The sequence below is a fragment of the Micromys minutus genome, assembly GCF_963924665.1.
Source record: "Micromys minutus genome assembly, chromosome: 4".
NCBI lineage: Eukaryota > Metazoa > Chordata > Mammalia > Rodentia > Muridae > Micromys > Micromys minutus.
In genome coordinates this window covers 21,202,710-21,274,798 of record NC_137973.1, presented here as the reverse complement: position 1 = coordinate 21,274,798, position 72,089 = coordinate 21,202,710, and the positions used below count along the sequence as shown (strand labels likewise).

Sequence of the window (72,089 nt, the reverse complement as noted above, 5' to 3'; positions counted from 1 at the left end):
TGGGGACAGTACGTAATGCCATATACATATTTACAGTCAGTGAAGCTAAGCTATCCCATTAGGGTGTCTGCAGGTATATTCTGTGGTGTTACAACCATGAAATTAACTGAGGACTTATTTCAGATCTGTCTCCATTGTTATGTGATGCATAATGGTGCGGTGGTGAATGCCTTTAATTCCAGCACTTGAAGGCAGCGGCAGGTAGATCTCTGTGAGTTCAAGGCCAGCCTGGTCTGTATAGGGAATTCCAGATCAGCCTGGGCTACATAATTATATCCTGAGAAAAACAAGGTAAGAGCAAGAGTGAGAGCAAGAATGCACGTGAGAGAGGGGAAGGGGGAGAGAGAGAAGTGTTATTCCCTTCTTACGAAGTTGTCTTGAGAATAAAATAAGAATAGCATAGATTTTGGTGTATCTGGTAGTTACTCAATAATCCACTTCCCTTTCTTTCTATATGCCATTGTAGAATAATTGATATTTATTGAGCACTTACTACCCAAACTGGTATATCTGGAACTAGGAATTCACTCTCTACTAGTGAAGATAGACATTTGAAAAATGACTGAGGCTCGTGGTAGCGCCTACAACAGGAGGTGCCAGCACTGCTGACTGAGGTGTGTGGTAGCGCCTACAACAGGAGGTGCCAGCACTGCTGACTGAGGTGTGTGGTAGTGGCTACAACAGGAGGTGCCAGCATTGCTGGTAATGGAAAGGAATCATGTGGGGCTTCCTGTGTCAGGAGTTTTTTGGGTTGGTGATGACCAACCTAGTGGAACTTTTGGCAGAGGAAGTGCAGGAAAAGAGATCAGTACTTCACACAGAGGGAAAACATGTACAATGTGTAAAGTTTCGGGACTGGAGAGATGGTTCTACTGTCAAGAGAGCTTAGTGCTCTTGCAGAGGACTATGGTTTGGTTCTCAGCACCATGATGGTGACTCACAACCACCTGTGACGTCAGTTTCAGGGGATCTGACCCTGACTCTGAACTCTGCAGAAACCTGCATGCACGTGGCACACATGCACACACAGAGATACTCAGAGATGATAAAACCTTCGTTTTTTAAAAGACTCTTCTCTCTGTTTCCCTGGCTGTCCTGAAACTTGCTCTATAGACCAGGCTGGCCTCAAATTGAGAGATCAGCTTGCCTCTGCCTCCCAGTGCTGGGATAAGGTGTGTGCCACCACAACCTGGCTAAAATGTTACTTTCCATCCCCTCTCACGTGTCCTGTGCCAAGTGAGCACTCGTGCACTGTTTCATGAATTGGAATATGACAATGAGTGGCTGAATGGGTAAGCGAGTGACAGCCAGAAACAAGAGCTCTGCATCACGGTTCCTTCCCATCCTCTCTTCTGTCTTAACTCCCCCTTCTTTTTTTCTCCTTAACAAATACCATGACTTTTATTAGGTCAATTCTTTTTCACTGATACTTGTCTTCATTAGAAGCAAAATCTTAGGGCCAGTGAGATAGCTCGGCAAGCTGAGGCCCTTGCTGCCAAGCCTGGTGATCTGAGTTCAAGCCTTGGGACCCACACAAAGTGAAAGGAGAGAACCAACTTGTCCTCTGACCTCACATGTGTGCCGTGGCATACACACAAACACACATAGATATAAAGCAACGTTTGATGAGCAAAGCTCATATGAATGCAGAGACTGAAGCAGCAGGCATGGGGCTTCCAAAGATCTGCACCAGGTCCTCTGTGTGTACATTATGACCCCCAGTTCACTCTTCTTTATGGGATTCCTGAGTGTGTCAACAGTGGGTATTTATTTTTTGTGCCTTCTCTTAGGCCTCTTTTCCTTCTGATTGTTTGTCTTCTCTAACTCCAACATGATGGTTTTGTTTTATCTCACTGTATTTTATTATTATCCTGTAAAGTCTTTTTGGTTTCCAATGAGGGACAGAAAGGGGGAGGAATCTGGATAAAGGGGATGGAGGGAGGAACTGGGAGGCATAGAGAGAGGGAAACTATAATCAGGATACCTATGTAAAAAATATTTAAATATAAAGAAAAAATAAAACATTTTTTTAAATTTAGAGCAATATAACATGACCATGTCTAGGTTCCTAAATAAAAGTTGAATACCTTACCTATGATATTTTGTTTGAGCTATATATAAAAGATTACTGCAAATGAACTGTGTGCATAAAAAAACAGTTGGGCTATTTTTGAAAATATTTTCCTTTGGTAACACTGGAAATACCAAAGGGCAGGCAGTAAAAACAACAAGATACAGCTAATTTGGTAATATTTTGCTTTCGATATTGTTTTTTGGCTGTAACTTGATACTGTTTTATGGATCAGAGTTTTTCAGGAGGATTAAAAACTACATCTTTGCATAAACAGAAGTCATCTCTTCAAAAAAAAAATCTCAAATGATGTTTAGTAAATCTCCTGTTTCCACTTGCCTGTTTTCATGGCACTGTGGATGGAACTTACTTAGAGCCGCTCTCATGTTAGGCAAGCAAGCATTGTACCCCTGAGTGAGCATTGTAACCCTGAGTGATACAATGCCTCCACCCTTAGACTCCCTTGGCAGTCTAGAGCACTGGGAGAGGTCTCTAGGAAGGTATGGTGTCCTGACTCCTCCCCATCATCAGTCAGCTACCACGTATCCTTCCAGGATGTTGACTGGAGCTCACTAGTTCAGAACACGCCAAAGCAGGAGTGAAGTGCAGGACTCAGGTAAAGCCTTGCCTTACACAAATTCCTGTTCTCTCTCCAGCAATGAAAATAAAAAGAGTGGGAACTGGAAGATGTCCAAATGATGCTTATTTCTCATTACTTCCGGCATTTACTTGTATCCAGTAATCACATAGACATGTAAATATATCATAAAGCACACTTTAGTGCCTACGTGTAGTAACCATTTCTCTTGTTGTTGTGACAATATTTGACCATAGCAACCTAAGGAACAAAGGGTCTACTTCTGGCTCATCAGCTGGAGCTGACTGTTCACATTGCATCTGTGGTCAGGAAACAGAGAGATGAACGCTGGTTTATTCAGACCAGGCCCCAGCCTATGGGATTACACTACCCACATTCACAGTACATCTTCGCTTTACAGTAAAAACTCTTCTGGGAACACGCTGATAGACCCATTCAAAATGTGTTTCCACAGTGATCCTGAATCCAGTCTAGTTGACAGTGAACGTCAGCTGTCACACAGATGACCAGTGTGGAGACTGTCTCCTCAGAATCTGTGTCACTCCTAAGGAAGCGCAGCTGTCCTTTTAGCTTGCAAATGCCACTTCCCCAGCATCTACAAAGAACCCATCTATCTACAAAGACAACTCAAAGGGATCTTTAGCAGACAGGTACTGAATCATCTGGCTGTTTCTGAAGTGCCTTACATAAGAATCTGGTCACTGGGACTATGTTCTTTCAGGCAGTGATGGCAGTGTTACCCTGGGTGATGTCCAGAGAGTCAGGACACCCAGTTGTTCTTCAGGATGCAGGGTTTGGAACTACTATATGTGCTGAGTTACATGTATGTTGTGTCAACCAGGGAGGGTGATCCTGTCTCCATGGAGTTGGAAGGTTGATTGGGAGGCTTGCTCTATCCATACGAATGGGCCATTACAGTCTATGACAACTGTCATGAAGGATTCAGATGGGGGTGTGTAGCATACATAGGTGACACTTTTGATAGGATGGTCAGTATGTCCTCAGAAAGGAGGCATCATGCTTACAACAGCAGCTTTCCCAGAGACCCTTTAATTTTGCTGTAAACCAAGGAACAGCAGTATCCTGTGGTAGACCTCAAATCTCAGAGATTGGTGTCAAGGTCATGGGTTTGTTTACTTCTACAAAAGCCAGACACAGCTGAGAGAGTGTGAAAGGGAAACGTAGACTCTGGAGGCCGCATGAAAGCTGGTTTAGGACTCTAGGCTGTTGGTGGATAAATGCTGACCATGAAATAGCAAGTCAAACTAGACTCTCCTCTTAATGTGTAAGTTTGGTGGAAAAATTTAAATGAAGGCTTGGTTCTTCTGTTTCTGCATGCAGATAAACATATTAATAGCATTTTAAACAAAGAATAAAGTGGGCTTAGGAAATAACCTAGTCAAGCACTTGCCAGCCAGCAGTTACCTAAGCTGTTATGCCCAGCACCCATGTAAAAAGCCAGGTGCTGTGCTATGTTTTTATGCTGTGAAAACAGACAGGGAGATCCCTGGAGGCCACTGGCCAATATTCTAGCCAACAAACTGATCTCTAGGTTCAGGGGACCCTGTTTCAAAAACAGGGGTGAAGGCCAGGCATGGAGGCACACCCCTTTAATCCCAACACTTGAGGCAAAGGCACATGGACCTCAATAACTTGGAAGCCAACCTAGTCTACACAGTAAGTTCCGGGTCTGCCAGAGCTAGTGAAACCTTGTCTACACACACAAACACATACCACACAAACATACACACTACACATGCACACACACAGATACACATACCACACACACACACACATATATATACAATATACACATACCACACACATATACACATCACACATCTCTCACACACACACCACACACATAACATACATCACACATCTCTCTCTCTCTCACACACACACACACAATCACATACACTGTCATGTTTGGGTCAGTGCTAGCTCTTTGCTTCCAGTGCCGTTTTGAGGACTTGGCTTCTTCACTACAGTGTCTTGTGTCTTTTTGCCTCTTTACTATTCTGGGAGTTTGCCTTTTCTGTGAATCCCCTTCTAACAGGATGTCATGGTTTATTTCTTCCCTGCCCTTTGCCCGAGTGGCTGGCTGAACCTTTGACCTTTGACCTACTATACTTCCTGCAGGGTTCCAGTTCTCTGCTGTCTTGAGAACCCCTGCAGTTTGACTGAGGAGTATATAGTCACAACCCCTGAGCCAGTAATTCCTCTAGAGGCTGGTTGTGCGGTGGGAGACTTTCTCTATTCTTCAACATAGTTTTCCAGTCTCACTTAGTGGCCCCTCTGGATTCTCATATTACTAATCATCTCTGTTGTGGATCACTCTCTATGAAACTAGTTATTATGAAAGCCAAGCTGGCCTAGAAAGGCCTCCAGGCCCCAGGCTTACCAGCAGATAATGGTAGGATAAGGAGGCGTGAGCCAAAAGCTGGCCTGAGTTCCCTTGGAGGGCTTTGCTACTTAGCTGGATAGCATGAGAATGTCAGTGTCCCTCGGACCTGTTTCTTTGTACAGTGGAGCTCAAACTGGCGTGATGCCCAGCTATCCTGCTGTTCTGAAGAACTGTGGAGGGCAGGGGAGACAGTGGTAAGTAAGAGTAGTGATAGAGCACTTTTCCCCACCCCGTCTCTGTGCAGGGGTGGATCCCAGAGTCTCTGATCCACGGCTACAGCCATGTTGTTGGGGGAAGGTACTCAAATGACTGGATAAGACGGTCTCTAAGGTCCTTTCCACTCTGATTCTACGAAACGTGACTTTTGTGTTGACTTTGTTCCAGTTATGGGCAGGAGCTGGGCCTGGGGCGGAGCCCCTGTGTGTTCCCTGTCAGGATAAGCACAGCAAACCTGGAACCAATGTCTGTCCTTCACGGGAGGGAGGCATGGTACCTCAGACTTGCTTACCTTGTTCTGGAGCATGGAAGAGAGGAGCAGGGTAGATTTGAACAGGATAGGCTTGGGGGGGGGCACAGTTCTCTTAGAGAAAATGTCCCCTGGGACCAGAAGACTTCCCAATAGAACATGCCTCGTAGAGGTTCCCCAGTTCCCCGTAATGCTGCGGACTGTGGAGCAAGGGTTTGACCATGTGACCTTCAAAGAACACATCCACACTGAGGCAGTTGCAGTTTATGGCCTTGATCCAGGCTTTTTGGTTCACAGTTTTAAAATCTATATGTCACGGGGAAGTAGACCCCTCCCTTTAGAACGTATGGATGCTACTCTTTGTAGGGAGGCAGAGAGGAAAGAAACTGTCAGGTTCTGTGACCTCGGGCTTGTGCTTTAAAATAAACTGATTGATTGATTGATTGATTGATTAACCTGAGAGATTATTTAGAGTACTTGATGCTCTTCCAGAGGTTGGGGTTTTGGTTCCCAGGTCCACATGGAAATTAACAACTGTCTGTGAGAGCAGCTCTGGAACGTCTGATGCTTCCTCTGGCCTCTGTGGGCACTGCATGCATGTGGCTTCCAGATGAACATGTAGGCAAAACACCCATATACATAGAGTAAAAATAAATAAAAATTAGTATGTACAACATTTTCTGTTGATTTTTCCTCTCCTCTTCTTCCACTGTGTGACTGTCCATGTCCACGTATTTCTCCAAGGGTATAAAGGAAGAGGCAATGGTGTGCCGTTGGGTATACTGTGACCTAGTTCTATTCCTTTCAACTCTCTAATGGTGCCAGAGATTACTTCTTGCTTCCTTCCATCATCATATACCAGTTAAAACACAAAAGCAAGTTGTCATAGGGCCAGCTGGTTTAAATGCTGAGTCATCAAAGAGTGGAACTCTTTGAAAGGATTAGAGGAATTAGGAGGTGTGGCCTTGATGGAGGAAGTGTGTCAGTGAGTGGAACTTTCCTCTACTGCTCCAGAGCTATGTGTGCTACCATACTGCCATGCCCCCTGTCCTGATGATTATGGACTTATCCTCTGAAACGGTAGGGTAGCCCTCAATTAAATGTTTTCTCTCGAAAGAGTTTCCTTGGCCATTGTGTCTCTTCACAGCAATAGATTGTCTTAGTGACTAAGACAATCATGGTTTTCCTGGAGGAGAGACTCCAGTGAGTCAGTAGGTATTGGCACAGCATCCAGCACTGAGGGCTGTTAGGGGGTCTGTTTTGCTGTACCCTTTCTCTAAGAAGAATGGCTGGAAGCTGATGACTCTATGTGCAAGGGTGAACTGGATTCTTGGGTGACTTTATGAAAAAGTCCTTACATTTCCTCTGGCTCATGAGAAGCAACTTTAATAATTGTTATTATTTAAATTTATTATTCATAAATTGCAATACCTCTGGATTTGGCAGTTACTTTATGTTATTGGGGGAAAAAAAATTGTGGCCTGCAAGAAACCTGAAACCGAAAGACTTCTCAGATTTCAGAAGAAAGGAGAGCAAGGTGCTCTATTTCTATCTTCAACCATTCAAGAGGAGCCTGGGAAAGACGGGGAAGAGGGGATGTGCATTGCTTGGGGTAGCTGAGGGTTTCACGGCGATCCCATGTTGCTCGGGACTGCCTCTTTCCTGCAGGTTGCTCCTACCCCCCCCCCTTTGCACTCCCCAGGTCTCTTCACTAAGCATGAATTCTGCTTCCTTCTGGCCATGTTCCTATCTAGTGAGCCTGCGGCCTTCACCCCAGCATCTCTCACAGCAGCCTCTCGGCCCACGGCACCAAGAAACAAAGTGCACACACAAGGAAATCCCTGCATCTGCCGTGGGCAGCATGCCGACATCTGCAAAGCCCGGACTGTCTTTTCCACGTCTTATCTTGCTGACTAGCAAATGGGAAGTATTGTGATCTTGGCTAGTGCACAGGCCAAGTGTAGGCATTACTTTTCTGTGTGAGGTTTATGCAATCTTTGGATTGGGCTATAACTGTGTTAGTGGGTCAGTCTGGCTTGCATTTAGACACTGACACAGAGGGGTTCTGGAGACCCACCCCACATTGGATTTTCCTGTGAAGTGTCTGCCATTTCACTCGGCTTACACAGGAACGGGCACACTGACCAGCAAGCACTGCCTGGCTCCTGGCCTGTTTCTGTTCCGTGTGATAGGGACGGCTTTTATGTTGATAGTCGAAATGATCTGGAGAAAACCAAGCCAGAAAGCATTCTGCAATGTGAAAGTTAGATAAAATTCCAGCTTCCCGTGTCCAGAAAAAAAGAGTTTTGCTGGCACACAGGTGTGATCACCTCCTTCGCCATGCCTAAGGATATTTCTCAGTAGAGTTCAGTGGGCAGCTGCTCTGATGCTGCGTTGGTCCACAAAGGCCGGACTGTTTTCTATTGGGCTCTTTAGGGAAAGTGTGTGCCCAATCCCTGGGCTTGAGTAGGTAAAGCAGCGATGATATGTGATATTTTTAGGTCTTGTTATGCACCAGGGACCAGGCTAACATCACTTAGTACAACGTTTTCTCCTAGTTCTCATAGCACACAATTTCTGTGTCTCTCTGTATCTCCCTGCCTCTCTGCCCCCTGTCTCTGCTAGAAAGTACACTCTCTACCCGAGCCAACCATTTTAGAGACAAAGGCCAGAGAGATTAAATAATCTGCCCCACACGCAGCTTGTCGATGTCAGAGCTGAGGTTCATCCCTCTATCCATCTAACTCTGTAACCTAAATTCTTCCCCACCACAGAAACTCTCCTGTCAGCTACAGCCACATCCATTTATCCCCTCAGGTCTGAGGGAGAGGATGCAGATAGAAAGTATTTAAGGTCTGACTTATTTTTATTACCTTTTTTGTTTAATGAGGATGTTTATGTTGGTCTCTCATTAAAATACATAAGTTCCTTAGTGGTAGTGATCATTACATGGCTGAGCGCAGTACCCTGCACATTACAGACACTAAATAAGGTTTGTTGGATGAAGCTGGTAGAGTAGGGACGAGGGCAGGATGTCTGTCACACACAAAACAAACAAAACAGGAGAACAAAGAACAGAGATTCAGGTAGAATGACATCAAGGAAGGATTGGGGTACCTCTACATTGTCCATAAGGTCCCAGTGGCATGGCCCCAGGACTCAAAGGCCTAGCAGGACACCTACGACAGGTCCAAGCAAAATCTAATAGTCTTTCCTCTGCTGTGACCCAGATGTTCCTGTTTTCCTGCCCCTGTGCCCTCCCCTCCAGTGGTTCTGTGACCTCTTGGCTCAAGGCCCAGACACACTCTACTCTTAGAGGGCACTAGGTAGATCAGCCTTTGCTGCAATGTGTCCTCATGAAAACAAATCCTGAGGGCTCCATGCCCCAAAACTATGGCTGACATTAAAAGGCTTTGACTCTGGAAGAAGACCAAAGGGAAACTGGTCTCCTCCAGTCCTTCCAGGAAGTCTGCTAGCTGGTGCCAGGCTTTCTCTAAAAAAAGAAAGAAAGAAAAAAGACAGAGAAGAAACAGTGGCGGGGAACAGAAACTCTCTCCCTTCTTGAGTCTGGTCTGGCACTGAGAATCTGTTTGAGGAGCCTCCAAGGTCCACAAGGAAGCCGGGAGTTGATAGTTACAAATGTGGGAAGGAGCCGTGGACGCCGAGGCTAGCCTGATCCTGTGGAATATACAGACAGGGCTAGCCTGATCCTGTGGAATATACAGACAGGGCTAGCCTGATCCTGTGGAATATACAGACAGGGCTAGCCTGATCCTGTGGAATATACAGACAGGGCTAGCCTGATCCTGTGGAATATACAGACAGGGCTAGCCTGATCCTGTGGAATATACAGATAGGGCTAGCCTGATCCTGTGGAATATACAGACAGGGCTAGCCTGATCCTGTGGAATATACAGACAGGCCGCTTCTGTATGAGCCCTGTCCACTCTCATATGCTGGTTATAATAAAATTAAAATGAGAACGGAAATGACATAGAATTCTTAGGACTGCTGTTGTTTATCCTGTTTGACAAGATCTCCCCACACATCCTGGGCTGGTGTAGAACTCACTGTGCTTGGTGGTACTCTTGATGCCTCTGCCCTGGCCTTCTGAGGGCTGGGATTATAGGTGTCTGCTCTATACCCGGCTTTAATCCATTCTTACCTCCAATAATCAAAAGTTTATTGAGTCTTATATAAGCCCAGCTCCGGAAGTACAGGTTCCTGAATGAACTCATAAATCTACTAGGGGCTTCAATAATAGCACTAGCTTATGTGCTTATGTGCCGACTTGCTTTGCTCCCTCTAGCTTGCTCAGCTATCTTTCTTATGCAGCCTAGTCCCACCAGCCTAGGGATGGCATTGCCCACAGCCAACTGGGCTCTCCTACATCAATTAACAGTCTCCAACCACCCCCAACAGACATGTCACAGGCCAATCTGATGGAGACAGTTTCTCAGTTGCCGGTCCCTCTTCCCAGGCATTTCAAGTTGTCAACCAAGATTAGTCATCGCACTCTTAGTTTATTAATCAGGAAATGGGGGCTTAGAGGAGTGTGATGGTGCGACATTCTGACACGCATGACGAACTGCTCAGAGTAATTTCCTTGTGTCATGTATTCGTGATGTAGAGGCTACTCACCTGTTGGTTGTCAGCCTCTTAGTAAGTGCCTGTGTTCAACTGCACTTAACTTAAAGTCCCTGGGTGCAGAAGCTGTGCTGCTGTTATTTTAGATAGACCAGGGAACCTGCAAAGTACTTCCTTTAAGTAAAAGGGCAAGACATAGCCACATAACCTGCTTGCTTACAGACTATTGTTTCTGTTTCCTATTTTAATCAGTTGTCAACTTTACTGCTCCTAATTCCTAAGTAAAATGTACCACCCAAAGTGAAAGTCATCACTGGTAGGCACGTATTTACAGGAATATGTAACACATCTAGGGTTCAGTACAATCCAGTTTCAGACATCCACAGGGATCTTGGAACTCACCCCCACCCCGCCCCAATTAGGGGACCTACTGTAGAGAGAATCTAAGCCTACCTTAATCAGAGTCACATATGACATTCACAGTAAGATTCCTTGGGATTATAGGACCAAGAGGCCAGAAGCCCCATAGACCGCTGAGAAAGATTGTCCTACAATGACACACCGGAAGAGGTAGCCAGTGAGGACCAAAGCCCAGTCCTCAATTTATTCCCCTTAGACAAGGTGCCTATTTTACCACCCCCTTTTGACTGAAAGCTCTGAGCTATTGGATGCTCAGGAAACTCAAGCCCATGTCCTGCAGAAAGGCACCTTAAGTCCGCAAGATTGGGACTATAGTCTGAGACTCTGGAACCCGGATGGGTAGGAGGCAGCCGAGCTTTAGTTCTAGAAGACTGGGAAAGGGCTGAGAGAGCACGCGCATCGTGGGGTGTCAGTCCATCCGGGTGATTCCTTACTTATAGTTTAGCATGCGGTCATCGCAGCCGGCAACACCCTTCACGGCTACTTCCAGCAGTTTTATAAAAAGGTTTAATGCCCGGTGAGGAATAAGGTTACCCAACGAGACATACCGAGGGAGGGAAAGGAAAAAATTCTGTAAGCAAAGCCATCTGTGTCGGTGAGCAGGAGAACGCTTGCCTATCTGTTTTAACTGAAGCAGGGCTGGCTTTCTCGGGGGAGGGACCCGTTGCCATAGAAACGGAAGGCGTGGCTATGCAGAACCAGGAAGTTCCTGGGGCGGCTGCAAACTGAGATTGTCTTGGTGATTTTTTCTTTTCTTTTTTTTTTTTTTAACCTTAGAGATCAGGAGGTGGAATTGGTTGCTTAGTACGGACGCGTGCCAGGTGCTCTTTGATCCTCTCCACGCTGGTGTGAATGTACTTTATTGTGTGGAAAGAAGGGCGCCCCGCCAGGCACGAGTAGCCACGCACCCAGTCACCCACCTACTGCCTCCCGGACTGGGTGGCAGCTCTGGGTGAGGTCAGCCGCGCCCACGTGGTTGCTAGGTAGGAGACCGCGAGGCTGGCCAGCGTTAGAGCCCTTGCTTACTAAACATAAAAGCCTCAGGCCTCAACCTTGCGCTAACAATCAGGGACTTGTACTCGGTCGAATTTGACCTTTAAAATGGGAAGTTTGATAGCCTCTGATGTGCATGTTAATGTTGCCACGAATAAACCTCCTGTACATGTTTTCAAACGCACTTGTGTCTGTGCTTATGGGAGCAAGAGAACAACCTCAGCTGTCCTTCAGATGCTACCACCTTGGTTTTTGTTTTGTTTGTTTGTTTGTTTGAGACAGAATCTTCTTGTTGGCCTGAAATTCAGCCAAGGAGGGTAGGCTGGATGACAGCGAACTCGGACCCTCCTGACTTCTTTAGCAGTGAGATAACAAATTCAAACTGTCGTGATTGGTGTTTTTGGTTTTAAAAACATGGTTTTTTTTTGGGGGGGGGGCAAAGTCAGGTCTTTATGTTTGCCCTTTACCTACGGAGTAGTGGCCTGGTCCAGCATGGATATAACCAGGAATCCAGTTAGCACTTAGTACTAGGAGATCCCATTCCAAGTATGGGAAGGAGACACTCAACTTTGAATTATACACAGCCAGCAATGGCAAAGCCAAAGAGCACTTTGCCTGTTTGCTTTTGCCTTTGCTATCATCTGAGCAATAGAAAGAATCTTCTACCAATCATCTTTCTTTTCTTCTTCTTCTTCTTCTTCTTCTTCTTCTTCTTCTTCTTCTTCTTCTTCTTCTTCTCCTCCTCCTCCTCCTCCTCCTCTTCCTTTTTTTCCTCTTTCCTCCTCCTTCTCCAATTTATGTTCTTTTTTGTCCTAAGACTATTCTGTGTCATGTACACCTGCATACCAGAAAAGGGCATCAGACCCCATTGTAGATGGTTGTCCCCTTTATAGATGGTTGTGAGCCACCATGTGGTTGCTGGGAATTGAACTCAGGACCTCTGGAAGAGCAGCCAGTGCTCTTCACCACTGAGCCGTCTCTCCAGCCCAATCATCTGCCTTCTTAGTTGTGCTGCAGACTCACATACCCACCAGTGCTCAGCACAAACAAGGCAAACACAGTGCTTCCCACTGAACTTAAACTCTAGAATCACAAGGGAAGGATGTGGGAGAAGCCAGAGGAGACTCAGACAACTCTGCGTCAGCCTTTGCTTCATATTATCCCTATGCGGATATTACAAGTTGAATTGTGTTCCCTCCTCTCAAAATGCATTGAGGCCCTAGCCCTTGACGCCTCATTTGGAAATGGCATCATTTTATGCATAATTCATTTAGGATGAGGCCATACTCGGAGTGGGCCCTAATCCAATGTGACTGGTTTCTCCACCGAGAAAAGAGGCATGAAGAAAATGCCATGGGAAGACAGAGAAATGCAGAAAGGCTTTTATGTTAGAACGTGTAACATGACTGAAGGATTGCCTCCATAAGCAGAGGACACGAATTGGAACCAGAACTGGAAAAATGCTCCCCTGAAGGCTGCCCTGGGAACCTGACCTTGTCTGCACCGTGGTTTTGGAGATCTGGCCTTTGGAACTATGAATGGATATATTTCTCTTAAGTCTGTGGGGCTTTGGCACTGCAGTCTCGGGGACTGACTATTATAAGTAAAAACAGTATGAAGGAAAACACAGGTGATCTGAATGCGCCCGTGTCCTAGCTTCCACAAAATAGATTCCAGAATCCCGAGATGATACACAGCCAAGACTACTAAACCACAGACCCCAATTTAGGGAGAGGGAAGATCCCTAAAGACTCAGGTAGGAAAACACACTTTTCAGTTGAGACAGTGAGATCATGAAATCCACAAATCATAGAGGAGTTGGCCGTCAAGCTCACGCTGGGTGGTGACAGTGGGCAGGTTGGGAGCACCCACTAAAGAACGCAGCCTCAGTTCCGTAGTTCTGGACCAACAAAAATACCTTTCTGTGTACATGAGTCACCATGGGAAAGGTATCATGAACTCAAAGGACACTGACAGAAATGCAGGGTTTGGAGGAAGAAAAGCAATGATTTCGTGCTGGGCGGACTCGGCCAAAACCTGTCTTCAGTTGGGGTGCTCTGTCTGGGTCCCCATTATTGGCATTATTGCTGGCTGGAAAGAGCTGCCCTTATCTTTATACCCAATCCATGTGACAATGAGCTAGAGGCTGGGAACCCTGCCTCCAATTTCTAGAAGGTCTACTTCTATTGTTTATTTTTCTGTGCCTAATACACCAGCTGGCACATAGTCATCTGTGAACTGGACACATATATAGTAGGTAAGGTAGTTTGAACGTGCTTTGTCCGTGGAAAGTGACTCTATTAGGATGTGGCCTTACTGGAGCCGATTTTAGCATTGCTACAGGAAGTGTGTCACTATGGGGGTGGGCTTTGAGGTTCCTAAGCTCTACCCAGTGGGAAAAGAGAGATTCAGTCTGTCCCTTGGATGAACATGTGGAACTCTCATGTCCTCCAAGGCCATGCCTGCCTGGATACTTCTGTGCTTCCTGCTTTAATGATAATGGACTCAACCTCTGAACCTGTAAACCAGCCCTAGTTAAATGTCATCCTGGTAAGAGTTGCCTTGGTCATGGTGTCTGCTCACAGCAGTAGAAATATTAAGACACCAGGTCAGTTCTAATATCAACTCTTGGTTTGAATCAATTGTTCCTTACCTTTGTCCTTTCATAAGAGTTGGGCAATAGTGCTCACAAGAGTTCTTTGAAAGCCAAAGACAAAAAAAATGAAGTAATGATTACCCCAGGCAGTTGCTAAGCTCTCTGGTTTCTGGTTGCCCATTTGTCATTGGTTGTATCTGACACTGATACACATACCGCTCTAATCAGCTGGCTTTGTTCTACTCTGGAATTGCCTGTTTACTCTCTCTGCCCTGGTTTATTCACTAGGGGCACCATAGCACAATTCACCTCTATTATCAAGCAGCTACTCCTTCTGCTAGGCACTTGACTTTCTAAACTTGAGATTCTACTAAACAATGGTAATGCCCACTCTGCTCCAGGTCCCTGCATCTGACTATAGGAAAGAAGAGACATACCAACAGCAACTACCACCGCCCTGTACCTCTTGCCTGGGAATGTCAAGAGAAAGATGCTGCGGCCTGCTAAAACATCCTCCAACCATCCAATCCTCAGCTTCCAAACAACTGTGCTCAGTGCTAAGACATACCCTAAAAACAAAGGTGCATTTTCCTATGGCAACCTTAGATATACTCATTAGGTTCCAGCTGATTTCCCAACACCCATCCTGTCCAGAGAGTAGTAAAGTCATAGTGACAAGAATATTTGGAATAGGGCTAGCCTATGTAATGCTATACCTGCAGAATGTGTGTTTCTGTCCAAGTAAAAGACTGGAAATAAACTATATGCCTTGTATTAGTCGGTCTGTTGTCACTGACAAATACCTGAGAGAAACAGTTTCTGTATGGGAAAGTTTGTTTTGGATGTTTCAAACCAAACTGGCTTGGCCCCAATGCTGTGACCAAGGCATGTAAAATGAACTAAATGTTCTAGCTACCCTGGATAAAAGACACACAACCCAGGTATTTTATTTACAAGATGTGTTTTATTTATAAGCTATAAACCTTCCTCATGGAGACCTCCTCTTCTCTCCATCTCTTTTCTCCTCTTTTGTCTTTATTTTCAACCCCCAGGCAGGTAACTGGGGCTGGTGGGGTGGGGTGTCTACCTCTATCTACAGCCCAATCACAGGCTTTATCCTTTTATTGACCAGTTAACTTGGGGAACAAGTTTACATAGCATCATTTGGTGTACAAGAGAATCTCCTCATTGGGGGCAAGGAGATCTTGGGGTTCAGTAATTAGCATTTGAATTACATCTGCACCAGACCAAGCCCACCAGAAACATGGGAAAGGGGATAGTGGGGCAGACTGGCCATAAAGCAGGAGCACAGGACAGAAGGACAAGGACACAAGGGCAGGATTATCTAAGACATACCCAGAAGTGTGCCCTGTCTAAGAAGGCCCACCTCCTAATTCCATCGCCTCTCACCAATGCCATCAAATGATGAAGCTGTCAGTGGGTTAAACCCTCAGGGGAAAAAGTCAAAGCGCTCACAGTTCAATCACTTGCCCAAAGCCCTGGGACATGGGGGACACATTGCATCCAAGTGACTCCCATTTGTCCCGCTCTCACGCTGGGACTCCCGATGCTGTAAGCCAGCTGTCCTCCCAGGCCGTGTCCAGTGCGTGGCTGAATTCACATCCCTCCTGTGGGTGCCCAAAGCATCCCATTTCTCTCCTGTCAGGTGCTTACTTTTTTACTCCACAGCTACCTGCATGCCAAAATCCATCCTCTGTATCTGTGACATAAGTGCTCTGAGCCTGTTACACTCTTCTTTGTGTCCTCACTACCTACTCAGTGCCTGAGACACTAGATAGTGAGTGCCCATGAGGAATGGAGTGTGTGCGCCTTCTTTAACTATAAGCCCAGCATAAGACCAAGGACCGCTGCCCCATTTCTTACCAGAATTTCCCACCATATCAAATCAGACACCTTTGGAATGGCCTGTCTTAGGAAGATATTGTAAGCTGATGTATGGGGAAGGGGACATGGTTATGGTTTTAAGTATTGGTACTAAATGCATTGTAAACTTCTGAGGCAGAACATACCAAGTGTCTACGTAAAATACTCTACATAAATTTATTATTATTCATAGATGTTCCAAGTCAATAACAGCCCTGGTGCTGGGTGGTGGTGGTGGTGGCACATGCATTTTATCCCAGCAGAGGCAGGAAGATCTCTTGAGTTTGGGGCCAGCCTGGTCTACAATATGAGTTCTAGGACAGCCAGGGTTACACAGAAACACCCTGTCTCAAAAAAAGAATGAATAATTATAATATTCTGCATTTATACAATGAAATATTGTTAATAAAGTATATGTGATACTGTGTATTTTATATGGTTTCATAGTCATGAGTCTGGAGCAAAATCTATTTGTGTGTGAGGGTCCGCTCCCTACAAGTAGAAGTCTACACAGCCAGAAAGTAGATTAGAAACTGTTTAGGATTATAGGAGATGGAAAGGTAGGTGGTGACCGCCAAAAACTGCAGGGTTTCATTTGGTTTTGAGGGAGTGAAGACCTTATAGTGTGGTAGTTGTTGTCCACATCTGTAACTGCAATAGCAGGCTTCGAAATACGTGTTTTATATTGTCAGGAGTGGTAGCACTTTGGCTATTTTGAGAAAGTTTTCCCCTTGCAGCCTAAGTTAATCTGGAACTCAGTATGAAGACCGAGGTTGGCCTCAGATTCATGACAATCCTCCTGCCTCAGCCCTCTGAGGTAGGATTCTAGAGAGACACATGCCTGACTGAAAAACACGTGGGGAAATTGTGTAGTATATGGATTATAGTTCAATATAACTATTACAAAAAAAGATAAGTCAATTGGATGTATGTAACATTGCATGCCTTTCGTCCCAGCACTCAGGAGGAAAAAGAGGCAGCTGGGTTTCTCTGAGTTTGAAGGCAGCCTGGTCCATAGAGTGAGACCCTGTCTTTAAAGCAGGCAGGCAGGCAGGCAGGCAGGCAAGCAAGCAGGCAAAACCACCAGTTCTAGAAAAGTCAATAGTGTTAATCCTGGTTTCTGAGAACTTAGTGGTCCCAAAATGTCACAAGAAAAGTTGTACGTCTCCTACATTTTTAGGACCAGTTGACATCACTGGACTGTCAACAATCCCACTACTAACCTGATCTCTGGGGTCACGACTCCTTTAAGGCCTCAGTGCAGTACTTAACTATGGGGAAAGAATGGGTGTTATCAAAAATGCAGTTTCATATGTTTGAATAGAGAATTGTCAGTGGTCACTCTTAAACGGACAGAGACCAGCACTGGATAGTATTGCCTGCCTGCACTGTGAAAGGTGTGAATTCCATTCTAACAAGTATGGCTTTGATTCTGAAATATTGGTTTCAGTATAAAGACCTAAGCATTATCAGAAAGGCACTTGTTGGCCATTTTGCACTCTAAATATTTTAAGTAAGTTCAATGACTTGGTAAGAAAACAAGTTATGGCAAATGCAACGTTTGTAACTAAAATCAGAAACATAACAGAGTCTTTCCCCCCTGAATCAGAGTGTGTACCATCTGCTTTTTCCCTCCCTAAATGATTAGAACTCTAAAAATCAGAGAAATGTATTGTTTGACTTGGTGGAACTGTGTGACATAGACCTTTTTTGGGGAAATACGTCGGGTAGAGAGGGTCAGAAGAGGTTGTGGAGTGGATCTGATCTCCCATTTCAAACACTGTATTGTTTCAAGCTATATGCTACATCCAAAGAAAACGATTTTAGTTTAATTAACTGTTGCGAATCCATGCTGTCACACACCCACCCAAAACACACCTCTAGATGTGAACTTTTCATTGATTCTTCATCTGTTCTTCCTGCCTCTGCACTGGCTCATTTGACCAGCAAAGCTTCTTTCTGATTTGCAACAGGCTTGGGTGGGTACCAGTTTTGTCTGCACCGCCAGCGACGCTGGCTCCTTACGCCTCCTGGGGTTAATCCTGCAGGAGGTTTAGGGATGGAGCCTGGCGGCCTTGCACCGGAGCATGCGAACAGCTGACTGCTGACTCAGAGGGGAAAGCCAGCCACCCGCGAATCTCTTTGCAGCTCGCTGCTGCATCCCTATCCCACAATCCCTTGCTGCAGTGTGGCTTGCTGCAGTCTTTTCAACAGACGCTGAGAAAAAAGATGCCCTGTAAGATAAAGATTGATTGGTCTGAATACGGAAGGGGGTCTCCTACTTGTTAATGACCCAGAAACATTCCTGCCGACTTTCCTGAGCCTTCTCTCATTTCCTGCATTTTTCTCTTCCTCTGTCCTGTTCATGAGCTGGCTGGTACATCACTACTTAGAGCAGAAGATATGCTGGGCTTCTGATGATGGCCGCATTGCATGGTAGGGGATTTTAACCAGTCTCTTTGCATGGTGCTTCCAAACTTGAGCCGGTAGCAGAAATGTGCATTGTTCTTTTGGATGGCCGCGGAGCTGCAGCGATAGCTCGAGGGGGGTGTCTTTCTTTACCTCGCTGACTAGTCTGTTTATCGAAAGAAATGGGTAGGTCCTCTGTGCTTGCCTTTATATCTGGCGGATAACTGCTCCTGCTGCTCTCGCTTCCTTTTCTTGGTGATGCTGCATGTTCTTTGACTACAAAATAGGGGAAGACCCACTCTTTGCTTAAACAAAAGCATCAGATTAACAAGTGTGGGGAGAAAGCTGTTGTGCGCAGATTAGGTTTTGATCCATGTTAGTCGTTATTTTAGTGTTGTCTTGACTTATTTCAGGAAGAATTACTTTTCCTGTATCTTGATAGTGAGATAAAGTATTACATTTGCAGGGCTCCTTCCCTGCTACTCCTAGGTCGAGGGTGTGCGATTCTACCCTTCCCCCACCCGGCTCTCTGCCTTGGTTTGAGCTCCCTGCCTCCCAGTTACCATTGGAAACCCATTCATTTATAATGTATGACTCGACCCCCTGGATTCTAGATGCCACTGAGAGCTGCAAACGTACATGCATCAAATAATGTCTTTCTGACAATTTTTCCTGCCACGGAAGTACAATCAAATCTGGGTGGAGCTCAGTGGAAGAACTACAGAGAGAGAGAGAGGGAGAGAGAGAGGGAGAAAGAGAGAGAGAGAGACAGAGACAGAGACAGAGACGGGAGAGAGAGAAGATACAGAGAGAGACAGACAAAGACAGAAAGAGAGACAGAGACAGAAAGAGAGACAGAGAGAGAAAGAAATCGTTGGGTTGGTCCTTAGTTGTGCTTCCTCGAATCACGGGTGATTTTTGTGTCCGAGTTTTTTTTTTTTTTTTTCTCCTCTATCTCTCTTCCTTCTTTCTGCAAGAATTCCTCACCCTGACATTAATCCTCATTGTATGACAATAGGAAAGCCACCAGGAAGGGCATTTCTACCCAACTTAAAATTGAATGTTGAATAAATGAACTCTGGAGCCAAAAGGAAAAAAAAAATTCATCTGAAGAAAAGATGGGTTCAGTGTCATAGCTTCCAAGATCTAGACTCAAAATGAGGCGTTAAACTGTCAGCTCTCCGTCTTCTGATGCTGCAGTTTGACTCGCCACGAGTAAATTGCCAGAGATTTTAAAGCAGTGTAAGAAAGAGGGTCATTTGTCTGCTCAGCTCTCTAAGTTGGACTCTGCCTTGCGTAGTATGAATTGATTTTTAGAGTACTTCCCTCATTTTTAGGCAGGTGCTTTATTGGCCCTGTTCTGACCCAGTGTAGTGTTAAATAATGCCGGCCACTGGAGGGCCAGCCAGCAAACACACAATGAGAAGTTTCCTGTGTGATGTGGCATGGAGAAGCTCCTCTGGTCCCTAACCCTCCAGCCATCCTTAGCAGGGCCTCCTGGCTCTCTAAAGAGTTCTTCTAAAAAGACAAGCGACTTGCATTGAAAAGGTTGCAAGACAATGAAAAAAATTCTCTGACAGAGACGGATGAATGTCCCATATTTAACTCACATAGTTTAAAAAAAAGATGGCCAAGTCTGGACACGTGTCTCCCCCTGTGAATGTCACAACCCTGAGATAATTTTTTAAATGATTAGGACAATAAAAGATTAATGGGTGCCATGAGTTATGAAACTAAGTGAAAACTCATTGTCTCCAGAATGAAAATGCCCATCACTGGGCTAGCCTTGGCCATTGGATAGAAACCCTACATATGAAGGCATTTCTTAGAATTACCAAATTAAATTTTAACACCTGTCCCCCTCGCCTCTCCCCATTATTTCTCTGATGGAGACCAGTGCTCTAGACAAATGTTCTCATGCACTAAAACATGAGAAGGAAATATTTCAGGTTTTAGAAGATGCTGCAAAAATATCTTTGTGTGTGTTGAGAGAGAGAGAGAGAGAGAGAGAGAGAGAGAGAGAGAGAGAGAAGTGTGGCAGGCCTCTGCTCTGTTGAAGAACCATGTGCTAGCCAGACAAACGCTGCTTGGAGCAACGCCCCCAACCCGATCGTAGCTTGCTCCTGGAATTTTGAGTGTATTACTTCTAAACTGTAGCAGGGTGCTAACGTGAGCGCATCTGGCCATGGCGTCCGCTACCATCTGTTCCTTACTACTACAGGAGGGTTGCAGGTCAGAGCCCAGAGCTTCACCAACAGTGACTGTCAGGGGTTCTGAGGATTTCTGTTCTGCAGGTTATCTGAATTCAGGGGATCAGGTTTCTGCTGGAAACTCTGAGCCTTAGATTAAGAACAGAGAGTGGGGTGGGGTGGGGTGGGGTGGGGAAGCCAAGTATTCAAATCGCCTCACGTGAAGGAGCCATATGTTGCTGCTTTTTGTATGTCTTTCTTTCTAACCACTTCTCTACCTTGTTGTGCCTTCAGTTCCAACATCCTCCATTTCTTTAAAAAAAAAGAAAAGTGTATTGAAGGAAGCACTTATGCTAACTAACGGCAGAAAGAACATGCTTCCCGTGCACCAGAGGCAAGGGCACAGAGGGTATCTGTCCCACGGGTTTGTGTCTTTGGGAGCTCTGAGGTGAAAGACTTCTCTCCCTTTTTGTCAGATTCTCAGAGCTCCCAGAAGGGATCCTTACCCCTTAGCAACATGGCTGCTCCCTGCCTTTCTGTGGTTGTAGAATTCTCAGCTGCTTTGTGGAGTCCCCAGAGGGAGCCTGGGAAAGCCAACGCACAGTGATAGATGTGGGGAGAAGAGACCCCACTCATCTTGATTGTCCCAGGGCATCGCAAGGTAAATGACAGTTAGTTTAGTCACTTAACACTCGGAGAACAGACTCAGCCCTTTGGACCCCCTGAAAGCCCAAAGCAAAGCTTCAGAGAGCGAGGACTTGAGTGCCGCTTAGAAATCAACTTCGTGTGGAGAACCCAACACATCAAGGGAGCTGTCACACATCCATCCTGGCAATAGAAGCAGAGCTCTGGGCAGCTCAGGGCACACCTTCTCCTGGAGACTGACTGAAATTAAAGGGGAGGCTCTCATCCTTCACTCGAGCTCGCATATGCGCTCGCGCGCGCGTGCGCGCGTGTGCACACACACACACACACACACACACACACACACACACGGGAGAAAAGATCTCAGATTCTAATTTACAAAGTGATTCCCTGGAGATCAGATGTGACTGAACTGAAAGTAGGTCACCCTGTTTTCATTGTGCTGAAGACTGCCCTCTCTTCTAGCTGAATCACTAGTAACAGTGCAAATTCAGCTACAGAAGGATGACCCCAGGCTCATAACTTAATCCAAAACACCTGCCGGGGGAGATGCAGCCTTGCATGCACAGGTGCGTGCACCTGTGTGTGTGGAAGCCAAAGGTCAATGTCTTATTTGATTCCTCTCCACCTTACTTTTTGAGACAGGGTCACCAACTTGGATACACTGTCTCTGGCCACCAGAGCCACGCTTGGCTTTGTCTAGGGACTGGAACTTGGGTCCTTACGTTTGCATGTAAATACTTTGCCAGCTGAACCATCTCTCCCAGTCACTAAAACACCTGTTCTTTAAATTGTGCCTCACCCATGCCTTGGGCTCCTGCCCAAGTGTCACCTGTCCTGGTGGCATATTATGATTTATTAGTCCACTACTTTCTTTCTGTAAATGTATAGGAAAGTTTTGGTCTATTAGAAAGCTGGGGTTTTGTTTGTTTTGTTTTGTTTTGTTTGTTTTTTTTTTTTTTTTTTTTTTTTTGGCCTGTCCTCATCATTAGCTAAAGAACGTTTAAAAAATATAAGCATATTGTTAGATAAACTCACCAGAGAGGCCCAAGGCTAATACCGGCCCAAGAGTGCCACAAAGCTGGCCTGTAGGAACAGAAGGGAAGCCAGGCATGGTAAGGCACACCTGTAACATCTGCTCTCAGGAGGCTGAGTCAGGAAGGTTTGAGGCCAGCCTGGGCTACATAGTGAGACCCCGTCTAAAATCAAAAGAAGTGAAATCTTGTACCTCTGGGAAAGTATGTACCACGTCTTAGGAATCAAATGCTTCGATTTTACTTTTCGGCCATCTTTGCAGGTCTGGCTTTGCCAGTCCATGCTTGCTCCCTCCCCTTCTAGCTTTCCTCTTCCCTTCTCTCTTTCTATTCTTCCTCATGCTGGGGTCAGCAACAAAGCTGGCTACTCCTCTCCTCTGGATGGTATAATTTGGGGTGAGAAGTGTGGTCTGAATCTTGGAATTGCAGACGCAGCCTTCTCTTCCCATTTCAGCTCCTATCAGGTTTCTCCCCATTCGGTGGTAATTCCCACCACACTGGAAGAGATTTCAGCGAGTGAGCTGCTGCAAGGGAAGAAAGGCTGGGGCAGGATTTTTCTGTGCAAGGCCTGTGTTTCCTGTTTGCAGGGTTGCTTTTCCCACAACACGCAATGTTTAGCTGGGAAAACCTCCCGTAATGAGAGCCGCCTGTGCCAGCTCTTCTCACCGCGTGAATATGTGTCCTCAGCTGCTTTCCCATTTTTCCTCTGAATTTGTGAACATATTAAAATATGTTGCTAATACTTACCCTCCGGATGATAAAGTGTGAGGTTTAGACTGTCACACCCGGAAGCAGGCAACAGTGATGGTAACAGACATGTTTTGTCTCTTTTCCGGCGTCATGCCTCCGTCCCTCCCCTCCCCTGCAGTATTCTCTGTTTATTCAGAGATTAGTGACAATGGAGTACCAGGCACATACAGTTCCAGCTTCTGGGATGGCTGCAGCGTGCACACATACATCCCTGTCGCCACAAACCTTCCCTAGCAAGATGAGGTGGCAACACAGGGGTGGGGAGATAATGCGAGATATATTAAATAGATTGCATATTGTGTCAAGGAGGTTTTAACCAGTTCTCTACTGTAACAAAACTACGGCAGACTAGGTGGCTCGCAACAATTGCTTCTTCCGGTTCTGGAGGCTGGAAGTCCAAAATGAGGGTACCAAGACAGTGGGGCTCTGGTGAGAGCTGCCCTCCGGCTTTGCAGACAGATGGCCTTCCCTCTTACTGGATCCTCACATGGAGAGAGGGCGGAGAGAGAGCAGCATGCTTCCCTCATGCCAACAAGCACAGTGGGAAGCCTGCCATTACCGGAATCAGCTGAGGAATACCCACAGACCTGGCAGCCTTTCACCAGAGTGCTGGGGCTGACCGGTTCCCAGTCGTTTTGATTAGAAAGGCAATCCGTACTTGGACTCTTGACTGGACTCCTTTCCCATCTGGGTCTTTGAAGTGCTGAGACCCTTCCTAGCCACCTAAGCAGCAGCAGAAATCTGCTCAGGATAAAGGGGTTGGAAAACATTCAGCCGCTCTCTTGCTTAGACCTTGTCATTAGGGCTCTGTCCTCATGGCCTAATGCAAGGACGAGGGATAACATGCTGGGAAAGTGGGGACAGTGTGGGGGTTTAAACTGTGTGATCAGGTTGAGAGGGAACCCCTAAGAAAGCAGTAGGGTGGGGTCACGGATAGCGGTGGGAGCTAGGGCAGGGACAAGAGGGCCTCTGGAACTACAGTGAACTTCAGCTTGGTTTCATATAAAAGTCCTTCTAGCTGGTGAATGTCTAATGTGGACTGTGTCATATAAAAATGACTTTTGACCAGGTTTGGTGGCCTGACATCCAAGCACTTGGACGTAGAGAATCTGATTGCATAACAAGCCCCAATTCCAAGAAAAAAGATTCCTCTGCCTTACCTCCACTGGCCCTTTGCCAGTGGGTGTACCTTCAGTTCTGCTGGGCTCCACGGGTGGTTTCTCCCACGCAGTTCTGCTGATTGCCAGGAGAGAGCAATTCCGTTCCTCATCTTCACTCTCTTGCACTGATTTCCGTCTCTGGGTAGGAAGGCTCGATGACAGATTGGAGCTCAGATAGAGAGCGGGGGCCCAGGAGAAAGTAAGTAGGTCTTCATTGTTGGTAGAGCTCCAGCCCTTTGATTAAAAACTGCTGACTAGTGGTGGTGGCACATCCCTTTAAGTCCAGCACTTGGGAGACAGAGGCAGGTGGATCTCCGAGTCCAGCCTGGTCTACAGAGTGAGTTCCAGGATAGGATAGCCAGGGTTACACAGGAAAACCTTGTCTTAAAAAACCAAAAAAAAAAAAAAAAAAAGATTCTGCCTAGAAGCGTCCCACTGAGCCACTGGCTCGGTTTGTGCCTGACTTCTTCCAAGTACATTGTCCCTCTCGGAACAATGAAATGCTTTCGGGTGGTGGGGCATATCCAGCAGTATTCTCAGAAGGGTCCTTATCCTGGCAAAGCTGGGGGGTCTTTGGGGCTTGGAGAACATTTGTGTTGATTGTGGGAGTTCTAAAGAGTAAGATGCCTTCAGCAGGGCACTTGTGACAGATCTGCAATATTGTCATGACTGTAAATTAGGGTTAATGAGCAGGCACAATTAATTTACCATGTAAATGAACAGTACTAACAAAGAGGAGCTATCACTTACCACAATAATTGCCACAGAATTAGAATCAGATTTTTTTTAAGCTTTAGAGTGTAAAAATGTTGGCTTAAAAAATTTTAGTCGCTTAACACATATCATTTGATTAACACAAGACTTTTTTATAAAATACCTAAATCTAATGGGTTCTTTCCCTCTCTGTCCTTTCTTTTTGCTGCTGTTCGCCAACATTGCTGAGCACCTAAAGGTCACGTGAGACGCACCAAACATATTCAAGGATAGCTCAGCAGGTAAATTTGCTGCTGCCAAGCCTTAGAACTTAGTTCAAACTCTGGGACCCACACAGTGGAAGGGCCCACTTAGCCTCTGACCTTCCATATGTTGGCTTTGGCACAATAGTCTTCCTGTACCCCAACACAAATGGATAAATGGATGCAACTTTAAACGTTTAAAGCCATTCAAAATAAAATTTACTTGGCTTTTGAAAAAGATGTGTTTATTTTATTTTAAGTTTTTCTTTGGGTTTTCTGAGACCGGGTTTCTCTGTGTAGCCCTGGCTGTCCTAGAATCCCTCTGTAGACTTGGCTGGCCTTGAGCTCAGAGATCTCCTTGCCTCTATCTCCCAAGTGCTGGAACTAAAGATGTAGACCACCACATCTGCCTGATTTCCTTATTTTTATTTTATGTGTATGAGGGTTCCATATGTATGCCTTGGATACCAGAAAGAGTGTCAGATCGCCTGGAAGTGAAGGTTCAGTTGTGATCTATCCTATGGGTTCTGGGATCTGAACCCAGGTCCTCTGCAAGACTGGCAAAGGCTCATAACCGTTGAACTCTCTCTCCAGCTCCTGTTTTAGTTTATTTCAACAAAAAGTTTAAGAGCATGTAGGGGAGTAAGGGGAATTATTATTAAGTATATGCTCTAACACTACCTCAGCGCCAGCCATCACTGTAGTTAGTAATAATAATAAGAAGAAGAAGAAGAAGAAGAACTATAATAGAACACTTCCTAAGTTTTTGTTCAGGAACTGTGTCAATTTCTCACAATCGTGCAAATTTTATTGCCACCGAAGAGAGCTTGCTGCCGCTTTCAGGAGGCACACACAATATTACCCTTGTTTGAGATTAGCTGTCACAGACCTATGAGAGAGCTGAAATCTGAGCTTCCTTCTCCACCGATTTTCCTGGGTGACCTTGGGCAGGTCGTTTGAACCCTCAGCTTCAGTCTCCTTTTCTCTCAGACAGTGCTTTCCTTCTCTAGTCCGATGTCATAGGATGTGGTCAGGCTCCTTCATTTGACCAATGAACTTCTTTCTCTAGCTCTTTAGGGAGCAAACAGTGATGGTCGATTAGCTCTCCCTACACTGCCTTGTCATGCAGGGAGTCCTGGCTGAAGGTCATTCCTAACAGATGCTTCACCAGGTGCTATTTACTAACCATACCCTTATAAAACTGTCGGTGCGTGCAACTCTGCTAAAATGGATCTTGACATGGCTTTATTTTTTTTAAGTCTTATTTTAAATTAAAATGTAATTATACCATTTCTTCCATTCCTTCTCTTTTCTGCTCTTCCCATGACCCTCCTCTTAAATGTGTGATCTCTCTTTCTCTAATTGCTGTGATTATAGGTACATAAAATGTGCTCAGTAGTGAGTGCATAAAAGCCAGTGTAAAGCTGCATAGCTTCAGAATGCCTATTCTAAATGTGTACAGGTTTATTGAGATATGTCGACTTTGGAGCTCATTAAATTGGGTGTGTGGCACTTATCTGCACATTTTAATATGTTTATAAAATTAAAATTAATATAAAATTATTGTCACACATATGTATAAAAATGAATACATACATAATTACAACCTGCCGAGCCCCTTAGTGTTACCTCTATGTACATGTTTGTAGGGCTGACTTCTTGGATTCTAAGAGTTAGAGTTTTCTTAGTAAAAGTTGAAGTACTTGGAGAGTGGGCCAGCAGGTGTGACTTTCTGCTGGCTTTCTTTCGGAGGACTGGGATTTGGTGCCCAGCCCCCCCTCCATTGCTCACGACTATCTGTAACTCTAGTTCTGGAGGGTGTGACACTCTCTCTCTTCTAGCTTCTTCAGACACCAGCCATGTTTGCAGCACACATACATGCGTGCAGGAAAGACACTCACATACACAGAGTACAAAATAAATAAGTCTTTAGAATAAAGAGCTGAAGTACATTTAAAACACCGGTTATTCGGCGAGGCACAAGAACTCTTATTCGTGTCGGAAAAAGAGTGGTTCCCACAGAAAGCACGGGCTGTTTGACGTTGTGAATATGCTGCATTTTCCAGCTTCGGACACAGGTCACAGACCAAGTTCCAGTGCCAAATGTAAACTGTGCTTCCAGAGTACGGCCTTAGCAAAACAAGAGGTCATAGTGGTGGGGCAGCTTATGAGGTGAAAAAGCCTTGAGTTTCAGAGGTACATATACTACTGCTCTGCAGGGTGTGTGCTCCATGCACGAGTGTGTGTTGTATGTGCTCGTCCACGTATGCATGTGTTCATGTGTGTGCACATGTAAGTGTGCATGGTGTTTAATGAGAACAAAAAATTCATCTCTCTTATGTTGAAGATTGACTAGGTTTTTGTCATTCTTTCCTTCCTTCCTTCTCCCTCCCTCTTTTCCTCTCTCCTTCCTTCCCTTCTCCCATCCCTCCCTCCCTCTTTTCCTTTTTTGATAAGAGTATTCCCTGGAGAAAAGAGGGCCATAGGCTTCTCACCAAATGCTTAGAAAACTGATAAATGAATTTCAGTTCAACCCACACTAACTGTTTGAGACAGGAGCTTTAAGGTGGCTGGAGCTGTGTTGGTTATAACTTTTTGTCCAGTGGATTCTGTTTGGCTTTTTTTTTTTCTTTTTTTCTCTCACTGTGGTCTTCTTCATGCACTTCACAATTTGAAGCTTGCTCTGAACTGACATTTTTCCCCATCAAATGTACAGAAGTGAGGGGACGTTCCTCTAAGATTACAGGGACTGTCTTGCTTTATCTCCACTCTGATACTAGGTAATAGATTTTAATAACCCCTGATTATCGTGAAGATCTGACAAACACAAAAAGGCTGGGCTCTGGGGCAGTCCTGTGGGAAGGCTGCATCTAGGAGCTTTCTCAAGCACTATTTGCTAAGAAGACCCACCTCCCTGCAGCCACAGTGACTGAAAGCCTTCCCCCAACTTCAGAGTTTGGAGGGGCAAAATGTCTTCCACAAAAGGAGAATTTATGTTCATTTTAGACAGAGGGAAAGTCAGCTCCTTTGTGCTCATCATTGTTAAAATGCCCAAGTCAGGTCACCTTCTTGAGTTGGTACTTCTTTTCTTCGAAACTTCTGAACATGTATAATTAAGAATACTGGTATTAGGACCAAAGAGATGGTTCAGTGGGTAAAGGGGCTTATGGCCTATACTGAAGACCTGAGTTCAGTCACTGGACCTATGTATAACTATTTTCCCCTTGGGCACCACTCACTTTTAAACCCAGCACATACCTTTAAGAATGCATGGTCTCCTGACCAGTTGTCTGCACAGGGAAGACACCTTTATTCTATTGTTATTTAGAGCACAGACAAGCTTGCTAACCCTTCCACTGAGAGCTGATTATTCTGAGGTTGCTGACAGTGGCTGCTACCTGAATTTAAAAGGGAGGAGCTGGGGATTGGTTTACACATTCAGGATGATCATCTCGTTTTCCTTTTGGCTTTTGTCTCTGACCACAGCAGCGTGCAGGGTCGAGGACAGCCGGCCCCCCATGTCAGTGGTCTAGGATGGCCAGTGAGGGTGCCAGCATCCCAAGTCCTGTGGTGCGCCAGATTGACAAGCAGTTTCTGATCTGCAGTATATGCCTGGAACGGTACAAGAACCCCAAGGTCCTGCCCTGTCTGCACACTTTCTGCGAGAGGTAAGCGTCTTTTGTGCTACGTCACCCACCTTTGGCCACCTGCACAGACTTTTTCCCAGGACTCTTCTGCTACCAAGGGAGACAATGCCCGACTTGTGTTTCTAACAGACATCTAGGAACCCAATCAGGAGTTACCAGAGACTTGCTTCATTTCAAACGATTACAGGACCGAGAAAGCATCCAGGAACAGACTGGCTCACTTCTAAAACAGACCTAGAGTTAAAGAAAACACACTTCTCATTCGTCTTTTTTGAAAGAGTACTTTCAACTGTCATTTCATCTTTCATTTCAAGGCAGGGTCTCACTACATAGACCAGCTGACCTTGACTTCACAGAGAACTGCCTGCTTCTGATTAAAGGCACGTGCACCATTACACACGCTAGGGTTTTATTTTTATTTATGTGTAGATATGTGTCAATGGGCAGAGGCAAAAGGGTATCAGCTACCCCGGAGCTGGAGTTATAGGTTGTTGTGAGCCACTGGCTGGATGTGGGTGCTGAGACCCAAACTCCAACCCTCTGTAAGAGCAGCAAGTGCTCTTAAACATAGAACCGCTTCTCCAGCCCTTCAAAATACGCTTTTATACTCCATAGCTTGATTTACTATATAAAAAAATATCGATAAGTCAAATGACCTGCTTGTTGGCACAAGTGCTTTATAGTACTTGGAAGGCTGAGGTAGTAGAATTTAGAGTTTGAAGATAGTCTGGGCTATACTTCGAGACCTTTAAAACAACAACAACAACAAAAACAGGACTAGGCATGGTGGTGCATGCCTTTAATCCTAGCACTTGTGAGGCAGAGGCAGGTGGATCTCTGTGAGTTCAAGGCCAGCCTTATCTACATAGTGAGTTCCAAGGGTATGTAGAAAGATCCTGTCTCAAAAAAGTAAAACAAAGCAAAATGAAACAATCAACCAACCAAATAAAAAAAACAAAAATAAAAACAGAAAAAGAAGTTGTTAGCATAGAGTTTATTTGTGGCTCAAATTAAGTGTACCCTTAGCAGGGTTGTATGAATATTTTTCTTAAAAATGAATACATACTGTAGTTACATTGAACACATGTTAAGTACATTTTCTATTTCTTAATAGATATAATTAAAATACCATTCCATATTTATAGACCATGACATTAGAGTTTCCAACGGTTTCAAGTATACACTGGTTTTCTTTACCATCCAGTTCAAAATACATTTGTTATTTGGCTGGGGCTTTAAAAAGCTGCAGTTGGTTTAGTTTGGAGAGTGCTGGTTGCAGCCGACTAGCCACAGGCTCGACGGTGACGGTGGGCAGGGGAACTTGAACTCGCCACAAGCTGTTGGGCTTGTCTTTGGATCTGGAATTATGTACGAGGTTATTTTGTCTTGGCAATGGTACGTATTTTTATTTTATAGGCATTATTATCTAATAACTAAATAGCAATTTATATTCTATACTATGTAATTTATATTCTATAATAATTAAATAGCAACCATCCTCTCTACTACCCCAACATGGTCATGGCTAAACATCAGAGAATTGCTACCGAGTCCCTGGATAGTTTGTTTGAAGTAACCATAGCCTGACACCATATGGTACAGCAGCAACTGAGGGTCAGTGAGACTGAGTGAAAGAAACGAAGGGCAGGAGGGGAGGCACTGTTGGACTGATGACTCCTAGTCTCTGTTTTGCTTAGATGAATGGATGGAGATTCTATTCATTGAGACAGGAAAAGAACATGGTTTGAAGAAGAACATTGCTTTGGTTTGCTGCCGGATAGCTTTTATGACCCTTGAGACATCTAACAAGTGCCAAGAGGTAGAGGACATAGGCCTCAGAGAGCACTTCTGTAGGACCAAATATAATGTCTGCTCTATTGTAATGGCATAAGATCCTAGAGGAAGAAGAGCTCTGAATTTGGAGCCATGAGTAACACCAAGCTTAATTAACTCAGAAAAGAGAGAGCAGCCAGGAGGACCAGACACCATAAAGACAAAGACAGATGATCTGCCAAAAGAGGGAGTAGAGGCAAGGTCAGACTTGATGGATGTCGGTTGTCTAGCAAAATGTCCCATGGGCTCATGTGTCATTTCTGACTTTAGCAGATCTGTTTCCTTTCTGGTAGGGATTCAGCCCTAGTTACTCCTGAGACACGGAGCAGCCGACCCTTCTTGCTGTCACTTTCTCCATCTGCAAAAGTAAGAGGCCACATTGGTGCCTCTTGGGCTCTGGCTAAGCAACTGAAAAACAGTATACAGTATAATTTGGGGTTTGTTTCTGCAGTGCGGGAACGAGAGCCATGTATGTAGGGTCAGCACTTAACCACGGAGTTGCAGCTTCAGCTCTAAGCTATCTGAGGTTAGATGATGATGTCAAACTGCCTGGGTTTGGACTCCCAAGCCAACCCTGGCCTGCTAAAGAACTCTAGGCCAGGTATTTAGCCACTCTCTGTGCCTCTGTTTCCTCATTGTCCAAAGGGATCACAATGGTGCCTTCTCCATAGGTTCATGGGAGAGTATCAGAGGTCGTTTGTAGTAATATGGTGGTCATCATTGTTAATACATTTCGTACCTTGAGTAACTATTAAATGGCGCTTCCAGAGAAGCAAAAGATGAACATGGGTATCTCATGCTTGCTTCAACCAAATATTTCCATGTTGATGCTTTTTCGAAAATTGAGTATGGTTTTGTTGTGTCAAATGAATTCCAACATCAACAAACACATTTGGCATTTCCCCCTCCAATTGCTAAAGTCCACACACTTCTGAGCCCAATGCTTACAGAATAAGACTTTTCAACCTTTACTATGTGTGTGAGTCACATGGGCATCTGATCTGTTCCAAGTTGCTTAGGAGGTCAAGGTTGCTTGTCCTTGAACCAACCACCCTGTGGGTGTCATGGCTCTAGACCCTACACACGTCTATGACATGTTCTTTTCCTCAAGCACGGTCATTTGTCTGATCAGCAGATAGAGCTGATGTGAGGACAGATTAGCTGCTGGTCTCTGAAGCATCATTTCCCTGGTTCACGATACCACAAAGTGGGCTCCTGCAAAGTGGCCCGTCACCAGCACATCACTGATGGGAAGACCTCAGGACGTGGTGCTCTGTGCTGACTGTCTCCATGTGTGCTCTGCTACAGGTGCCTGCAGAACTACATTCCAGCCCACAGCTTAACCCTCTCCTGCCCAGTGTGTCGCCAGACCTCCATCCTGCCTGAGAAAGGGGTGGCTGCACTCCAGAACAACTTTTTTATCACAAACCTCATGGATGTGCTGCAGCGAACGCCTGGCAGCAACGGCGAGGACTCTTCCATCCTGGAGACGGTCACCGCTGTGGCTGCAGGAAAGCCACTTTCGTGCCCAAACCACGATGGGAATGTAAGTGGGGCAGACAGCAGGCTGTCTGGGGAACATGGTGGCTGTGGCCTTGGTTGGGCTCTGGATACCGCAGTTTTCATTAAAGCAAAATTGCTTCTGAGAAATGACTAATTTAAAACATGAAGAACATCCACTAGACTATTTTGCCTGTTCACTGCCTCTCAGCTGTACTGCTTAAATTGTAAAATCCATCTTTATCACCTCTACTTAGAATATACTGTTGCTGTCCTTAGGAGAGAGAGTCAGTAGCTGCTTGCAAGCTAGGCGTGCATACTCTGACACAACATGAGTCAAAAGTCATGGATAAAGATTTAATAACTGATAAGCCCTACGCATTGAGAGTGATTGCTAAAATGCTGATTAGAGTTGTTATTATTATTATTATTATTATTATTATTATTATTATTATTATTATTATTATTATTGGAGAGAAGTTTTTCTCATGTTTTAAATTCTACTCCTTGGGGATGCAGTATTGAAGCTCTGTGAATCCCTGATAAAGACTTCAGATTGTGAGTTGCAAACATGCTTCCTGTTTCTGGCAAGCTCAATAACTGTTATAAATGCAAATGGACCTATAACACTCATCAAATACATGACTCATGATAGCTCTGTGCCTGGAGGGGATAGGATAATGGCACAGCTAGAAGCATTGGCTGTGAGTCAGCCTGGCTGACTCAAAACCTGCTTTTAAATGGATTCCCTGCCTCAGCTCTAGCGAGTTGATTGAACTCTTGCTTCCTTTTCTATGTAAAGGAAGAGTCATAACAGAATTTACCAAACAGGATTGTTTGAAATTGGGAATTGAAATGTTTGAATGATTTAAAGCTCATATCAAACTCTCAGAAAAGGTTACCTATCACAGTTACTTCTTGGTCCAGGAGAGGTGTGCGTACCTATAATCCTAGCACGCAGGAAGCTGAGAGAGACGAATGATTCTGAGACTATGTTGGCAGTGCAGAGACTCTTTCGAAAAATATACACATTTCTAAGAGGTTGGAAGTGTGGCTCAGTGATAGAATACATGTTAATCTTTTACTGCTGTGATAAAGCATCATGACCCAAGGCAACTTGTAAAAGAAAGTGTTTCGTTCAGGGATTTAAGTTTCGGAGGGTGATCCATGAGCATTATGACAGGAAGCGTGTCAGCAGGCAGGCAGGCACGGTGCTAGAGCGATAGCTAAGAACTTACCTCGTGAGACATGACCAAAATGTGAGGCAGAGAGAGACTGGGAATCATATGAGTCTTTTGAAATCTCAAACCCAGCCTTCAGTGACACACCTCTTCCAACAAGGCCACACCTCTTAATCCTTCCCAAACAGTTCCATTTACTGGGGACCAAGCATTCAGATGTGTGAGCCTATTGGGGACATTCTAGTTCAGACCATCACAGCTTGCATATGAAAGTCTCTGGATTCAGTTTCTGGCACTGCTGCCTGAATTGGATGATGATGATAATGATTTGGTGTTAGCCCGGGGGCTCGTGAATGCTCATGCCCTGTCACCGAGCTAGACCTCCAGCCCTAACATACTAATACTAATCAAAGACTTTACTCACTTTTTCCCTTATATTGACCAACTTAAAAGCATTTGAAACTACTTGTAATTTAAGTCCCACATATTATAAACCACCAGCGAAAACAAGTGGCTGAGCAGTCTTTATTAGCCATTGACTGTGTCTCGTGCTGCCCTTGCAGCCTGATCTCCTTAAAGTCCTCAGTGGGCTTCCTGCCTCCAGGCTGGCTGAGCCATTCCTTCCATGCCTTCTGTTATGTGCCTTGTTTGTTCTTCTCTTTCATTTAGATTTCCTTCCCAGAACAGCTTTCTCTAGCTATGCTCTCTGGGTAAGCCAAGCAACCTCTTTTTTTTTTTCTTTTTTTTGAGACTGGGTCTCACTATATAACCCTCATATACCCAACTATATAACCCTCAGGCTAGACCAGAGTGGCCTTGAACTTGAGGAGATAAGCCTGTTTCTTCTTCTGAGTACTGAAAGTAATGTCATATGCCATTATGTTCATCCAGACCACCTCTTCATAGCATTTACGTCCCTCTTGTCACTTGCCATGCTGCCCCATGACATTCATTGTGTCATCTTTGGGCTGTTGGCTCATTGATCTTCTAGCTTTCCCTCTAGAATGAATACAGGTAGCCAAAGACCTTAGCACCAAGTCCTGCGTCTTCAGCGGATTGTAGAACAGATTTGCCAGACACCTACACTCGGCTTCTCAACAGTCTTCAAAGCAGGTATGAATTACCCTAATCCACAGATGGAGATTCTCAGGCTTGGACAGGTTGAGCGCCGGTTTGACTGACACATCAGTGAAGCGAGGGCTAGAAGACACAAGATGGCACCATTACTTGTACGTCTATTTAATTGGAAGTACACTGAGCTAGTAAGGACAAGACATAACATACGGACTACAATCCAATGGACACTATAGTGTAGATTTTACAAAAACAAGCTTAAAGCGTTCATCCCAAAGCAGGTTGAATGTTATTTTTCTGACCCCTTTCCTTACTGGCTTAAGAGTAAATACTGAGACTCTCTGCCTGGGCTCCCATCCTAAGTGCTACATCTAGGACAGATTTCTATCAGGTGCGAGTTCCCTTAAAATTTAGTTGATTCATGAGGCTCCCTGCAGATCCCATTTGGTAGGGAAGGAAGTCTTCAAAACAAACAGGAGTCCCGCTGTAGGCCCAATCTAAAGTTGAACAGGTGGTTGTGTGGGATGTAAAACACTGAGAGCTGGAGGTAACGTGATAATCAGTGAAAGGGGTGGTGCTTCAGGAACCATAGAGAGCTGGGCTCCTAGAGTGTGAAGCCTGGAGGTGAGGTAGGAGGCTTGCAGGGAGGAACCAGAAAAGTAGATTGGGAGAGATTGTGACACACTGTGATATCAAGAAAGTATTTGACCTCAATTCCAAGAGCAATGTGGAACTTTAAACCTTCTAATTAAGCGATGGATAATTCACCATTTGGTGGATAGAGGTGAGACTGGGGCTCAGCCTCAGGCTTGCATCTACTGAGATGTTCATCTAGAGTGGGTAGGAGCTGAGACTAGAAAGGGCCACTGGGACCAGAGCTGAAGACGTATTTCAGAAGAAAGAGTACGTTATGTGAGAATCTGCATCCCACACATAAAAACCCACATAAAAACTTCACATAAGAAGACAATATGTGAAGCCAAGCTAAGACTGGGAGAACCTGAGCCCACTGAAATTGGCTGCATAATTAGGCCACTGGGGTCGGTGTGTGTGTGTGTGTGTGTGTGTGTGTGTGTGTGTGTGTGTGTGCTGGAGAAATGGCTCAGCACTGACTGCTCTTCCATAGGCCCCAGGACCACTTCCCAACAGCCACATGGCAGCTTACAACTATCTGTATCTCAGTTCCAAGGGACCAGACACCCTCACACAGATATACCTCCAGGCAGAAAACCAATGTATGTAAACTAGGAATAAATAAATAATTTTTTAAAACGGTCAGTATATTTACCTCCTGCATAGTATACTAGAATTAAGTTGTCAGTTGTTCATGGGAACAAAAATGCAAAATGTCTTTTGAGATTCACAATCATTTAATACATAAAGAAAGGGCAAATAGGACATGAAAAAACACAGAAATGAATATTTTACTGTCTAATGTATGGGGTAAATAATCCTTATTTTTTTTTTAATTTAAAGGAGACTTTTATAGATTAAACAAAGTAGTTTGCTTTATTTGGAAAGGCTACAGCTCATGATGTTAGAAGCCAGACGCATGGCATAGGTTTAGGCAAGAGGAGTTAAAACCTCCTCAGAGGCAGCGTGAGTTCAAACCCAGCCTGAGCTACATAATGAGATCCTGTCTCAAGAACAAACACGGACAGAACCCAAGAATCTAAGGAAAGAGCAACAATGTAGACTGTCAGATGTGAAAGGAAATGTGTCTGTGGGTCTTAGAGAGCCAGGCGGTGGCGGCACATGCCTTAATCCCAACACTCAGACAGACAGCCCTATACAGCCAGGGCTACACAGAGAAACAGTCTCAAAAAAAAACAAACAAACAAACAGAAGAAAGAAGGAAAGAAAGAAACAAAGAAAGAAAGAAAAATTTATGACACATTTATATTCCTGCTACCAAAATCTAAGGAAGAGGAAAAAATGAAAGCTATTAATAATTTAACTTATAATATTAACCATCTAGTTCTTAATTAAAGTGCCTCAGAGGGTTCATTATATATAAAGAGCACTGAAGCAAACAATGATTATCTCAAAAGAAGGTGAGAAAAGAATGTAGAAAACCCACAGGGAGGGTATAAATGGCTAAAAATCACATCACGGAGGTTAGCAGGCTTAACAAATAATCATCTCTATGCAGTTGTTTTAAAAGTAATAACCAGGAGTTGGTAAGATGTTTCATCAAGTAGAGTTGCTTGCCACACCGGCGTATGACCCGAGTTCGAACCCTGCCCCACGTAAGGTGGAAGGAGAAAAGAACTCCGCGGGCTCGTCCTCCATCCTGTAGCTCTTAAGTCTTATGGGGAAAAGAGTAACTTGCTTTCAGAAAAGTGATTTCAGTTGGGCCAAGACATGACAAGTGTTTCAGATAGACTTCCGTCTGCTAATGTAGCAATTCCACTAAGAGAATTATTTCTGAGGAAGCCACTAGATAAGATGGTGATTTACTATCAGTGTTGTCATTTCTATATTACAATAAAAATTAGAAATATAAGTTCACAGTATTAGACACCTGTTGAGGTTATTATAAGCCCATATGACTGATTATTAGGTAGCTATTAAAGCTGATTGATTGACTGATTGATTGATTGATTGATTGATGCTAAGAATTTTCAGCCCAGGACTAAGCACATGCTTTAACCAGAGCCTCATTCACAGCTTCAAATAGATATTTTTTTAAATAAATGACACTAATGTTAGTTTATGTGAATGTGCATATGTGAATGTGTATATGTATACATACACACACACATACATATTCCTGCTTATTGCTCTTGTTTTTCTTCGTGAGACCACAGTGTATACAGTATAGCATATACTGTCTACAGTGTATACACTATAGTAAAGAACGGCATGTTGCTCAGAAGGGACAGAGTCACAAAGAATAGAAAAGTCCAAGAGACTGCTGGGCTTCACTATGCCGTCAGCCCAGGGTCCTCAGGAGCCAAGAAAGGATATTGGCCAGAGAGGTTAAAAGGTCAGGACCTGGAGGAAGGACACTGGATGCAATTATTGGGAACTTGACCCCGACCTTAGTCTGGGGCTCTGTTGAGGAGCATTAAGCGTCGGTACACCTATGTGAGATTTGCACTGAGCTCATCTCAAACTAGTTGGAGATGTGGAGGGTGGATTCAAATCAGAGGAGACTTAGATATACGGAACTCATGGGAGTTTCCTGAAATAACCCACCAGGTGGCTCTGATCCAGACCAGCAGGAATGAGGTTGAAGAACCGGACTAAAGGAGTTGATTGACACCAGACTTAAGTGATGTCAGGTGACTACAGGTTGAACTTCAGTGCCAAGGATGTAATGGTGCCCTCCACATGATTAACTCTACAGTTACCATGCACCAGGAGGGGTAGCATCCCTATAATTCTAGTATTTGGGAGGTTCAGGTAGGACAATCCTAAGTCCTCAAGTTTGAAACCAACATGAACTCTGAAGCAAGATTCCTATCTCAAAATAAATGGGTGAAGGGTGGGGCATGTCTCATACTCAGAGGGCATTGGCCTCAAACCCCAGCGTGGGGGAAAAGTGAATAAAGTTAAAACTACAGGACTTAAGATGGGACTTGTGGGAGAGCATTTGCAAGGCCTTGGGTTACTTCCCCAGAACCTCAGAAACTTAAGAATTAAAAAATGACCTAACAGAGCTTCTGTAAAATGGCAGTGCCTTTCTTAGGAAGAACTGAAGAAGCTGGGATCTTAGAAAAGAATTCCTAGGTTGATCTCACACCATCTTCAGTCGCAGCACTTGGGAGGATCTCTGTGAGCCTGCATGTGAAGCCAGATTGGTCTACATACTGAGACCCTGACTCAAAAGAAAAGAATGGCTCTCCTCCAGATGCGTATCTGAGCCCCTGGTAGCACCAGACACCTTTGGATGCCAGATACCTTGCTAATTCCAGCACCGCCAGAACCTTTAAAGATTCTTCATGTTAAAATCGCCCCATCTCCCCCTCTACCAAATGCATCTCATCCAGCCCCATCAAAAACTAAATCTATCTAAAGGTTCTGACCCTCCTCGAGGTGACCAAAACTGTTTAAAGTATGTTACTTCCTACATGCAAAAAATCACTGTGATTCTTTGGGCTCATAAATTTTATAAGCCAGTAAAAGGTGCCGGGGAATTAGCCTTATACATCTTAAAGCACCCTGTTGTCTGATCATAGACTGTAGGGCCTCGTGGCTATGTTCATTCTGTATGCAAGCCAAACGCAGTATCCCAGATAAATTGCATGCAGTTAATTGCCATGGGTAAATCTTTAAAAACAAGTCAAGCATATGAAGGTTAATAAAACTGGGTGATTAACAGCAACGCAGGGCGCTGCCATGCTGATTAGCACCAGTGGATGAAAGCCTGTCCAGTGCTGAGATGCTGTGCGCTCTGCTCATTAAATTTTGGAGACAGCACTGCCAAGTGTTAAATCACAGCAGCCAGTGATCTAAGAGGCTCTTTGCTCTTAAAGCCAACTCTCGAGCCTGTGCCTTGTGATCCTAGGTAGACAAATGACCAGGGAACCCCATCAGTGCTCAGTGAGGCTCCTTACTAACAAGGATGTTGACAGGAAGGACACGTTCAGGGTCCTCCCATCCCCCGTCAACTGCGGGGCTCTGCACAAAGGCCTCCAGACTGGCCGCAGGCCTGGAGCATTCTTTTCCCCCCTAGGAATGCATGTGGTCCTGCCAGCCCCTCTGCTGATGGACACAGACGGTGACCACCTGTCAACAGCAATAAGCTCACCCTGGCCTCTGGCTGCCCTCCCACCCCTGGGGACTGTGGCATCATCTCTCTAGAAATGGATGAGCTCAGCTGAGGGGCACATGGTCACCCCACAATTAGTGCTGACCTCGACAAGCCTCAGCTGCTAAGGCCTAGAATGAGCATTTAAGAACCACTAGCTTTCAGCACTTCAAAATGACTCCCGAGGTCTTCCTCCCAGGATGTACTTGGGATGTTGAACCCAGGGAATAAACACTTCCAGCCGTTAACTCAAAGCCGAATAGTTTTTTCCTTTTTCCTTTTTTTTTTTTTTCTTTTTCTCTTAAGGTAAAAATTATATTGCATAAATTTCAGAATCTCCAACAGGTGAAAGTGTACATTAATGGGTTTTACATTCATAAAATTCTGCAAGTACATAAATAAATAAAATGTGTGTGTGTGTTTGTATGTGTGTGATTTCCTAATTCACTGAGCTTAATTCAACACCCCACGAACATAGCTTCACACCTATACACAGCCATCTCGCCCTGGTGATATGACATATCCTGGTTATGATTTTCATGTGTGATGCTCTCCCTGCAATTCTGAGATTCTTCTGATATGTGGCTGGGTCAGTTTTGCTAGTTTATTGTGCAATCCCAAATTTACAAGGGAGATCAGTCTGTCATTGTCTTGCAATGCCCTTGGCCTAGTGAATTAGGAATTCACACACACACACACACACACACACACACACACACACACACATTTTATTTACTTATTTTTTAATTAATTTCTTTATTTGTTTACTTACTTATTTATGTATTATTTACTGATTGATTGATTAGAGACAGAATCTTACTATGTTACCTTGCCTGGCTCTCTACTACTCTCTATATAGACAGTATGTGTAAGTGTACTGTTAACACAGAGCCTCACACTCACAACAGATCCACTGGCCTCTGCCTCCTATGGGCTGTAACTAAAGGTGTTCAGCACTACAACCAATTGCTCTTATACATGTATTTGGAGGCATTTTGGAAAGATTGGGATGGTGTCTTATCTAAAAGCTTGGTCAGTTCTACGGTTGAAGTTTTTGGTCTGAGATTGTCCTTGCTGGCAGGTTTCTGACTTTCTATTCAGAATTGTACTTTGTCTTTGCATCTGTTTTGGAAGTTTGGGTGTTTCTAGGAATGCCACTGGGGCTATTTAACTTGCTGGCATGCAACATCCACGTCATTCTAATTCCTTATCTGTCCAGGATGTCGGTAGGAATCTACTCACTTTCCCTCCTGATCTTAGTGATTCGAGGCTTTCTCCTTTCTTGGCCAATCTAAAGTGTTTCTTTTCTTGTTCCCCCTTCAGCTGTTATACCCTGTCAGTTATACACCTTTCTCTGGGACAGCGACATTCGCCTCAGTCTGATGCTAAATTAGCTACCCGGGTTCTTTTTGCTTATACTTTTCGGAAAAAGTGAGCTATGTCTCCAAACCTTTTTATTGTTGTTCCTAAAGATTTATTTCTTTATCATTTTAATTGTGTGTGAGTGTGTGTGTGTGTGTGTCTCTCTCTCTCTGTGTGTGTGTGTGGGGGGGTATGTGCAGTGCCTTGTGAGACCAGAGACACCCTCTCTTGAGCTAGAGTTGCAGGCAGTGTGCACGGCCTGATGTGCTAGGAACCGGACTCAGGAGCTCTGAGAGAGCAACACATGCTCTTAACAATGAGCCATCTCTCTAGCCCTGAGACTTTGGTCATTTTGAGCAAGAGTCCCCTATTTAGTCAAGATTGGTCTTGAACTTAGTCTCCCACCTTCACCTCCCAAGTACTCGGACTATAGACTGACAACACCATGTTAGACCTTGAAATGTCCTGGGATAGGAACTGCATTGTTAGCCTTACTGACCGTCTCCTGTCCATCTCTGTGGCTTTCCGGGTTCTCTTGTTCGTTGGTTATAAAAGGTTGGTTATAAGGCACCTTGGTTCAGTTCTGTTTGAGTTGGCTATTTAGGGCTTGTGCAGCTTTTTCGGCTTTGTTGATTTGTCTTTTTCATCAAAATTATTAAATATATTTAGTGTGTGTGTGCTGTGTGTGTGCATGCATGTCAGAGCTCAGGAGAGGAGGTCAGAGGACAATGTTGCAGAGTTGGTTCTCAGCTTTTCCTGTGTAAGTCCTGGGGTGAAACTCAGGCCGAGAGCCATCTTGTGCGCTAAGTCGTCTTGCTGGCCCTCAGATATTACTTCTTTCTACTACATACTTGGTACTAGGTTGCGTTACTTTTTCTTTGTTCTTTCGTCTGGGAAGCTCCTCTAGTGGGTTTTTACATCTTAGTTGTTATACTTTCCAATGCTGAAGTACTTGTTTGGTTCTTCCTTAAAATTTCTGTGTCTTTAATGTCATCTACTTGATGAGGCATCATCTCCTGATTTCTCTACTTGTTTGTCTTTGAAAGTATGTATACAGTTTCTGGGTCCATATGTAAGAGTTAATTTAAGCTCTAGTAAATCTAATCTGGATTTACTAAGAGACAGTTATTCATTTATTTGGTGTGGGCAACCTTCTCTTTAAAAATTAGGATTTGATTATTTTTCTTTGGTATATATGGGCGTTTTTCCTATGGTGTTTTATATATATAGAGGTATATGTCTGTATATCATGTGTGTACAGAGCCCACAAACACTGGAAGGGGTTTTTGATACCCTGTGACTGAAGTTTGCCTCAGTTAGGGTTTTATTGCTGTGAAGAGGCACCATGACCACAACAAGTCTTATAAAGGAAAACAATGAATTGGGGCTGGCTTACAGGTTCAGAGGTTCAGTCCATTATCATCATGGTGGGAAGTATAGCAGTCTGAAGGCAGACATGGTGCTGGAGAAAGAGCTGTTCCATGAGAATTCTACATCTAGATCCATAGGCCAAAGGAAATTGTGTCCCACACTGGGCAGAACTTGAGCCTATATGACCTCAAAGCCTGCCCCCAAAGTGAGACACTTCCTCTAAAAAGGCCATACTTACTCCAAAAAGGCCACACCTCTTAGCGGTACTACTCCCTATGGACAAGCATTCAAATACATAAGTCTATGAGGCCATCCCTATTCAAACCACCACATAGATGCTTGCGATCTGCCATGTGGTTGCTGAGAATCGAACCTGTGTCCTCTGGAAGAACAGACAGCTTTCTTAACAGTTGAACAACCTCCAGCTCCATCTTCTATCTTTTTATGACTTTTTTCCCATTGGAAATTAAGGCATTTAAAATACTGTGATGAAAGTTAGACACAATGTCTTATATCTTCAATTACAACTATTTGAGAGGCTAATTCAGGGAGATGGTGAGTTGGACAATAGTCTGTGCTACACAGTGAAATTCTATATTTAAAAAGAAAAGTGGGGCTGGAGAGAGAGATCAGAGGTTAAGAGCACTGACTGCTCTTCCAGAGGTCCTAAGTTCAATTCCCATGGTGGTTCACAACCATCTGTAATAAGATCTGATGCCTTCTTCTAGTGTGTCTGAGGACAGTTACAGTGTACTCACATATGAAATAAATAAATAAATCTTTTTTTAAAAGTAAATGAAAAATAATATTGTGTCAACTCTAGAAATCGTATTTCTTTTCATTATTCTCTCTCTCTCTCTTTCTTTGTCTTTTCTTTTTCTTTTTCTTTTTTGCTTCGTGACTTTTCTGGGCCAATTTTGTAAAGGCTGTAATTTTGTCATGTGTGACCACTGAAATTATGTTTCATTTGGTTAGCTTAGTCAGCAGCTAGTGATATGACAGAGATTTCTTTATTCAGTAAATCCACCTTCCTGCCACCAACTGTTGAAAACATAAATTAAGAAGAGGGACTAAAGAGACAGACAGCTCAGTGTTTGGAGCACTGGCTGCTCTTGCCAAGGATCTGGGTTCAATTCCAGGCACCCACATGGCATCTTGGAATCATCTGCAAGTCTAGGTCCAGAGGATGCGATGTCTTCTGCGAGCACCTTGCAGAATGCTCATACACATGCTTTTCTCTTCGTATAATTTTCTCCCCACATCACCTCGCTCCTCAGAGTGCGTAGGACAATTGAACTCAGACCACAAAGTACAAGTTAGATGATACAGTGTTTGAGATCTCCAACGGCAGCTCAGACACAGCCTTCTAAATGAGCGTTGCCTTGTCTAACCCCCTCGGAGGCAGCATGCGACAATTCAGAGGCAGCCTCGGTTGACAGGGGAAATGTGCCAAGGAGTTGGATGAGCACCGTTCGTATGTCACACTCTCTAACCCAGACGCTCACATTAGTCCCCACACCCTGAAAACCTGAGGGAGGAAGCCTTCACACTCCATTCTTGACCCTTCCACACTGTGATTTCCTGCACAGATGAGATTTTGTGAGTGTTTACCATGAAGCCAAAAAATTTGTTATATATGATCCAGAAATAAAAAGTTCTGGTATTGTGAACCACCCTCTGCTGAAGCCGAGAAGTGAAGAGAGCCTTAGCCCTCACAGGATCGTTGGGAGGATTTTCAGTCCTGGCAGAATTGTGGTCCATGCATCCTGGGGGAAATGTTTTCAGAATTTCTTGGAGAAGTTCAAATAATTCCTTCTACCAGCCCTTTGAAAGACAAGAATCCTTTTAAATTAATGATTTTTTAATAAGTAAAATATTTGTGACACAGGGCTCATATATTGTCACCTAATATTTGCATTTCCAAAAGTAATATCCAGACACCTTAGGGTAGGAAATTTAGCATGATGCTGTATTTGAGTTTGTTATTAACATGCCATTTAATAGAGCATGGGGAGATATTTTGATCAGGAGATGGACAGAAAAAACTTTGGGCTACAGTGATTCTCAGTGGTTAGGCATCTGCTTACCATACACAGGGTCCTGGATTTGAGCCCCAGCCCTGCTCCCAACAAAAAAAGGGAAGAGAAAGAAAAAAAAATTTCCAATTTATGGACCAAACCTAACAGAGCTTCCTATGTGGCAAAAGTTTTGAAAAATGAATTGATCTCTATCACAAAAACAAAACAAAACAAACAAACAAACAGGGTGGGGTTTCCAGTTTATGGCCCAGGCATAGTCCTAGAAGTTCATTTTATGTGACAGAAAAAATAAAATGAAATACACATTCCTGTAACTTACTATGTTTCTTCACCCAAGTGCAATGGTACGTGAAATCTAAGTTTATTGTGGGAACGTTCTGAAGAACTTTTATCTGAATCTGGTTCACTCGGAAAGATTGTTTCCAAAACACAACCAGCTCCAGAAAAAACTATCACAAACAGTGAGACTGAATAAGGAAGGGGTCCTTTGGGTTGCATGACACAAACCCCTGGAACCATGAGTAAGGACGTCCTGTGATCCCACAACCCCCAGACCCAGCAGCCCTCAGTACCTGCCATAGCTGAGGTAGGACCTGGGCTCTGTGTAGGCGAGTCCCTGTGGTCAGGGTCTTGTTGGTTTCAGTGATGCTGTGAAAAATCCATCATCCATCAAGGTGGGTCAGGATACAGGTCCTTTTCGGTATGTGCATGACTCAAAAGACCACATAAAGCTCTCCCTCAAAAGTGCTATGAGAATTCAAGACAGGCTTTGTGTTACATTGTTACTAAGTGTCCATCCTAATTAGGATCAGTGGCTTAACTTCAGGTTAAGGACAGCCAGATGATGTCATTGTCATCACCACAGCAGTTACCAACTGGGAACTATTCTGAGCTGGTGCTGGGGGGGCTTCAAGTTCTTGTGTGGATCAATCCTGTTACTCTACACAGCAGCCCAGTGTCGCCTGTTACTGTCATGGTTACTCTCATCTCTATTGGACAGAGGTGGGAGTTGAGAGTCAGTAGAGTTAGCTCATTTGCCTATGGCCACTTGGCTAAATGAGAGATGGAACCAAGATGAAAGCCGTGAAGTACATCTCTTGTTCAAGCAGAGGCAGCTTTAGATAAGGTTGGGGAGTACCCCACCCCAGCCCCCACCCCCATCCCCCACCCCGTGTCTGCAGAACTCTCAGGCAATCCACAAGGGGCATTCTACAGTCATAGCACAGCACTAGAAAGACAGTGCTTGTCATTTCCACTCTCTCTAGTGGATACAGGGGCACTTGCCAGGGTCGATGTTCTATCATGCCGGAATGAATGCAGAAGCAGAGCGGAGAATCCAGCTGCCTTCCGTCCAGTGACACACTACAGAGATGAACTGAAATGCAAAGCAATGCCAAGTTGCCACATGTTCACCTTAAGTAACAAATTATGTTACTCACTAGCATTTAAGTGGCTTCACGATGACTTTCATTTCATTACATTACATTAATGACATTTGTTTCATTTTTAGTATGACAAATATCTATGGAAAGAATCCACATATGCAGAAGTACCTTTTCTTCCCCTAAGGTGGGGTCTCACTGTGTAGCTTAGCTGTGGCTGCCTTCAACTTGCTATGCAGCCCCGGTTGGCTGGAAATTACAAAACTCTATCTTCCTTTGTTTCCAGACTGCTGGGACTAAGGACTTCCGCCACCATGCCTGGCCCAGAAGCTCTTTTGAAGTCTTCAGTGCTTTTCAAAGAGCTTAGAGAGGTTCTGAGGCAAAAGTGTTTGAGAGGCATAGCAGGGGCTTGGGTGTCAAATGACCCTGTTTGAGGCCTGTCATATCAAAATTTGGGCACCATCATACCAGCAGCTTTAGTGACTGGGAATGCTGGGAGTATGTGCTTCCCGCAGAGTAAGCGCTCCATCTTCCCACAGGTGATGGAATTTTACTGCCAGTCCTGTGAGACCGCCATGTGTCGGGAGTGCACGGAGGGGGAGCACGCGGAGCACCCCACAGTCCCACTGAAAGATGTGGTGGAGCAGCATAAGGCCTCACTCCAGGTCCAGCTGGATGCAGTCAACAAAAGGTACCATGTCCCTGCAGACTCCCCGTCCCATGTGAGGCCTGGCCTCGACATCTAGCATCTCTGAGATGGTAGGGTCAGGCTAGCCTGTGCACATACCTATGTCTTATGTTCTCCTTGATCATGTGATCTCCGAAATTCCTGCCTGAAACCAGAGCTGAGGTTTTCCTGAGAGTTGCTGACATACTTCTCCGCCCGTGGCGGTGGCTGAGATAGCTGCTCTCAGCCTGAATCTGCGCAGTGGTGCTGAGCAGCCGTTGCTCAAATTTCCTCCTGGGTTTGTTTTGAGGGTTGGTTTTCAATTTTTTTTTAATTCTTCTTTCCCTTTTGGCATGGACACGAGTGGATATAGTAACCATGTCCTGTATGAGAGACACCAAAAAGGAGGTTAACAATCTATAAAAGCTATAAAACAAAATAGTCGATAGTCCTATTGTGAACAGCCCAGTGAGCAAAGTATGCTTGTTCATTGTTACCTAAAGGAACTTGGAAGCCTACAAGAGTTCTCCAGATATGCTGAGATCTGCAAAGTCTATGTGGCCGGAAGAAAGGAAAAAGATAAAGCTAGACACTTAGAATATAGTGGTTCTCTACCACAGGTAATTCTGTGTACACACACGCACACACACACACACTTATATACACACACATACATACACACACATTTAGTGATACCTAAACCCATTTTGGATGTCTTAGTGGTGGGGTGGAAATACGCAGTAGGAGCTTTTGATGTAGGAGTATAAGAGCGTTAAACATCCTATAGGCACAGAGCATCTTCTACTACAAAGACTATCTGGCCATAACTGTTCCTCCAAGACCTTTGCACCATCAACAATTAACCCAGATGGTTGAGAGTAGATTGAAATAGACGTGACGTGAAAAGCCCACTCCGTCCATTCCACTGCCTTTTAAAGGGGGAGCAAGCGGCATAGAAAAAGCGCTCGCATTTAGAGACTGAAGGTATATAGACAGGCTTTGGAATACTTCTAGGTAGATCACTGACAACTGTCCTGTCTCTCAGACTCCCGGAAATAGATTCCGCCCTTCAGTTCATCTCGGAAATCATCCACCAGCTAACCAACCAAAAGGCCAGCATCGTGGACGACATCCACTCTACCTTCGATGAGCTGCAGAAGACTTTAAACGTTCGCAAGAGTGTACTGCTCATGGAGCTTGAGGTCAACTACGGCCTCAAACACAAAGTAAGGTTCTGCGGTCCCACAGGGGACTGTCCCACAGGGGCCTCTGCACTCAGTACCTGCTTACTGCGGCGGTGGTGGCGGGGACCTACACCACTGGACTTCATCACTGTACTTCCTGGGGACCAACAGTGAACTGCCCAATTTAATAGAAAATCCCCCCTTTTTTTCTTTCAGCAAAACTAGGAGCCTGTGGCTTTCTGTAGCAATTTATAGTTTTCTGTAAGGAGAGATTGCATATAGAAATGTTTTTAGGCCTTAAAGATGGCCTGGAATGTTTTCCTTCCTTAATTATAAGGTTGGAGGAGCCTCTTAACTGCTCTCACCTACACTAACCTGTTCCTCAACTTCAAAGTGAACCTGACTGCAGCCTTTGTTTGGCTCTGCCAGCCTGTTCACCAAGCCAGGGTGGAGCGCAATTGGGTTTTGTTCCCCGAGGAGGTGACCGGCAGCTCTGAACGCTAGGGAAAAGCCACTGAGTAATGACTAATTCACACCAGGCAGACAATTTGTTTGCTGTTGGTAGCATCCTTTCTTCTCTTTGCCCCAATGTAAACAGATGACCTAAGAAATGCACGTGTGGGTGAGAGGCAGGGTGAGGCGGAAGGGAAGTCTCCAGACCGTACTGGAAGTGCAACTTAGCATTTTTGCATGGGTTCACCGGGTTAAATGGAATGCAGATGGTTCGAGCCACCTGAGTGGGCGGGCGTAGAAGTTGGTTCTTTTGGGCGGAGGGCTCTGCCCCAGCTCCTGGCGCTCACTGCCTCTGTGTACCCGGCAGGTGCTGCAGTCGCAGCTGGATACCCTGCTCCAGGGCCAGGAAAGCATTAAGAGCTGCAGCAACTTCACGGCGCAGGCCCTCAACCATGGCACAGAGACGGAGGTGCTGCTGGTGAAGAAGCAGATGAGCGAGAAGCTGAACGAACTGGCGGACCAAGACTTCCCACTGCACCCGCGCGAGAACGATCAGCTGGATTTTATCGTCGAGACCGAGGGACTGAAGAAGTCTATCCACAACCTGGGGACCATCCTCACCACTAACGCGGTCGCCTCTGAGACGGTGGCCACGGGCGAGGGGCTCCGGCAGACCATCATCGGGCAGCCCATGTCCGTTACGATCACCACCAAGGACAAAGACGGAGAGCTGTGCAAGACAGGCAACGCGTACCTCACCGCTGAGCTCAGCACCCCCGACGGCAGCGTGGCGGACGGGGAGATCCTGGACAACAAGAACGGCACCTACGAGTTCCTGTACACTGTGCAGAAGGAGGGGGACTTCACCCTGTCTCTCAGGCTCCACGACCAGCACATCCGAGGCAGTCCGTTCAAGCTCAAGGTCATCCGCTCTGCCGACGTGTCCCCCACCACCGAGGGCGTGAAGCGACGAGTCAAGTCCCCGGGGAGCGGGCACGTCAAGCAGAAGGCTGTGAAGAGACCCGCCAGCATGTACAGCACCGGCAAGCGAAAAGAGAACCCCATCGAGGACGACCTCATCTTCCGAGTGGGTAAGGAGCGGGCGCTGTGCCCGGACTACGTGGCTAAGGGTCTACCTGGCAAGCTCTCCCACCCACCGGAATCCTGCATTTCCAAGCAGGTGGGGTGGGGCTTCTGGTTGTTTTGTTAGGCTAGTTTCTGTAGACTCGTCCTAAAAGTTTCTTCCGTTTCCTCCTATCCTTCCCTCTCCCCTCCCCCTTCCCCCTTTTTCCTGATAAATACAGCAAGTAAGAAGCTGAAAACAAGAAGGGGCGGGGGTGAGGGTTGGGGTGGGGGAGAAGAACCAACAATACAATTTTAAAAGATTATAACCTGGAAATTCATAAAGATTCTCATTTGGGTGGGAGTGTCTTCGTAGGACTCCCGTCTAACCCAAACGCAGAGCCTTGCCTCAGGCAAATTCTTGCAGTTCTGTAGAATCTGTGGGCTTCGGCAGTGGCAGTCCCACAGAGTTCAAATACCTCTCAGCCTCCACTCCAGCAAGGAGAGGGAGATCTGGGGTGGGGGTGGGGTCAGTCTGCGGGGCAAGCTGTGTAGCCAGCCAGTTGCTGAGAACTGGAAAACAGCTCCTAAGACCTCAGGGTGGAGAAGGAAATTGGCTTGGGGTGGGGTTGGGTATGAAGCCAGAGGTTTAGCATGAGCTCTGAGGCGGGAATGCATTGCCCCTCCCTCTGATTTACTACCTGCCGCCTTTTAGGTTTGTTTTCACTGTTTGTTTTCTCAAGAGGAAACGACCTAAACACAAACAATAACAAAAAAGGGGTGTTCTTAAGGAAAAGCAAAGCTTGCATTTTGTTTCAGAAAGGACCAGCAGTCCGCCCTTGTTAAGCAGCCCGCCTCATTCTCCCTGCTCCCTCGTGTCCGCACTGAGAGTGCTTCGCGGTGTGTTGTTAACTGATAACACCTAGAAAGGAAATAGAGTTTTCTGCCCCAGAACTGCAGAGGCTGGGAATCTGCGGATCCGTGTGTGTGCGCTCTGGGCTGGGAAGGAGTAAGAGACCATGCCGGCCAACTTTTCTCCCCATCTACTTCCCTGGACTGTCTTGGGCTGGGTTGCCCTGTTAGTTCTCAGGGCTGAATCCTGGTAGAGACTGTGGAATGACGACATGTAACTTGTCCATCCAGAGCATGCCTTTCTTGGTCACCTGCGGAGTATGGTTTCAGGGGACAAGCTGGGACAGACCCAGGACTGGATCCTGTCGCTCCAGTTTTTCCACTTAAGCCTTGGGCCGCTCTCCGTTCCTTCAACTTCAGCTTCCATGGCCATAAAATGCAAAGTGTTCCTTTAGAATCTTCGAGATGTTGCCACCGTGATGGGGGCATGGGGGACCTCGGTTAATCAGTTTCATTTCCTTTTGGGAATTCCTAGTAGGAGTTATGAAGTATTTTTAATTTCTGTGAGGAGCCTTCCTACTGTTTACATAATGGCTGCAAGTGGACATTCTCAGCAATGGTAAGGCTTCCCTTTATCCAAATCCGCACCAACATTTACCTTGTCTTTTTGATGGTTGGTTGGTTGGGTTTAATTTATTTTCCTGGTAGTTTGTAATGTTAACAGATTTTATATACTTTTTTGCCACCTGTATGTCTTTTAAGAAATGTCTATTTATATAATTTGCCCGTATCTAAATTACATTTAAAATAATTGTTATCATCATCACCATCTTCTTCTTCATCATTGGGGGTACAAATGTCTCAGCATGCATGTGGAGGTTGGAGGACAACTTCAGAGTTAGTTCTGTTCTTCCTCTATAAGAGTCGAACCATCAAATAGACCGCTAGTTCTGTTTGATAAGTCTTTACCTTTCTCACGCGCCCCAGGTTGTCTTCTCACCATTGATTGTTTGGAGCCCAGAGCTCAGGGAACAGATTTACTGATGCACTGATATAATTCTAGCATTTGAGAGTCTGAGGTTCAAGATTACAAATGCAATGATTTTTCTTAATTTCTTTTGATGAGTAAAACACCTTGGCAACAAAAGCAAAAACATCAAGGTAGGAAATTTCTGTTCGATAAACAAAATGGTCACCAGAGTAAAGAGACTAATTAAAAAAGCTTATGTGATTATTTTAGCTCCTTATGCGTCTTGGATGCCAATGCTATAGTAGATGCATGTTTGGCGTGGATCTTCTTCTATCTGACATTGTTGCTGGTGCTGTTAGGCTCATACCTAAAAGCACCATTGCTCAGACCAGGATCACAAGCTCCTCTCCCTGTGCTTCCTCCCCGGATAAAGAGAGAGAGAGCAGTACGGGTGGACCACTGATGAACTCATGTCACGCACATCCTGTGCTGAGCGAGGACAGGCCAGAGGAACACATCCGGGTGGAGCCCACTGCCACTCAAATGTCCTCTGTATCCTCACACTTGACCACCCCCAAGCCTGAACGCTACTGCTTTTTCTTTCAGAATCCACAGCGATTGTGGTTATTTATGCTGTGGTCTCACCGCCCAGTAAGACTGTAAATTCCTTTAGGTCAAGAGTGATGCCGCCGCGGTACCATTTGCCATCCCCAGCCATACTCAGAACTTCTTTGGTGTAGCATCAAGGCATGAGCTTCAGGATTTCAATATCCTCCTAGTGGGCCAGTGAGATGGCTCCGTGGGTAAAGGCATTGTTTCCCCCAATCTGATGGCCTGGGTTTCATCCCTGGAGCATCACCTTAATCATGAGCCTCGAGGAAACGTTAAAATTTAAAGGTGCATGCTAAAAGTTAAAGCCTCGTATGGCGGGCGGCACATGCCTTTAATTCCAAAACTCTGGAAGCAGAGGAAGACAGATCCTTGAGTTCAAGGCCAGCTTGGTCTACATAGTGAGTTTCAGGACAGCCAGGGCTACATGGTGAGACCATGTGTTAAACTCCGCACCTCTCCCCCAAAAAACCAAATACATGCAAATGAAAAGAATTCTAGATGGAATCAGGGGAAGGGTGCAGACATCCTGAGTCAGGCACTGTGCTGTGTGTCATTTTACTGAAGACCTCTAGTAGATATAACACTGCTTCAGTTCTGATGACTCTGCAGAATAATATACCTGTTGATATATATTAGGTGTACTGTACCAGCTACTGCTGGCTTCTTTGATGGCTCCGTGGCATTAACTTGAAGTCACTAAGAAGTAGTTAAACTTTGGAAGTGAGTAAATACCACAAATCAGAGTTTCCTCTTCCAACCCCTCAGCCCTGCTCCTCCTAAAGGGCAACATATAATTACCCTCACCACAGAAGGAAAACACACTTAAAGAAGCGAAAGCTGTAACATTTAAATGCCCCTTAACTTCTGTGGTTTTCCAAAGTTGAGTGGTGTGCTGTCTCCCATGCCTGACAACTTATGGAATGCCCGCTGTAAGTGAATTATAGTGTCTCTCAAATATTGTATTGGAAACTAATTCTGAATGAGTTGAGAGAAGTAACTCAGAGCTCCTGTTGGTGATAGTTCCCGGCCACGCAGAAATTCCTTGCTGGGTTTGCTGACTAGGAGTTATGAGCTGGTTTGGTTGATGTCGAAGAACACCACTGAACAAAGGGGAAGTGGAAGATGTGGGAGGCAGAGAAAAAAAATCACATTTGAATTGTTTCAAAATATGTAATTCATACCCTGTAATGAGTTCGTAGGAAATTGGATGAAGGGCTCATTTGTACTCTGGGTCATGTGATTTTTTTTTATGGGCATGTGGGGCTGGAGGGGCAGTCTAGCTCAGAATAACACTCTTCAGACTCTGGGATTGAGCCACCAACATGTAGAAGATAAAATGTGTATAAGATAGGGTGGAGTAGAATGGAATAGAATATAAACAATACAACACAATAGATTTTATGTAGCGTGTATGTTTTTCGTGGAAACATACGTTATTTCATGTCCCACTCCTGCCTCACGTCTATACACCACTTTCTTCCTTGAAGTCTGGTGAGGGAGGTCATGTTAAATGAGCTCATTCTGAGACCCCTACTTCAGTCCTCTGGGAATCTTATCCTTGGGAACTCCCCCTTCATTTCAAGTAGAAGTAGATACAGTGTATTGTTACTGTAAGATTAAGTACTAGACACTGAACCGCATGTGCTAATCAGATTTCTATTCCTATTTAAAAAACAAAAAACAAAACCTTGAGACAGTAACTAAAAACCAGAACAGGTTTATTTTAGCTGACAGTTTTGGAGACTCCAGTAAATGGTTGGTTGGTGCCATTGCTTTGGGGACTGTGGTGTGGCAGTGCCTTGTGTTGTGAAGGACATGATGAAGTGACCATCTTACTTCACGGTGACTTGAAGGCTGAAGTCCCCATGTCTTTCTCAAGTTTACTATGGACGAACTAACTTCCTTCCACCACGACCCCCATCTTAAAGGTTCAAATGCCCCAAGTAGTGCGGTAAGCCAAGGACAAAGCCTTCTTTCTATGGGCTTTTGGGTGACATTCTACCTCCCAACTTGAGCTCTGTACCATAAAGTGCAGCAAGGGAACAGGACGGATGTTACAGATGTTACTCAGGGAGCTTATGGTGTGGGGAGGGATACAGGTAAGAGTCAAAGTATCATGTGATGGGCGGGAGTGGCCCTCTCTAAAGGATTTTAAGGGAAAATGTGATCCATGTGAGCTCAAAGAAAACTGTCAAGCTAAAGTCTAAAAGGATCCATCTCGGAGTTGGAGAGATGGCAGCAGAGGGGCTGGACTTCAGTTCCGAGGATCCATATAGGATGGCTCAGAACCGCTTGTCATTCCTCTTTTGGCCTCCGTGGGCACTTGCACACATGGGTGTGGGTCTCCCTGCTCTTGCTGATCATCAGCCTATTTGGTCCACAAGAGCAATGGGAGCAGAGATGTGGAAAGGGGGGTTTGGAAGCCCCGTGAGTATGTACGGTGAATGACCACACTGGGACCGCATGTCCAGTAGGCAGGGTGACTATACTTAGGGTGACTGAAGGCTTACAAAGTTTTGGGGGATTGAGGGTAAGGATGGGCAAAGGTCATTGACTTGAGGCTTTAGGTACCTGTCAAACCTCATTAGCATGGGGGAAGCAGTTCAGGAATCTCAGGTGCTCAATGAATGGGTTTTGTCAGGAGAATGGAAATTGATCCTATAAACTAATTGAGGCTACCTGACACTCCTCAGGTAGAGGTGAGTGTGAAGGCTCAGAATTCCCTGGACAAGGTCAGAGAAGGAAACATTTTGTTAAAGAAGGGAGTCCCGTTATGTTACGAGTCCCAGACTATCATGTCAATGGTAGATGTCAACTTTAACTAGCAGAGTTTTCCCAGACCTGTGGACATACATATAGATGATGATGATGATGATGATGATGATGATGATGATGATGATGATGATGATGACGATGATTATTATTTTTAGACAGGGCCTCACTATGTAACCCTGGCAGTCCTTGAACTCACTGTAGACCAGACTGGTCTGAAACTCGGAGATGCAGCCCATGTGTCTGCCTCTGCCTCTTGAATGCTGTGATTAAGGAGTATACCACCGGAACCGGCAATAAAGAAAAAGTGTGTAGACATTGAAAAAAATGCAGTTTTGTCCTTTCTTCTGTGTCTAATGTGACCAGCTGCAGCCTCTTCAGCTGCACAGTGGAAATGATATTTATCCTGATGGCTCATGAAAGAGAATTTATAAGAATGTGCTGTGCATACTCCTGAGCATTTCATTTTCTCGCGATGCAACGTGAGTTAGAACTTACTGCCAGTCACTAATAACTCATGCGTGTACTCACTTAGTAAGTGCTCACTAAGCACCTGTCTGACTGAGCATCCTGCCTTAGCCCATGACTTGCCTCTGTGACATCTGGGTAGACTCACTCAAGCTCCTTGCATATGAAGTTGGGGGGGTGGGCAGAAGAGATATGCATCGTTGGTCCTCTGGATTCAGTTTAGGGGTTTATCTCCTGCAGGACATTTGGAAATAGTCAAGGGAAACAGGGCTCAGAATCTGTGGGTTTGAAAGTCCTCTTCTGATTCATAGGCTAGCTTACCATCCAGGGGGGAAAATAGTTTATCTTTTTCTTCCTTTCCTCTCCTCTCCTTTCCTTTCTTCCTTTTTTCTTTTTATTTACTTACTTATTTTTGCTTTTCGAGACAGAGTTACTCTGTGTAGCTCTGGCTATACTAGAACTTGCTCTGTAGACCAGGCTGGCATCCAACTCAGAGATCCACCTGTCTGGGCCTTCCGAGTCCCGGACTAAATTCATACACCAACACTGTCACCCCAAGAGTTTAATGACCTTAAGAAATTACTGCCAAATTATTGTAGCTCCCTTAAATTCTGTTGATTAGCTAGTAACCACCACAAATAATTATAAAATGAATCTTTTAGATGAAGATAGGAAATAATTTGATAAATACCGTTAATATATGTATTGTTTTACTTATCAGTGTTATGAAAGAATTTGCCTTCATTACATATTTTAAATGTTTTGTGTGTGTGTGTGTGTGTGTGTGTGTGTGTGTGTGTGTACAAGCCAGGAGAAAGCTCTAAGGATGAGAACCATCACTAGCTTTTGTCACTGTAACTCATCTAAAATGCTATAGAAACACGGGAGAGACTTGCCTGTTGACCACATAGGGTTTCCTATGGAGCTGGTATAGAAAGTTCGGACCCAAATAATTTCCAAGTTCTACAATTCCTGCCTACTTAATTTTCACTAAGCTGCTTTACACACACGTAAACATTCTATCCACTCAAGTGTTTGAGCAGCATCTGCTTCCACTGCCAGTAAGAAGTAATCAGCATCCATTGTCTTTCAAGATAAGCTGATGCAAACTCCGTGCAGGAGAAAGAAAGGATGATGGAAACCTCTGACTAGACAAAAGGTGCTCCTAAGAATGAGGGCCATGTACAGTACAGGCATGCAGAAGGCTGGGGTTGGGGAGGCGCGGTCTTTAGCTCTTGAAAAGAGACAAGGTTGGAAGAGGAGGAGCTAGGTGGAGAGGGAGGTTTTACTAGTATGACTGTTATGGTCTTTAGTGGTGTGTGTCTGTGGTGTGTGTGTGTGTGTGTGTGTGTGTGTGTGTTGTGTGTGTGTTGTGTGTGTGTGTGAGTGCAGGCACTCATGTGAATGTCAGAGGACAACTTTGGGAGACAGTTCTTTTTTATCTATAGGGGATTTGGGACAGGAACTCAAGCTTGCCAGTACTTGAGTGGTAAAGAAGGCTTTTCTGTTTTACCTGCTGAGTGGCCTTGCCGAGCCCTTCCTGTTTTATCTAGCCTGCTTTAAAAATGTGCAGTGTGCTTGACTGAGGTCGCTCCCATCCCGTTTTACCAATGGGGAACAGATACAGGCTGACGGTACCTCGATGGCCAGATGCTCAGCAGAGTGCTTTGTCCCACTGCTCTGGTGACCCAGTGTTGGCAGCTCTCAAGAACGCCCTCATTCACTATAGAAGGAAAGAATCTTCCTGCCCTGGATTCTCATCAGATTAGCATGGAGTTTGACTGAATGTCTTTCTGCCCCCAAATGCAGTTCTTTGCCGTTTCTACTGATGCTCAGAATCCTGGCCTTCTTCTCTGTACTGCACAAAAACAGGGTGTTTGGGGCATCTCTATTTCTTTCTCCCTGCACCCACCCTTTGTTCCAGAATCTTTACACTAATAGCAGTTTATTCTGTTTCCTGGTACTCACTGAGTCTTCTAGAAACACAAAGGCCTTTGTCCTTAGCCAAATGTTAAGTGATGGAGAGCCACAGGCAGTGTTTGTCCCTGCCTGTACCTGAAGGACAGCAAGTCAGTGTTCATCTACTCCGCAGGTGTCTCTTAGCTGCCTTCCTCTTCTGTTTGTCACCAGCCGCCCCATGGCTATGGGGATGTTGCCTGTTCACATGTGTGAGGATCTGATACTTCCTTCTGATGACATCATACTTCTACTTATCAATTTTAAATTTTATTTATTTATTTTGGGGCAGGGACTGTCCCAAGCCATCCCTCTTCTTTACCCCAGTCTCGGGTGTGCAAGTGCATTTTTGAAAAGTCAGACATCATCAGGAGACACCCCAAACAAACCACACCCCGGCATCTGCCTCTTAAAGGGCCAGCCGCACCTTTCTCATCTGTATGACCAGATATCAACTCATCTTCTTTATCTTTTTATTTATTTTACTTGTCTATTTCTTGTGAGCCTGGCTCTCACAATTGTCCAGGCTGGCTTTGAACCCCTGGGCTTCAGCAGTTTCCCTGCTGGGCTCCATTTGGGTACCACGGTGCTCTCAGACACAGGTTTTAAAAACACACTCACTCATTTTGCATTCGTGCCTCATGCAAAGATCCTGTGGACCAAGTGATACATTTAATGAAATAGGAGTCTCCATGATGCAGGACTTTCTCGTTGGGGATCTGAGGTTTTTCTCTCTCGTGCTTGGAGACTTTGGACACAGAACAATTAAACTTGAGAGGGCCCCTGACTTTGGAACAATGATGGTCATTTGGATCTGGTAAAAAGCAGCTAATCCAAAACGGACCTGCCCAGTGCAGCAATTCTATTGTTCACATCAGCCAACATTTGGGGATGGCTAAAAAATCATTGCGTTACTCTTTTAATATAAATTAAATTATAATTTTTTCTTTAGGAATTAAAATTTAACCTTCTTTCTAGGTCGTGCTTAGGCATTTTACCTGTTTCCATCCACGAATACTGAAATAAGCTATTCAATTTTTTTTAAAATAGAAAGAGATAGCTGGTAACACTTTTTCTTTTCTTCCCCCCCTTCTCTCTCGTCTTTTTTTTTTTTTTTTTTTTTTTTTTTTTTTTTTTGTAATCAAAGAGTCCAGTGGCCAAATTTGACAAGTTTGACCTTAAATCCAGAACTAGAGAGACTAAGACGAGAGCAAACTCAAGGCCAGTCTGGACCACACATGTGCCTCCCCCTCCCCATCACACACACACACACACACACACACACACACTTAATCAGGAATATAGATAGCCAACGAGGTCCAGAGCCTTAGAACAAGAATTCAGACATAACTCCAGCCTGGGAGAGCCATGCCTCAGGTGCATGACATCTGTGGCTTTAGGGTGCATTGTGTGCTCTGAAAGTCAGATGCCCAGGCATCCTCCGAGAGCTACTGAGAGTAAGAGTGAGATTTTGACAAAACTTTTAAATACAGTCCTCTCTTGTAGCTCCAGAGTTGGGATATTTTTACTATTTCTTTGTGAAAGTGGAATACACTTTAACCGTGTTAATATTCAGCTACAGACTGGTTAGAGAAAAGTAGCATTTGCCTAAGAATGATTTTTGCAAAGACTTTATTGGTCTGAAAGAGAAGGCCAGTAGTTCATGGATTAAATCATAAGGGAGCCTCCATCCTTGCCCCCAGTCCCATCTGTATCTCAACGCAGAGGTTGTGGCTGTGGCTGTAGCTCAGCAAACACCTGCTCTTCATAAACACAGCCGAGTCTCTCTCTCATGAAAAAGAAAAAAGACAACGTATTCTCATGCTACTTTTAGAAGTTTGAATTATCCTTTTGCTAACCTAATTCTTTATAACTTAATTTCTATGCTTTTCTCATTTACTCTTAGGTACCAAAGGAAGAAACAAAGGAGAATTTACAAACCTGCAGGGTGTGGCTGCATCTACGAGTGGAAAGATATTAATTGCAGATAGTAACAACCAGTGTGTGCAGGTACAGCCCTATCCGTGTTCCTTTGACTGTGTTGACTAGAGATAGGTGTGTACGTGTTTATTTTAGATTAAAGATAAATAGTATGGGAAAGACACAAGATAACTATGTAGACTTCTGTTTTAGTGGTGTACGTGTGAGGGAGTGTGTGTGTGTGTGTGTGAGTGTGTATGAGTGTGTGTGAGTGTGTATGAGTGTGAGTATGTGTGACTGTGTGTGTGTTTGTGAGTGTGTATGAGTGTGAGTGTGTGAGTATGTGTGAGTGTGTGTGTGTGAGAGTGTTATGTGAGTGTGTATGAGTGTATGTGTGAATATGTGTGTGTATGTGTGTATGAGTGTGAGTGTGTGTGAGTGTGTGTGTATGTGTGTATGAGTGTGAGTGTGTATATGTGTGTGTGTATGAGTGTGAGTGTGTGTGAATATGTGTGTGTATGTGTGTATGAGTGTGAGTGTGTGTGAGTATGTGTGAGTGAGTGTGTGTGAGTGTGTGTGTGTTGGGGAATATTTCTTAAGCAGCATTGGCAGATTCTGATCTTCAGCACACTTCACAAATACCTTTCCTGCCCCGGTGACTTCTGTGCTATTTTAGATTCTAATGGATGTAACTTTGTTGTACAGATCTTTTCCAATGACGGACAGTTCAAAAGTCGTTTCGGCATCCGAGGGCGATCGCCCGGACAGCTCCAGCGGCCCACAGGGGTAGCGGTGCATCCCAGTGGGGACATTATCATCGCAGATTACGACAACAAGTGGGTTAGCATTTTCTCCAGTGATGGGAAGTTTAAGGTAAGAGTGACCACTATTTGAATACCAAATAGTGGAAAGAACAAGAGATATGACACTAAATTGTGTATTTCTTGGTTTAAATCCGAGCCATTTTTTTATAATTCCTCATATTGGGTCATCAATCTCAGTTACTTTAAACAGGAGTAGCTGTGATAATTTTATAAACTTGCTCTCTCTCTCACCCCACACACATGCACACATACATAGGTACATATACATGGGTAAACATACATGTGCATATGCACACATATGTGTATACATATACATACATACATATATATATGCATACACACACTTGCCCATCCATGTGTATTTTAAGTGTGATTTATTTTATAAAGCTTATTTGCTTTAAAAATCATGTTTATCAGGAAACTACATTGGTTACCTTAACTTGAATTTTAAAAAAAAAAAGACCCCTGAAAAGGGTCGTAAAGAGGCAGTTTGTGATTTCCATATTAATTTCAAGACTGTCACAAGGTTTTTCTACTTTCTCAGGCTGTGGTGGAAAGCCTGGGAGAAACATCATTATAATGCACTTTTCCCAAATTTAAAACATACGCAGGCATATTGAGGAAAAAAGTCAGAGGCGCAAGAGCTGTCGGCTGTAAATTATCTGCTATGACCTGAAAAGGCAACATTAACAAATGTCACATAGAACTAAGGAAAAGAAAATGGAGGCCGGTTGGATGGGGATAAAGCCAGTTCACCTATATCCCTGGGTCCTGTCACAAGACTTGTGCCGTCGCCCTTCTATCTCTTTTGGCAAAAATGTAAAAATGGCATCTCCGTTATTCAGCCCTTTATTGCTGAGACAAAATGCTCCTGTCCACAGTCACTTGGCTCTGGTGCTTTGGTTCTGTGGCAAAAGGAAACACAGGATGGAGGAGATCGCTGAGCAAACAGGAAGTGAACAGAGTCCCAAGGCCTCTTTCAGGGGTGTACCCCAGTGGTCCCTCTTTTTTCCACGGGGTCTTCGTTGCTGCCTCCCAGCACCAGTGAGGACTAGGCCTTCGGCATCCAGGACTTTGGGGATATTCAAGACCCAACCGTAACAGCTTCTGTTCCTTCTCAAGTCATCAGGGACCACTGGACTCTCCTCTCAGGCGTTACTGAAGAATCACCATCACTCGGACCTTTTTGTACCACCATTCACAAGCCTGTAAGGCGCTGGGCCAAAGGTCTTCCAGAAGACCGTGCACAATGTGCTTTGTGCTAACTCGCACCCAGACTACCGCGCCTTCTAATTTATTCGACAACATGAACTTTAACTCAGATCAAACCCTAGAATCCTGCTTCTGAGTTTTGCTAACTTTTTAGTCTTTCAAAAAATCCCATCATTTCTCTGAGTATTTAAAATTCGGAGTTTAAAAACATCTGTCTCACAGGATTTGAGTACAAACTAGATGAGATTTATTTATGAATTTTTACATGGGTATCATCTAAGAAATGATTTTTTTTCCGTGCCTCTGGTCATCTTTTCCAAAACATAAAGTTTGTGTGACCAGCTGGGACTTGGGCTTCATGCCCTAATGAAGGTGTTTATTCGCCACCACACCACTCCCTTCTCTGAAGGCTTGGGGTGTGTTTTCCTAATCCATTCTGGAACCTCACTGCTCGAAGGCATTGGAAGGCTATGGGTTGTCATGGTCACCTCATGATTATTTTCAAGATAGTATTCATGAGATGGGTTACATTTTTTTTTCTCTCCAATTAGAGCCCTTGCTTTATGCGAGGCAGTACCTTTTCAACCTAAGAAAATAAAAGGCTGTCAGCTTTAACACTGTGATATCGCATCTTTTTCCGACAGAACCTGACAGCTCCAATACCCAACCGTGACAGCTCTGGTAGGAACATAGAGAAAACTCTTTGCTGTCCTCTAGAAGAACTCTAGTGTGGAGAAAGCCTGCTTGTTCTTGTTTTAGACTCTGGCAAAATGATTAGCAATCTGCACATTTGGGAGCAAATACAATAGCAGCTTTTGCCTATTGAGCAAGAGTTTGCTAGCAGAGAGAGAGAAGGGCTCCCTGGTTGAGATATTTTATGTTCATGACTTGATAGTTTAATAACTATAATACATATGTGGAAGAACTGAAATCCCAAAGTTGCCCGCTGTTGGTCTTTGAATGCCATAGACACTGTGAGGTGCAGCCAAGACCTTGGAGCACTCCTGCCCCCCAGAGGACGGAGAAGGATATTGCCTGTTGCAGCAAGCACCTCTTTAGGACAGATGTTGGTTAGACCCTATTAAGGTAAAAAGAGAGCATCTGAAAACACTTGACTACTGGAAAAAGTTTGTCCAAGTGGGCAGGCTCCGACTTAGTGTCAGGAGATTACTGTCTTGCTTCTTTAATGGGACAGAGTTCAACAGTGCAGCTGACTTCCCTTTTTCCACAGCACGATCCTTACATTTGCTCCTAACTATCAGCTGTGTAGCACCTTCACTACCGTTTTTATAGACATCTGGTTTGTAGTCGAATTGTCATCCTTCCCTGCCCCCGTTTCTGTTTTCCCTTTCATCTTCTCGAATGGCTTCTATCTTCCAGACTGCCTGGGAGCCTTTTGTAATAAAAAAAAAATTTTTTTTTTAAAAAAAGAAATACACACATATGAAACACAAATGTGGTGACTTTATGACCACTGTATTCTAAAATGTCTCTACTTTTCCCTCTTCAACATGAAAGCCATTTGTTGAGTTAAATGCTCTCTGTCTCCTATCAAGTTCTGAAATACTAGTCTAAGATAGTGGGGGAACGTGGAGGCCAAATGCAGGGCTTCTTAGGTCACTTTGTAGAAGGCAGTGCATCTGAACTGGAAACAGTCGTGAGGGGTGGGAGAAAGCGACCCTGGATTTCAGCTTTAAGCTGTGCTTGTAGATCTGCCCTAGCCGGCATCCCATGGTAGAACTAAGATAATCCTTCGGCTTATATTTTCATTCTAGATAATTATCCACTTGATGGTTGAGTCATTCTGCGTAACTACTGTTGTTTGTAACCTTAAGTGGTAGTGTATTAGGTGGTAATGACCAGAATGCCAGCTCTCCTTTTGATCTTTCGTGATACCTTCCTTTCAGACTTGAAAGAGCGTGAGCGATTTTCGTACATGCCATTATGTTAGAGCCCCTTTGATCCTTGGGCCTCACTGCAGCATCAGAATCCAACTTGCACAAGAGATTCCCTGGCCTAAGACAAGATGTTTCCCTTCGACGTAATTGCGTCTCTCTGCTGTAGGGCAATCAGAGCTGAATCGCCATCCTTTGTAGACTTAGAAGAATAAGGAAGCACATGAGAAGTCCTACTCGGAGAGAACTCCATCACTGTATTAGAAAATGAAACGAACCTATGTAGGAGGCTGGAGAGAGGTTCAGTGGATGAAGTTTTTGTTGATTTTGTAGAGAACCCAGCACCCACGTTGGGGGCTCACAACCACCTACAACTCTAGTTCCAGGGGATTTGATGCTTTCTTCCGACCTTTGAGGTCACCAAGCACACACATGATACCCAGACATACATGTGAGCAAAGTACTCATACACATAAAGTAAAATAAATAACTCTAAAAAATTAAAGTGTACATCTGTAGCTCAGATTTCTCTCAGGTAGTGATAAATGGAGAGAGAGGGTTTTATAGCAGGGCGTATGAAATGTAATCAGTGGGGGGTCAGTTTTTAAGTTAAAAGATAACACAAATAGGCCTTAAAGATACATGGATGAAGAAAGTATAAAATAAAAGGTAAGAGTTTCTTTTGCTACCACTGGCCCCATCCCCCACACCCCACACCCTTCATGCCCCCACCCCCACTTCCAGACACAGACTCTGGTGTCTAACTTTTCTTCTCGGAATTCCAGTCTCCTTATGGGGCTGGTTTCAGGACCACCATGAACACCAAGACCCCAGATTGTTCAGGTTTTCCCTACAGAATGATGTAGTTTGCATGGCGGCCGCGGACACCTTTATATTTTGAATCATCTCTAGATTACTTATACCTAATACAACATGAATGCCTTGCGTTGTATTATTTTGGGGACAGTGTAAGAAAAAGGTCTGCATGTGTTCAATAGAGATTTTGATATGAGGTTGATTGAGTCTATATAAATGCAGTGTTAAAGTATATGGAAACATCTTTAATAAAGATCTACATCTAATGCTTTGCTCTCCCTGTGAAAGATGGGAGGTTTTGTCATGATTTGGTAGCTGGGAGGATGACTCAGTCTATAAAGTGCTTGTTGTATAAGCATGGGCACCTGATGAAACACGTTTCTAAAGGCCAGGATGATAAGGCAAGATGGGGAGGCTAAGAAGTGCAGGTCCCAGCGGACCCCTGACTAGCCAGCCTTCCTGGTCAGCAAGCTCACAGGCAACGAGAGACTCTGTCTCAAAACACAAGGCTTATGTCCCTTGATGAACAACACCCAATGTTGACCCCTGGCCTCTACACCCAGGTACACAGATACATTTACCTCCCCACATACATATATACATGCATACATACATACATATACACATACATGCATACATATGAATATACATACACGCATGCATACTTATGCTCACACACTAATAATGACCATAATCAGGTTGGCTTATAGATAACTCTAGACTTTCTTTTTTAGTGTAGTTAAACAAACACGCATGGAGTACAACTTTATGCATCAGTAAGTGTGGTAGGCTTTGAGCACACAGTGGTGGATGGGATTGATGTGACTTCCGACCACGTGGAACTTAATAAAGTTTAATGACACCTGCCCGAGGTTTTCGAGCTGAGTATGAAATGTGGCAGCAATAGTAATGGCTTCTATTCTGTGACCGTTTACTATTATGTGACATTGAACATTTTTTATATTATTTGTTAGTTGCCTTTTTAAAAAGGTTTTAGAAAGAAATATAGGGAATCCTAAGGTTAAAAGAAGTGTGTGAATCTGAACAACTTCCGATGTGCTCAAAGCAAGTGACGGGAGCAAGATGTCTTTCTCTAGACCTTGTACTCTTTCATCGAGTGTCTGTTTAGAAGGGCACTGTGGTCCAAATTCGGGGACAAATGTCTTTAAAAAATAAGGCTTTTATATAAATGCCTGTGGCAGATGCCAAATATGGCAGCGCCGGGTTTTTTTTTTTTTTTTTTTTTTTTTTTTTTTTGGACAGAGATAACATTGGTCCACATGGTACTCAGAACATTCGAGCAAATGTTTTTCAAAGACAACTAACTTAGCTTCAGATTGGTTTCTGGAATGCTTTGAACTTTGATGTATATTTCTGTACTTGTTTCTAACAGACAAAAATTGGATCAGGAAAACTGATGGGCCCCAAAGGAGTTTCTGTGGACCGCAATGGGCACATTATTGTGGTGGACAACAAGGCGTGCTGTGTGTTCATCTTTCAGCCCAACGGGAAAATAGTCACCAGGTTTGGTAGCCGAGGAAACGGGGACAGGCAGTTTGCAGGTACACTCGATGGTAATATGTGAACCCCCTTCTTTATGCTTCTTCTGCTCACATTTGCATGATGTTTGAGCATGTTGAAGGTGCCTGTTCCCCAGAGTGCTGTCTTTAGGGGGGAATGCTGCGGGTGGAGCTGGATCTTGGGGCGTGCTGGGGGTGGAGCCGGGGCGTGCCGGGGGTGGAGCCAGAGGCGGGGCGTGCCGGGGGTGGGGCCAGAGTAGAAACAGTAGGCAAAGAGGACACTTCTCATGAGTCCTGAGAAGGTTCAGTGGAAAGGACAGCCTTTAAAAGGTTTCTACCAATGGCTGCTCACACTGCAGACACTGGCTTTTTAAATGTTTGTATTAAATGAAATCATACATCGTAAAATAAAATATTTACTAAAACAACAATTAAAAAACCCACAAGTGCTTGAAGACCAACGAGCGACAGTTTGTCATGGATGCATTTTTCTTTCACAAGCTTCTGGATGGAAGTTATTTAAGAGAGCATTTGCTAAGAGCATTTGCTAAGAGCAGCAAAGGCGGCCTTTTTTTTTTTTTTTTTAAGTTTGCGCTGTGCAACCTTGCAATCACACGCTTTTTGGATGTGCACATCTGCGAGAAAAGGCTGAGCACGGTCCATTGATTTTCCTTTCAAAGGATGCTTGGCGCGATTTCGAGTTTAGCTGGCATCGTCTTTCTTTGTGTCGATTCTCTCCTTCTTTGTTTGGCCCAGATTCTGAATAGTCGCTCAATATTATAAAATGCAGGTTTTCTGCTCATTTTTTTTTTCCAGGAGAAAAATTATATTTTGAAACCTCTTTCCCAGAGCGGAGAACGACGGTATTTTTTCGTAGGACTCCTTTACCACTCTTCATAGCAAAAGCATGATGTGCTCAGAGGTGGTGGGCATGGCTTACTGAGTGCAGAGAAAGGCTGCTGGTACTCCCTGCTCATCCTTTCTTAGGGCTGCCGCTTTTAAGGCTTGGTGGGGCGAGGCCAGAACGCACAGCTGAGAAGCATGCTGGATCCGGTTTATCAGGAGCTAAGAATCTGGCTGAGTGGTTGTCCGTGGATCGGGGCTCTGGTTCTTTGTCCTTCCTTAATTAAGTCAATGTGTTAACCTCGTCCTGTGCTGTAGCAAGTGCCGTGTTGTCATGGTGTGTGCTGCCCGAACCCTCATGTGATTACCCCCCACTTTATTGCAGGTCCCCATTTTGCAGCTGTGAATAGCAACAATGAGATCATCATTACAGATTTCCATAATCATTCCGTTAAGGTACTATTAGCACTCCAACGCTTGTTAACCCTGCCTTGCTTGTACGGAGAAACCGGTTTAGTTGTAATAATGCACAGCACTGTACAGACACTCAGAACCGAATGGAGTAAACCCACAGGGATCTGACTTCAGCTGAAACAAAAGTTTTGCTATGGACTCACATTCTTATGGATAAAATATGATGACCATCAGTTTTGCAATTGGATACTGAGATGAATGAGAATGATTTAAAAATTTGTCAAAAACAGTTGCTTGGAGCTAGAGACAGAAATGACAGACGTGTATGTGTTTCTAGAAGGAGGAGATTTCCTGAGGGCTGGGGACTGCAACTCAGAGTCTTAGTTAGGGTTTTATTGCTGTAAACAGACACCATAACCAAAGCAACTCTTATAAAGAGATATTTCATTGAGGCTGGCTTACAGGTTCAGAGGTTCACTACAGCATCATGAAGGCAAGAAGCTTAGCATCATCCAGGCATGCATGGTGCTGGAAGACCTGAGAGTTCTACATGTTGATCCAAAGGCAGCCTGGAGAAGGCTGTTCTTTCTGTACTGGGCAGAACTTGAGCTTAGGAGCCTAAGCCCACCCCCACAGTGACGTATTTCCTCTAACTAGGCTACACTTCCTCCGATAAGGTCACACGTCTTAATAACTTAATAACGTCTAACTTCCTGTGGGCCAAGGATTTTCAGACCACCACAACGATGCAGTATAGGCTTAGCATGTTCCAGGTGCTGGGTTCAATCTACTGCACCAATGTTATTATACAACAACTCCATACAAGTATAAAAAGCAAAGCTATGAAAAAAAATATTTCAGCTCTCAGATCGTGTTTATCTGAGAAACGTATGAGTGAGTAACTGACATCAGGTGAGATGCAGAAAATGTAAAATGTTTGTGATTATTAAAGTTCTAGAAGTGATGGTGTCAGGATATAGAGATACCATTTCAACCATTCAAGCTCACTTTACATCTTAAGGAAGTCATAGCATTTGCTTTATTTTTTCTCTCTCTCAGGCAGTTGTTGAATGGAATATATGGGGTTTGTTTCCCACAATACAGCAGTTAGCAGTAACTCTCGATTCCAGTGATTTTCTTAGTAAATGTGAGATCTATAAGTCAGAGTTAATAAGTAGTCTTCTATAGGCTTTTTAAAAAATATTTTTATTGTTTTAGCAGTGTTTTGGGGGGTAATAGTCTGGGATCCTATAGGTACTATGGGCTTTTCTTTCCTGTGCATACATAGTTCTGATTCATTTTAATTCGTAAATGCTATATAGGAAGTCATCCTGTCGGCTTTTTGTTGCTGTGATCCAATACCATGATATCAAGGAAGAAAGGTTTATTTTGGTCTCGGAGTTTCGGTCATAATCACTCTCAGAGACTACGAGGAAGAGAGGCAGAGTTAGGGCTAAGTTATACCCTCCAAGACCTCACATTCAGAGCCTACTACCTCCAGATAGGCTAGACCGCCTTCAGCTTCTGCTGCCTCCTACTGGTCCATTCAGCAATGACCCCATCAGTGAATTATTCCACTGATGAGGTCAGAGCCTTAGGATCCACTAGCTTCCTAGAAAACTCACCCCAGCATTTAGGGACCGGACCTTCAACACACGAACCTATGAAGGCACATTTCAGATCCAAACTACAGCAGCAATGAGTAGTGGTGATTAATGTGAAGGAGATCACTTAATGCCAAGAAAAATATACTGGGTGAAGAAGTAAGCAAGGACCACTAAAAGGACCGTGTGCGGGTATTAATAACAGCGTCCTTACCAACTCAAACACACTCTCCCTGTTCTGTGATGTTACAGTGTTGGGTATACGTGGCTATGTGATTAGAATTAAGGAAGCCTTTTAAACTCTTCCTCCTCTTCCTTCCTTTCTCTCTCCCCCGTTTCTTCCTCTCTATTCCCTTTTCCCTTTCCTTCCTCCTTCTCTCTTTTCTTATTGCTGAAGATAAAACTTAATGTTTCATACATGCTAGGCAAACTGTGCCTGCCTCCTTCCCAGCCTGCATAGGGGGCATTCAGAACCGTTCATATTAGCAAGAGCTGCCTGGGCTTGTTTCTAAGGTGCTAAGGACTCAAAAGTCCTGAGAACATCCTCAGATCAGATGGGCGCTCAAAGCTGTGGACCCTCTGAGGTCCACACCTGAGGAATGTTTACTCTAAAGGCTGCCCTGACTGTAGCACTTCCTGATTTGTTCGTATTTCCATACATCTAAGCGGCACCATGATGGATATTTAAAATAATGTCCCAGGAACATTTCAAAAGCCATTCAGTATCATGTGAAACATTAAGATACATTGTTCACCATAGTGTCGGTCATTAGATACATTGAATGTGTTTACTGTTGTCATTAAAATTTTCACTCCAAAATCTGTAATTTATATTTGTATAGTGTGTCGCTATTATACAGTAAAGCACAGTAACTGATCGATCAAACATGCCAGGCATGAGAGACCTTCTCCTTAAGCGCTCTGTTATCCCTCTCGGAATAGCCTCTGTTGGTTCTAATCGTGAAAGCCTTTGACTTACAGACTTGCTGTTTTAACCAAAATAAGACAGTCCCTGGTCATACTTCACCCATGAACATTGCATGTTCACACAATATCGACACACATAATGCCTATAATCCTAAGTATGACCTTCAGCCCTCTTGTTCTTATGTTGATAGAGTAAAAATAGTAACAAACCCTGAATATTTGGTCCAACAAAAACCTGATCCAAACTGAATGGCAACCCATCCTATAGAAACGTAGTACCCGTTTTTAAATTTCTATTTATTCAGTAAATAAAGCTACTTATTTGAAGATAGAATAATATCTAGTGTTGTTTTAAAATAACTATTTTAAAATATTTATATCAGCTTTATTCAGAACATCTTATATAGTATTTTGTAATTTGCAAAAATAATGAGTGTTTATTAAGCAGTTGTAAACAGCAGAGAAATAAGAGTAATTTAATAAATAACAATGAGATTGCATATGCTTTGGAAGAAACAAACGACAGGCACATAGACCACTTTCCACAGACTTTTCTCAGGTCACAGGTCTCAGAAATAACTTGCTCAGACAGCTATTTAAAAAACAATTTGGTTAGGTCAGCTATTTTTAAATAAAGGAGTTCTTCAATATTTCATACAGGTATTTAACCAGGAAGGAGAGTTCATGCTGAAATTTGGCTCAAATGGAGAAGGAAATGGGCAGTTTAATGCACCCACAGGTGTCGCCGTGGACTCGAACGGAAACATCATTGTGGCTGACTGGGGGAACAGCAGGATCCAGGTACGTGGGCTCTCAGGAGTGTGTCAGGAGGCGGGGACTGAGAAGTTGCCCGTCCTCGAGCCTGGGATGCTTTTCCTTCTTGGTTAAGTCATAACACTGTAGGAAACCTCACATGGAGGACCAAACACCCAAGCAGGGAAGGCAGATAAAAATGTGACATTGTTAGCCTATGATCCTCTCATTCAATAAGATCCTCTCGTTCAAAGCTGTTACTTGTTATTTATGGCTTGAATATTGCTCTTGTCAGTCCCCTGAAGGGTTCAGGATGGGACTTAATGTTAAACAAAATGGTACTACTTGAATGTCCTACTAGTCTCAAAGTGAAGTTCAAGTTTTCTTAATTGTGAATACAGGCAACAATCAGTAATTTTAGAAAATGTTGTCACTAAGAAAAGCCACACACATACACACTCACACACACTCACACACACACACACACACACTCATACACATACACACACTCACACACACATACACACACAGTCACACACACTTATACACACACTCATACACACTCACACACATACACACACACACTCACACACATGCACACACACACTCACACACACACTCACACACATGCTCTCACACACTCACACACACACACTCACACAAACGCACTCATGTCTCATTACAGTTAGTTGTCCAGACACTCCACAGTGTTGTTTATGCTTGTTACGACTATCGTTTCTTTTCATTTAATGTGCCAGTTAATTAGCAAACCTCCAAAACCAGATGTGGTGACACTTGCACATACCCCCAGCACGTGGGGAAGTAGAAATAGAATGATGAGTAGTTCAGGTTGTCTTCATCTATGAAGAGAGTTCAAGTCCAGCTTGACTGACTTCCAACCACATATATGGTTATACTACTCATATTTAATTTTGTATTTTTTTTCATTTCTTTGAGACATAGTCTATATAGCCCAAGCTGACTATGAACTCCCTGTATAATCAAGAAAATGATTGAGAATATCAGTGTGATGCTTTTACTTCCCATATGTGTGTGTGTGTGTGTGTGTGTGTGTGTGTGTGTGTATGTGTGTGTGTTTCTCATATGTGTATATATAATACATATGTGATTTATCATATATATGTTATGTATATATTATAAATATATAATCTATATCTTGATTACTCTAACCTCTGATTTCATAGAGACATTCTGGGATGAAGATACATGTAGCTCAGTTGATACAGGGCTTGTCTAGTATGCACAAGGTCCTGAGTTCAATCCCTAGTACTATGTATGTTGGTCATGGTGGCACAGACATGTCATCAGCACTTGGGAGGCAGAGACAGAAAGGTCAACAGCTATGTAGGGTTGACTACATATCAAGTTAGGGGCTAGCCTGGACTATGTGAGAACCTGTCTCAAAAGAGGGAGACTCTGAGATCTCTACCAGAGGTCTCACTGTAGTGAGTAGGAGGGTACCTTAGAAGGCAGAAGGAGCCAAGTGCGTTTCAAAGGCCCATGGATGCTGTTGACATTGTGTGGCTTCATGGCACCCACCTCCTTATATTATTTCTTAAAACTCCACATGGGCTAAACAAAATGGTCGGAAGGAACCCTGCCTGGGAACTTGTAAAGGAGAAAGTGCTGAGTCTGGGGTTTGCGGATCAAACTCTTCATCGCAGCAGAATCACGGGCCATCCAAAAGCTGTTGCCACTGAACTGTAGACTTGGACGAGGAAACGGAAATCTGTTTTGCCATTGCACAGCCGTAGTAAGATAAGACATGGCAGCCAGTCATGGAGGGAGCAGGGGAGAAAACAAGACAAGGGTGCTGTGCTAGGGTCCCCACTAGGACAGCACAGACAGACTGAATGCGTGTCACAAAACAGTTATTAGAGTGGCTTCCATGACTCTGGCCAGTGAGTCCAGCCACAGTCACCTGTCTGCTGCACAGGCCGAGAAACTGGTAGTTTCTCAGTCTACCAGGCTGCTGCCCCAGCAGTTCCAACATGGCGGTTAAGGGCTAGACTCTAGGCCCTGAGCTAGTTCTCAACCTTCCTAATACTGTGACCCTTTAACACAGTTCCTCGGGTCATGGTGACCCCCAGCCACAAACTTATTTTGTTGCTACTTCACAGCTGTTAATTTTGCTACTGTTACGACTTATGTAATTTTGGAGACAGGGGTTTGCCAAAGGGGTTGAGAATCACTGCCTTGGAGGATTCTGAGAACCTTAGGTCTTCAGCCTGTGCTGCAAGGTTAAAGAGGCTGGGTTCCGGTGTCAGCAGATGAGGATAGCAGTGATGGCACCAGCCAGAACAGAAGGCAGTAGGCCAAAAGCAGCGACTTCTCTCTCAGGTCTTCTTAGGCCTAAGCCTCAACAAGGAGGATCTGCCCACACTGAAGGAGAGTCACCCCTTCCCTCTCCAGGTCAGCTTTTCAGGAAACATGCTATGGATGCTTCTGGAACCCATCTCATCATTGTCTCCAGACCCAACTAAATCAACAACCAGGCTTTAACCATCAAATACTATGTGTGTACGGCAGCAGCCTAAGCAAGCCCAGAAAGTTTCTTACATGCTTTCTTTATTTTAAATACCTGTTCCTCCCTGATATGTAACCTCCCTGATGCTCTGATTTTACGTTCATGCAGGTTTTTGATGGGAGTGGATCATTTTTGTCCTATATCAACACGTCTGCCGACCCGCTGTACGGTCCCCAAGGCCTGGCTCTCACTTCAGATGGCCACGTTGTGGTCGCAGACTCCGGAAACCACTGCTTCAAGGTCTATCGGTACTTACAGTAACAGCGGACAGCTCTGTGCTGAGGTCTTGCACTAGAAACTGGAATGAAGTTCTCAATGCGGGACCAGATTACGATAGGACTTTTCATACTAAGAAGAATCTTTGGTGAACTTTCCAAGGTCATTTCTGAATGTAATCATTTCCTTAAGAACTGCTTATCCAATTTCCATAATTCACTTTTAGGATTTAAAAAGGATCTTCTACTGAATCTATACAAACTGCAACGTTTTACGCCCATGAACTATGGC

The 72,089-nt window shown here is 44.4% G+C and overlaps 1 protein-coding gene across 4 annotated transcripts; it reads left to right on the top strand.

The window, feature by feature from the left end:
* Window positions 1-28,684: 28,684 nt before the first annotated feature.
* Window positions 28,685-71,843, top strand: TRIM2 (tripartite motif containing 2; the record flags this gene model as incomplete). 4 transcript variants are annotated; one of them, XM_080915626.1, is made up of 11 exons in its annotated part: window positions 28,685-28,833; window positions 31,954-32,191; window positions 45,850-46,001; window positions 47,023-47,146; window positions 47,982-48,705; window positions 58,213-58,316; window positions 58,932-59,099; window positions 64,367-64,535; window positions 65,722-65,792; window positions 68,942-69,082; window positions 71,691-71,843. In XM_080915626.1, 11 exons carry the CDS (start codon window positions 28,700-28,702, stop codon window positions 71,841-71,843), a joined length of 2,178 nt encoding a protein of 725 aa, XP_080771752.1. The 4 variants fall into 4 exon arrangements, with proteins under 4 accessions (XP_080771752.1, XP_080771753.1, XP_080771751.1 ...); XM_080915625.1 differs by having other exon boundaries at window positions 28,700-28,833; window positions 47,023-47,203; XM_080915624.1 differs by having other exon boundaries at window positions 28,700-28,833; window positions 47,023-47,203; window positions 64,367-64,547.
* Window positions 71,844-72,089: the final 246 nt, after the last annotated feature.